We start from the raw sequence: 72089 nt of genomic DNA, 5'->3' as shown, positions 1-72089 counted from the left end.
ATTCGGCTGATCCATGAGGTACCTCGAACTCTTATGGTCCGTGTAAATGGTACAATGAACCCAATAGAGGTAGTGTCGCCAAATCATGAGGCTTCAGCTACCTCAAAGTGTAAGCTATCACGTAACCTCGTTGCATCAGTACCGCACCCATTACCCGTGATCAAAGCATCAGAGTAAACCACGAAATCATCGACTCCCTCTGGCAACGTCAGAATCGGTGCCTCGCATAATCACTGTCTGAGGGTCTCGAAGGATGCCTGCTTCTCAGGCCCCCAGCAGAATGTCACCGACTTGTTGGTCATTCGGGTCAAGGGAACAACAATCTTAGATGAATCTCCGATAATAACCCGCTAGACCAAGAAAACTCTGAAACTCGGATGGAGACCTCGGAACCTCCCACTGCATCACGACCTCTATCTTGGCTGGATCGACCAGAATACCCATCTGGTTGACAAGGTGCCCCAGAAACTGCACCTTGCGTAACCAGAACTCACACTTGGAGAACTTTGCGAAAAGTTTCTCCTTCCTCAGTGTCTTCAGCACCTCCCTCATGTGCTCCTTATGTTTCTCCTGAGTCTTGGAGTAAACCAAGATATCATCTATGAAGACTATCACAGACCAGTCCAGCAACGGTCTGCACATGCGGTTCATGAGATTCATGAACGCGGCAGGATCATTTGTGAGCCCAAACGGCATTACCACGAACTCATAGTGACCATAGCGATTCTGAAAGGCTGTCTTCGGCACGTCGTCGTCCCTGACTCTCATCTGGTGATAACCTGATCGTAGATCAATCTTGGAGAACCAAGATGCACCATGTAGTTGGTCAAATAGATCATCAATATTCGGGAGGGAATAACGATTATTCACCGTTACCTTATTCAGTTCCCAGTAATCTATGCGCATCCGATCTAACCTGTCCTTCTTATTTACAAACAAGATCGGGGCTCCCCATGGCGAACTGCTCGGCCTGAAAAACCCCTTGTCTAACAGCTCCTGAAGCTGTGTAGACAACTCTTGCATATCGGGAGGAGCCAACCGATACGGTGCCTTGGCTATCGGAACAACACCAGGAACTAGGTCAATCCTAAACTCTACCTGCCTCTCCGGAGGCACCCCAGGAAAATCCTCTGGGAACACGTCTGGGTAATCCCGTACGATCAGTACATCACGCATTGTCGCCTTACCCTTATCTCGAGTATCCATAACAGAGGCGACATAACCTACGCAACCCTGCTGAAGGTAGCGCCTAGCCCTCGCTGCTGACCATATAGTCGGTCCACACTGCGGCCTCTCGCCCTGAACCACTAACCCTCCCCCACTAGGAGTCCGAACTCTCACTAGCTCCTACACCCAGTCGATCACTACTCCATTGGGACTCAACCAGTCCATACGCACAATAACGTTATTCCCTCTCAGGGGAATGGGGACCAAATCTAGTGAAAACTGCTCATCGAACAACTGCAGTGTACATCCACGATGAACTCTGGTAACCCGAACGTTCCTATCATCTGCTATCTCTACATCCAGCGGACAGTCTAGCTCCCCCGGAGCTCCAAAAAATTTCTTGCTAAGCGTGAGAGATATAAAAGATCGGGTAGCCCCCGAGTCGAACAATACCAGAGCAGATATACCGTTCACTAAGAATGATCCCGTAACGACATCAGGAGCTGCGCGTGCCTCCTCTGCTGTTAACTGGAAAGCTCTGCTCTTCGCCACTGGCGCCTCTGTCCGGCCCTGTCGGCCGTCTGCAATCCTCAACGAAGCAGGAGCGGGTGCCGCCACCTTCCCTGCTGCTGCTAAACTCGGACATTGGGACCTCTTGTGGCCCCTCTAATTGCACTGGAAGAAAATCAGATCAGATACTGCGGTGGTGGTGGTGGTGGTGGTAGCAGTGCAATCCCTGCTGACATGTCCAGTTTGGCCGCACTTGAAGTAGCCCGAACTACCCGCCATGCACGTGCCCTCATGCATCCTACCACACTTGCTGCATCGGCCTCGGCCCTGTTGTCCCTTCCCTCGGGAATCTACCTTAGGCTTTTTGCCCGAGTACTCCACGCCAGACACCTTCTCTGGCTTCCTCTTCCTCTCCATCTCTAAATCAATCTCTCTGACGAGCCCTAGCCATCATATCTTCCAGCATCTTGCAGTCGGATCGGCTCACAAACTGTCTGATATCGCTCCTCAACATCTGATGATATCGGGACTTTTTCATCTCCTCGTCCCCCATATACTACGGAACGAGAAGAGCCATCTCCCTAAACCTGGCGGTGATCTCCGTCACCGTCTCAGTCATCTGCTGGAGATCCTGGAACTCCCTAGCAAGCTGTTGCACCTCGATCACAGGTGCAAACTCGGCCCTGAACCTAGCCGAAAAGTCACTCCAAGTCATAGCATCAACAGCTGCATCATCACCAATGGCATGTCCGACCTCCTCCCACCAGTCACGTGCTTTGTCCTTCAGAAGACAGGAAGCAAGTAGGACCTTGTCCCCCTCGAGACATCGGCTCGTACGGAAGGCGTTGGCAACATCAGCCAACCACCTGCTTCTAGCAATGGGGTCCCGAGCCCCATGGTAGTCTCGAGCTCCACAAGCTCCGAACTCCCTGAAAGTCATCGTGTGCTCCCCTAGCATGGCCGCCATCTCGGTGCGGAATGCACCCAACCTCTCATCAAGTATCTCCAAGATGCCCTCCTTGACCGTACAGTAGATCACAGGAGTCTGGTCTAAAATATTGCGCGTAATCTTAGATGAAATGAACTCTCTCATCTACTCATCCAGCTGCCCGACTCTAGAGCCCGAGCCTGATCCCTCACCAGCTCCCGAAGTGCCAAATGGTCTAGTGCGTAGCGTCACCATTCTGAAAATACACCATAACAACATCAGAATACTCATCATAACTCGAGGGATCACATACACTAAAAGTTCCCTAGATTCATCTCAGCCTTCTTTGATTCGAATACAGATCCTCTACTTTCAGTAGTGCGGGCCCATACTACCATCCACATCTATCCGTACTTTCCTCAAGAACCGCCTCGACTCCACCAAGTCCCTTCTAATACTACTGTTTGTAACATCCGGATTTCCAGGGACATTATCGTGTATGTTAATCTTGACATTTGAGGAGGGACTCGACGAGTTGAGGGACCAACTCGCCGAGTCGAGTCGAGTTGATCGCGTGAATTTAATGAAGGACTAGACGAGTCCGAGTAGGGACTCGCCGAGTAGGTGCTGGGCAGAGAAACCCTAATTTCCCGGGTTTGAGACCTATTTAAAGGAACTTATAGCCTCATTTGCGGCTACCCTTCCTTGAGAGCAAACCCTAAACGTGTATGGAGAGCCATGAGAGTCTTAGAAGCTAAAACTTGGAGTAAACTAGTGCATCTCTTGAGGAGAAGAGGAGATCACCCATCAAGGGAGCTAGAGAATCAGTGGATCTGGTGTAACTTCGTGCAAGGGCTTGAGTAAGAGGTAAAAGCTTGCACCTTTCTTTTTATTTGGCTTAAACCTTGTAGATATAGAAGATTAGGGTTTCTTCCACCATTGTTGGGACTTTGTATGCATAAGGTCTCTCATGAGGCCTAGACTTCAGATCTGGACCTTGTGAGGTCCAGAGAGTCCAAAGATTATAGCTTTAGTTAACCATAGAAGAGTTATTGTGGTTAATCATCCTTGTTAGAGTTATATTGGCATTATGAGCCTTATATGCCATGTTTAAACGTAAAGCTTGCAGCTTTATGTGACAATCGACCCTCAGGATGGTAGATCTAGTGTTTGGGTTGATGGATCTGCCTTAAATCGTCTGAATGAACATTTTATCTGAATGAACTCGCCGAGTCGATGAGCCGACTCGACGAGTTGGTTAGGGTTTGTCCCGAGGAACTGAATCAGGCGATAGCTCGACGAGTTGGGGGTCAACTCGACGAGCTGAGCTGGACTGTCACGAGATTTATGAGGAAAGTAAGTGGACTCGACGAGTCGCAAGGGTGCACTCGGCGAGTCGGGTCAAACATGGACTGTTGACTCGAGTTTGACTTCTGTTGACTTTGGGGCTTTGATCAACATAAGTAGTAGAGACCATGGAGGGGTAAAATGGTCTTTAATCCACTTCAAAGAGTTAAAGAGAGGAAGAATAGCCTTTGGTCATTAGAGTTGTGATTAGAGTATCACTTAGAGATATTCATCCCTTGTGTTAGGTGGAGGCTAGTTCGAAATCCGGGAGCGGGGTCTTTACTTGCTGCTGGTCAGGTGAGTCTTCTCACTATACTTTACCATGAGTGGTAATTAGAGTTATGTGACAGAGTATCTTGTATGCTATGTATGTGATGTGTTGCACTACATTATTTCTATGTGATTTATGTTTTGTGTATTCCAGAGTTTACAGAGTTAGCACCGGAAGGTCCACAGAGTTAGGACCAGAGGGTCCACAGAGTTAGGGCCAGTGGGCCCACAGAGTTATAGCCTCGAGTGGCTAATATGTGTTATATGTGGTATTTTGGGGAACTCACTAAGCTTCGTGCTTACCGTGTTATATGTTATGTGTTTCAGGTATCTCAGAGGATCGCGGGAAGGCACCGGCTTGATTGTACACACCAGAGAAAGAGTTATGTTTTGAGGATCCTGGATTTTTAATGAAGTTATGTTTTGTAATTTGAATAAATGATATTTCCATACCATTTGTTATGAAAAGTATGCGATTTTAAAATGAAAAATCTGTTTGAAAAATTACGGTGTTACAAGTTGGTATCAGAGCCTTGGTTTGAGGGATTCGGATGCACCTTCGGGTAGATCTGGACTCAAACTGAGGATTTGAGAAAAAATTTCAAGGAAATGATTTTTCTAAAACGAGCAAGAGTTTCTAAAAGAGTACGAGTTGGAGCAGTGTGTACAATCAGCCAGAGCCCGAACGGTGATTTCCCAAAATACCCTTACGTTTGTATTATGAGATATTTATGAGATATGCTATGAGATATTATGCATGCTAGCTATAGGCTAGGTATTTCATATGTTAGGACTAGAGTGGCCTGATTTATGATGCCTTAGCCTAGGAGTTATTGTTATTTGTGATGTACTTTCGAGCATGTGTTGAGTAAGAGTATCCAACAGGAATCCTCTAGAGAAGGATTTGAGTAGAGGAGTAATCTAGGAGAGATACCTAGATGATCAGTTGAGGAGTCTACTGAGAGAGTATTCAGACGCCCGCGTGGGGTAAAGTTGCTTGAGTTCGGTGGTATCCTTTAAGTATGAGGAGAGCAAGTGGGTAATAACCTAGAGTGGTTTTACATGTTGGTAGAGATTATTCGATGCCCGAATGCTACTTGCTTCATGCTTTGTTGAACTCTTGATGATGAGAGTCAGCTACTAAGTGAATATGATGATATTCAAGAGGTAGATGGCTGGCATCATAAGGAGTTATTCAGCAGCTGATGGCGGAGAAGTATGAGAATCTAGGAAGAGCCTAGGAAAGGGTGACCCTAGTCAGATGAGTACGCTGACAGAGTTGGATATTTCGCAAGAGGAGCGAACACGCATGACGGGGCTGGTGATTGAGAAGGCCGAGCAGCTACGTAGGAACTCGGGGATGGTCCGTGTGGAAAGTATGGGTAGATGTGGCAGGTAGTATGGGCCCGTACTACTAAAAGCAGAGGACCCATACTCGATACAAGGAACATTCCGGAGGTTTTAAGTAGCAGATCGAGAGGTGATTTCATGGTTTGAGTACCATAATTTGTAGCAGATCGAGAGGTGATTTCATGGTTTGAGTACCATGATTTGTAGTAGATCGAGAGGTGATTTCATGGTTTGAGTACCATGATTTGTAGCAGATCGAGAGGTGATTTCATGGTTCGAGTACCATGATTTGTAGCAGAACGAGAGGTGATGTCATGGGTCGAGTACCATGACTCGTAGCGGGTTGAGAAGAGATAACATGGTTTGGGTACCATGATTCATAGCAGATCGAGAGGTGGCCACATGGTTCGAGTACCATGACCCGTGGCGGTTAGTGTTACTGGTTCTACCAGTTATTCCGTTGAAATTGGTTAGACTGAGATCAGATGTGAAAGAGTATGGGGCCAGAGGGCCATGATGAACGAGTTTAGTGGAGCATCCCTTGAGAGGGAAATCGAGTTAGCTCTGAGGGATTGTCGGTGAGATGCCAATTGGAGTCGCAAGACTCAAGAATGAGTAGAGATGGCGGTTATGGAGGATTACGGCATGAGTTGAGCAATATGCCGATAGTGGAGATGTCACCTTCTGTGACATGGATGGTATTATTTCCGTTTCCTGTGGGAAACATAAGAGGTGTTGAGAATTCAGTTTCCGAGCTTGGGGGTAGAACCCTGCGGGTTAGCATTGATGGCGACCTTCCATCAGAGTATTTGGGCAGTATGTCTTCCGAGAAGTAATGTTAGAGCAAGAGCAGGTTGTCAGCGGGGACTGAGATGGTTAAGGACTAGGATACACCCTATTTGAGCATAGTAGGGCATGTATTAGCTGCAACGGCAGACGATCAAGAAGAAGATATTGGGGCGGTGGCTCTTATTGTCTATGATGAGTATCGAGTGTGGTAATGAGGACTCCACTCTTATTACAACCCACGTGATGGAACGTTGGTTGAAGAGTCGAGGATGAGGAATATGATAGTTCATTATTTTCAGACTGAGAGTCAGGGCTATGACTGGACAGTTGAGATGTCCGGTAGTGGGATAGTACGAGGTTCGGAATGACTAGAGGTAGTCATGATGAGAGGTTTCTGAGGACTTCATCGGAGATTCGGGGTATTTGGAATTGCTCGATCCCCATCGGGGAGATCATCGAGCATTGCGTATCACCTTCCAAGAGTAGGTGCGATGTTAGTGGTAAAAACAGTCTGTGGGTTAGATTGTTGGCGAACCAATTGGTGATGGTTCGAACCCTGAGTGGGGTAGAACCGGGTACTTTTGAGGAGATCCGAGATTTGTTCAATAGCGGTTAGAGAACTGGATAGAGAGGCCTGCGGTGCGGATTCCTAAAGACCAGGGTTTTTTGGTGGTCAAGGAGAGGTGCAGAGTGAAATAGTGCATGTGGCACGTGTTTGAGAAAGGATGAGAGTCTCCACGGCAAGTGGCCGTTGGTCGGAGACCTTGTGGTGGTTAGGAATCCTTCAAGGTTAAAATGGTGAATTCGAGGTGGTTGGCTTGTGAGGTTAGTTCGGCGGTTGAGAATTTCTGGTTCAGAGTATGGGCTATTATATACAGTATGGGAAGGGAAGAAGTTGATTGGGCAACCAACTTCAGGGTCGTTATGAGTATTCTTGCATGAGTTTTGAGCAATAGAGGAGGAAGTTTCAGATTGTCATCTACGTGTTTTGAGTCGTTGGTAAATTCTCCGTGTTTTAATTTGGGAGATAGAGTATTCCGGGGTTACAAGAGACACGAGAGAAAGACCGGTTGCGAGATTCCGAGGAAGCAATGCGATATCTGAGTAAGGGATCAGTGGTAGAGTCAAGATACTGCGAGGCGTTGTGATGGTATTCCGGGGTATCTGAGTTCAATGTCCTAAATCTCGGATTATTTTGAGTTTGAGTTTAAGGTGACGAGTGGTGTATCAAGTGTCTATGGTTCTGGTGGGAGGCCCTTCAGCTAATTGACATCAAATGGATTTATTTGAGAATGTGAATTGCAGCGAGAAAGAGAGGTTTTGTCACTACAATGGTCGTCCGAAGTAGTGATGCTTAGCCTGAATGGGTGTGTGTGTACCTATCTATGCTGGGCCGCAGAGCATGAGTTAATGACCGCAGTATGGTGTCAACCTGAGGATGAGATTGTGAAGTGGTAAGAGTAAGTGCGGTAAGACTGCGTGGAGCTGCAGTTTCAATGAGTCAGTGCAGAGAGGTGTGGTGATGCTACGGGGAGCCGTAGTACTCACTATTCAGTAAGAGGTTGTGGTGATGCTACGGGGATCCGTAGTACTCACTATTCAGTGAGAGGTTATGGTGATGCTACGGGGAGCCGTAGTACTCACTATTCAGTGATAGGTCGTTGTGAGACTGTGGGGAGCCGTAGTACCCACTAGTCAGCTTAGTCAGCGAGAGAATGTTGTGATGAAGTGCTCTCTGATCAGAGCTTGACGTAGAAGAGTTTTAGGCTTGGGTAGCCCTAATATTTGAGTGTGTGGAAGCCTGGGGTCGAACCAGGGGCGAGACTGGGGTCTCCATGTTTGTCGGAAGTCGTTATATTCTGAACTGAGTAGTGGTTTTCGTGGCCAAAGAGAAGTGGATCAGTGAGGTTCGCATGGGTTGCGGTTCATGAGTCATGAGCTGAGTGGTTTGTTGGGGCGAGTGGTTCCAGCTCTGGGTCAGATCGAACTCACGAGTTTGAGTTTGGCTCTGGTAGTGCGTTGAGTAGGCAGAATGAGATTCCGGATTCAGAGCTGAATTTCATTTGGAAAGGGGTATTGCTCCTATCTGGTGCCTTAGACCTGAGTGGGTCAATTCATTGGTGTGAGAAAACCGCGAAATGCATGGAACTAATGAGTAGTAGACGACAGAGGTAGAGATTGAAACGAATTCTGTATTCGCTTGAGGAAAAGCGAACTTTGTGACATATGTGTCACACTGGGCCGAGATAGCTAGTGTGGGAATGAAGTCAGTGAGACATGTTGAGGTATGCAATGGGTAACCTTTGGAGGTTCAACTGTGGAGTCAGAAGTTGACCTAGTGCTCAATATTAAAAAGGGGTATGAAGAACGAAGCTGGGACTTGTGATTGTGATGTCTGAGGACACTTCTGAGCGAGCCTGGTTATTCTCTTGTGCCTGAAGGGCAGAGTGTTGAGGATTCTTTGTTCGGATGGATTCTGATAGCAGTCTAGTGTATGATCCCTGGTGGGGTGTGGACCCTTCCGTTTCTTGGAGCGTGATTTGGATCATTATCATGATGATATGAGTGAGCGGTAGCCGATTGTTGGATTTGGTCTTGTGAGAATCAGAGGATCAGTGAGTTATCAGGGTTTGGTATTTGAGGAGCGAATATCATGGTGATCGCTTGAGTAGGCGGTCTGACGGCGGGTCAGGCCACTAGAGCTTCCGGACAGTGTGAAGGAGTATATTAGCGACAGAAGAGTTGGTTCAGTTATGGTCTTGGGAGTTTTGTGTGGTTTCGGGTGTCCATAGAGAAAGATATCGGTGTAGTATGAGATCCTTTCGGTGGTGCCTTTTTGGGTTGATGATTTCATTATGTGAGTGGTTAAGGAGTGATTTCGAGGGCGAAATCTAATTCAAGTGGGGGAGAATTGTAACATCCGGATTTCCAGGGACATTATCGTGTATGTTAATCTTGACATTTGAGGAGGGACTCGACGAGTTGAGGGACCAACTCGCCGAGTCGAGTCGGGTTGATCGCGTGAATTTAATGAAGGACTCGACGAGTCCGAGGAGGGACTCGCCGAGTAGGTGCTGGGCAGAGAAACCCTAATTTCCCGGGTTTGAGACCTATTTAAAGGAACTTATAGCCTCATTTGCGGCTACCCTTCCTTGATAGCAAACCCTAAACGTGTATGGAGAGCCATGAGAGTCTTAGAAGCTAAAACTTGGAGTAAACTAGTGCATCTCTTGAGGAGAAGAGGAGATCACCCATCAAGGGAGCTAGAGAATCAGTGGATCTGGTGTAACTTCGTGCAAGGGCTTGAGTAAGAGGTAAAAGCTTGCACCTTTCTTGTTATTTGGCTTAAATCTTGTAGATATGGAAGATTAGGGTTTCTTCCACCATTGTTGGGACTTTGTATGCATAAGGTCTCTCATGAGGCCTAGACTTCAGATCTGGACCTTGTGAGGTCCAGAGAGTCCAAAGATTATAGCTTTAGTTTGTTGGATTAATGTCTAAGTCCATAACTATATTTGGTATGTACTTTACCCAACCCGGCATGGTCCATTTGGGTTGCACTTCACCGACACAATTTATATGGATAGTCTTTTGAGAATAGTATATTTATGATTTATATTAATATATTATAAGTTCTAATATATTAATATATAATCATATTATTTAATTAGTATTGATCAAGAATTAATTTATAATTAATTAAGTGATCAAAAGGAACTAATTAAATATGAACTCTTAGATATATATATATATATATATATATATATATATATATATATATATATATATATATATATATATATATATATATATATATGTGTGTGTGTAGTGGGCCAAGTTCATTTAGGTTGGGCTAAGTCTTCATGGATAGTCCATGGAGCTTTAACCCATGGATCCTAGGAAATGAAAGGTCATGGGTATTAGGGTTTAACCCTAATCCTCCACACTATATAAAGGGTCTTATGGTTCATGAAATTATGCGAGTGGCTAGTGTGGATACACTAAAGAGGGAAATAACCGATTTCATAGTGTGAGCCAAGTATCCATATTCTCTAAAGGTTTTCCAAGGTGTTTTGGTGATTTGTGATTCCACTTGAGGCTTCCACACTATTGGGGCTAAGCTCTTAAAGCTTGAAGACATCAAGCTACATCAAAAGGTATGTCATCTAACTAGAACTTTGTAGTATAGGTGCTTCATAATATGCTAGTTAGGATGAAACCTTGGACTAGTTAATATTTGCATGTATAATAGAGAAAACATAGATCCATGGTTTATAGGGTTGCATGTACACCATAGGAGTGTTAGAATGCTCAAAACCCAACAGTGGTATCAGAGCCATGGGTTGTTTTCTGTTATATTGATGCAAATGTTTTATTTTCAAGTTGGAAAAAAAAGGAAAAAAAACATGACGTTTGTCAAATTTTAAGATAATTACTTGTTTTGTGAAAAACGAATTATTTGTAAAATTTGAATCATTTGTTATATGAGTTGAATTAGGTCAAATTTAGTAAAAGATAAAATGATATGATTATTTTATTAGTTTTAAAAGTTTTATCTAAATGTTTTAAGGAGTTACATATTTTGTCATAAAATTTTGGAGCTCAAAAGTTTTTTTTTTAAAGTTGTGATCTTAAGGGTTTTTGAAACTTCCATAAGTTATGGATATGAAAGTTTTTTTTTTTTAAAAAAAAATTGATTCAAAGTTTTTATGGAGTTACAAAATTTGGTGTTAATGTTTTAAAGAATTCCATAACTTGTTCTTAAGTTATGGAACATGGAAAGTTTCATCATAAAACACCATTAATTCCATAAGTTATGGAATCCAAAGGTTTTCAAGAATTACAAAACTTGCCCTCAAGTTTTGGAATTTGAGAAAAGTTTTTTATGAAAAAAAAATTGAATTCTAAAACTCTTGGGTTCATAACTTAAACAATTAATTAAATGGTTTTAATTTTGAGTTTAATAATTGGAATTATGATGTTTTGTTGAATAGTTCAAATTAACTCTTATGGACTTTATTAATAGTTAATTAAAGCGTTTAATTAAAAGAGTATTATTAATCCATAAATATATGGTTTGAGTTTAATTAAATTAAAAGTCTAGTTTAATTAATAGATTAAACCACCAAGTATTTTAAATGTCTAAAATACACCCTTATACTATTATAATATTAAAAGTTTAATATATTATATGTATAAGAGCAAGCCGTCTTACCATTAGTAGGCCTCATTCACGAAGTCGGTCTATAAGGGGGGTATAAGGTTGCTGCCTATAAAATGGCAGTTTAATGGGTGTCCACTCTCAGTCACCGCTTCCTTGACCGGTGGAGGGTCGTTAGCCGAACGGGTAGGACAAGGACTATAATTCTACCTTCATTAAAAGTATTAATGATAAATACTAAGTAACTAAACACTTAATAATACCCAATCTTAGTTACTTAGGAAAATGTGAATTTGGTGCTAACCCATGAAATTACACTTTGCACTTTGCTTAAGTCAGTTAGTGGAGTGTGTGTGGTTAACCGGCACAATAGCTTGATTTAACAAGGTAGGCAAAGGGTAACTTAATGTTTATCATAGTATTGGTGGAGCGTGTTTAGTTAACCGGCACATCGATTGAGGGGTAAATATTAAGGGTACCAAGTATATTTGCATGGTTATTCACACCTTGTTTTATGATCCTCGGCATCCCAGTCACAAAACCTGAAGGGCACACTCGAGATTGGAACATGCCTTTGAAAAGTTCAATGAATCTCAAAAGAATCTAGGAGTTTCAAAACCAATTAAAACCTAATAATACATTTTGTTTATCTTGGTGGAAATTGGTGAATCGTCATTCACCTACCTTCAAATATTTTATAGCTTGGATTACGACATCCCTCTTCCAAGTTATAAAATATTTTGTTGGGTCCTAGCCTTAATATTTCATATTGGGTGTTATATTAAGGACTTTAGATCAACTATCTTGAATATCTCCCAAAAAGATGTATGTTTCAGACATCTATGATCCTCCTAAATCTCTTGGAACTTCACTTCCTCCACCTCCTCCAATTATTCTCCCTAACCCACAAGTTCAAGGTCACTCAAGCCCTATTGGCAAGCAAGGTCTATGTGTGATCGCATCTTGGAGATGAAGTTACATATTGACAAGCCGGGAGAGTTGGGTGTCAAACTCTTGAGAAAGTTGGTGGTTCAATCACTTTCTAAGTCACATAGTGAATTCCTTTGGGACTACTTTGAAACAGACTATGACATGACCCTTAATGATCATATCTATTTACTTGGTGCTGCTGAATCAGCAATGATTTGGAACGATAGTAAAGCAAATTTGATTAGAAGATCAACTTCCCAAAAACTTTATGGACAGTGACAATGGTGACACTGGAAATCCAGAAAAAGCATTCTCTTCCCAATGGAAAGGGATTGGCCATAGTCAACCCGGTTGACCAAATGGTAAAGAGAAAGGCTAAGTCTGAGATAGTCCCATTACCAAAGGGTCCATATGTTTATTTTGCCAAAGGAAGGGGCGTTGATTGCAAAGCTGCCAAATTTACCTAAGGATGTTAAAGTCAATAAGTTTGACTCTACATCAGGTAGAGCCTATTATCTAACTCTGTTAAGTTCTATTCTGAGATCCTCATTACATGATGTGACTGGGTCACATGTTGATGTTTTAAGAATCAAAGAATAGAGACAAATCTTAAAGGAAGTATATGCTGATTCTGATCGCGAATGTGGATTTCGATCGCATCAGAATTTTGTGCAGTTGCTTAAGAAGTTATGATATATTGCTAAGGAATAGATAACAACAATTTTCCATGTGGATTGTAAGGATAAGTTTTTCCGCAAAGTTTTAAAATAAAAGAAAATTGTTTAATTTTATTTATTTGAAGTATCCTTACAATGACATTTGTGGAAAATTGTTGCTTATATGATTCCACTGACAGAAATATTGGAAAATGGATTTGATTCTTTCATTTGTGGTAGTGTCTAAATTTACCAAATCAGGAAAGTTCCTCATCACCCAAGTTTCAATTGGACCGAAACTTGGAATCATGCAAGTTGAATAGTATGATGAATGAGAACTTTCAAGCATTGGAAAATCAAGACTAATTACTTGTTCACATGGATGTGTGAGTCAAGTGAAGGACTAAAGGGATCGAGTACACATTCTTGTGCACTGGTCATGTCCACCACAAAGCTCGTTAAGACTATTTGATTTACTAAAGTTTAGTAAATATGGTTATACTTACAAGTTTAAGTATAATTCTGAAACATTGGAAAAGTCTCAATGTATGGCAGAACGAATGGGAAGAATCAAATTAGGCAGAAAGATAAAAGTTTCTCAAATCTGAAAAGATGGGAGAGTACTTTAGTATCATGTTTGTGATCATCTTAATGATTTAGAAATCATATCACAATTAGTCCTCTAAAGGTCATCTTAGTGCATTCTTATGACTAAGAAGAGGAGTCATGAATTGTTGAAATGGTTAGATCAGGAAGATGAGTCATACTTCGTTCCAAAACAATTCTTAGAGTTATACTCCAAGATTGTAACTTGAGTGACATATCTTAAAGAAAGGTTTAAAACACTTGTCAAATGTAAGAGTAAAAGTGTCCTACTCTTGTACATTTGAAATTGGTAAGTTGTGATGTTTTGGATAAAACAAAGACTAACTAAGGCCAATTGTGTGAAGTGTTTGTCTTGATAAAGAATCCGCACTCTCTCTTGAATATTTGGCAAGATAGTCTTATATGTCAAGAGGATAGTGGGAGTCTTAAAGATCCTAAAAAGAATTTCAAGAACTAATCAAGAATAAAACCTGAGGTTCTTCACTAGCACACGACTTGAGGTTTATAACCTATCGTGTTGACATATTCTGTGCCCATTCCAGTTAAAGTTGGCTTTGCATAGGAGTTATGAAAGTTCTCAATTGGTTTCATAACAACTTGGAAGCAATGGCAGGCCCTATACTGCCAGGTGGCAAGAAGTTAAGATTGCATATATATAAGTTTGGATTTGTCATTATCCTTGTCTTGTGACTATGGTTTTGACGATTCACATGGATAAGAACACATACACCATAAAATCTAAGGGTCATAAGGTTTCTCTCCGATTCATGAAAATGATGGTGAGGAAACACTTCCACCAAGTAGATTTGAAGCAGATGGCAAAAGGTCTAAACAATTGAGACTATGATTACGGCATCCCTTTTCATAGTTCTGAAATTGTTTAGACACACATGCATGCTATCTAAGGAAAGGTGTATGATTTTGATAAAGTTTTATCAAAGCATCTCGTATCAGAAATCTGAACTTTGGTAAGAAAGTCAATAAAGTATTGATTTCTAGAAGTCCAGCTGATTTCTGAGTACATGTCAAAGCTAGTGGGAGCATAAGTGTTATGCTAATAATCATCATGTTAGTGGGAGCATGATAATTATTGTTAGTGTTGCAAGTTAGCAATGTTAATTATAGAAAACAAAAGTTTCAATTCGTGAGGCTGCAGGGATTGAAAAAGTTGTTTTGCTATAATTAAGGGAGAGAATATACTTCATTTCAGTTCTAAAGGCTTAGATTGAGACCTTAATCATCTTTAGTCAAGAATATATATATGAATTTCATGTTGGATCGGTTCAACTTAAGGAAATTCTATATATTGCGTTCTCAAAATTCGATTATGATTACGGCATCCCTCTTCATAGTCAAATTTTGAAAACATGGCAAATAAAAATATTGTAGCAAAAGACTGGTCTAGAATCATGTCTTTATGTGAGACATCATGAATCGTGTACCATTTGCTTTGGGTACAGGATCGATTGCATGTGCTATAATATTTGTCATTTATAAATTTTTCCAAATGCCCAGAGGCATTAAGAAAGGAAAAGGTCTAGAATTGGATATGACTAAAATGATTAAGCAATTGTCGAGGACAATCTGAAGTTTACCAAAGATTGGTTGCTCAGGGACAGTTAGACGTATAGTGCTAATTTTGGAAGGACCATATTGACATATTCTGAAAAGAGGCATCTCTTATTCAGAAGTGATAGTCAAAATGAGAATATGGAGTTGTCTCCATAGGTGGAAGTTATTTGTGTAAGATTAAAAAAACTTAATGCAAGAAGCATGTCCAAAGCAATGTACTTTGAATATGAGACTTAGTTTCCATGGAGTTGATCTCCATTGGAATACCTTATAATGACTGTTGACAAGTCTTTGTGACTTTGTACATATTCATTACAGGAGGGTCAGTGCATATAAGTTTAAAATCTAAACAGATTTCGATAAATGATAGGAATTTGAAATTTTCACATTTTTCGATAAGGATTTGGGAGTGTGAAATTAGAATCATTGAAATTATGTTCAATTGGTTTATTTCACAAAGTAAGGATCATAGACAAACATAGAGTGCATACTTGGTGTATGGCAAAGCTATTGTTTAAGAAAAACATAGTGTACATGCTTGGAGCATGGGACAACTAGTCTTTTTAATTCAAGTATAAAGTTGATAAAACCGAAACAATGAATAATGAGTCATCAGTATGGTGATAAATAAAAGTGTTTATTTATATTCATAGGGTTTGATACCATATTTGACTTCCAGAATAACTAAGTCGCTCTTCCTGAATGATTAAGTTATTCAAACCATCCACAGTCGGTCATATGTTGGAAGTAGATATGAATCAAGACTGTCATGGGTTGGTTTGTAGAAGTCCAAGTTGGTGGACAACGTGGTGCTACAACACTCATGAGTGCTCATAAGTTCTGAGTATTGGATTCAACCCGCGCTCATTTGAATCACTTCATGGATTTTATCACGAGTGATCATGAGACGATAATATCTTATATTCTTCAAACCTAGAGATATGAGTTGTTACTATGAGTTGGTTGTACATTGATTGCACGAAAACGCATTTGGTAACTCGATGTTATAAAACGTGCCTTTGTGTATGATTCAACAAGTAGTAGAACAAGCCATATGAGTCGAAGTTTATCCATTCCTTTTACCTTCGGGATAAAAGCGATATCTATGGGCCCCTCGATGATTTAGTGATGACACATGTGAGTGCTTGGCCAAGCCAGGACTGATTTGATTTGTTCAATCAGTCAGTCATCATAAATCGGAAATCGGGAAACAACAAATGGACAGAGAGAATGATTGATAATCCATGTCTCAGTCCATATGATATCTAGAATGGAGGAATATATGATCCCTTATCTAATGGACAAGTCATTGACAAAGGTCAGAGTTCATTGACAAGATCAAAGTTCGACAGCGGCTTTAAGAGCTACGATTGCCAGTTGGTTTTTGAAGTCATACTCAATAATAGTTTTAGACTTATCCAAGTGGGAGACTGTTGGATTAATGTCTAAGTCCATAACTATATTTGGTATGTACTTTACCCGACCCGGCATGGTCCATTTGGGTTGCACTTCACCGACACAATTTATATGGATAGTCTTTTGAGAATAGTATATTTATGATTTATATTAATATTTTATAAGTTCTAATATATTAATATATAATCATATTATTTAATTAGTATTGATCAAGAATTAATTTATAATTAATTAAGTGATCAAAAGGAACTAATTAAATATGGACTCTTAGATATATATATGTGTAGTGGGCCAAGTTCATTTAGGTTGGGCTAAGTCTTCATGGATAGTCCATGGAGCTTTAACCCATAGATCCTAGGAAATGAAAGGTCATGGGTATTAGGGTTTAACCCTAATCCTCCATACTATATAAATGGTCTTATGGTTCATGAAATTATACGAGTGGCTAGTATGGATACACTAAAGAGGGCAATAACCGATTTCATAGTGTGAGCCAAGTATCCATATTCTCTAAAGGTTTTCCAAGGTGTTTTGGTGATTTGTGATTCCACTTGAGGCTTCCACACTATTGGGGCTAAGCTCTTAAAGCTTGAAGACATCAAGCTACATCAAAAGGTATGTCATCTAACTAGAACTTTGCAGTATAGGTGCTTCATAATATGCTAGTTAGGATGAAACCTTGGAATAGTTAATATTTGCATGTATAATAGAGAAAACATAGATCCAAGGTTTATAGGGTTGCATGTACACCATAGGAGTGTTAGAATGCTCAAAACCCAACATAGTTAACCATAGAAGAGTTATTGTGGTTAATCATCCTTGTTAGAGTTATATTGGCATTATGAGCCTTATATGTCATGTTTAAACGTAAAGCTTGCAGCTTTACGTGACAATCGACCCTCAGGATGGTAGATCTAGTGTTTGGGGTGATGGATCTGCTTTAAATCGTCTGAATAAACATTTTGTCGGAATGAACTCGCCGAGTCGATGAGCCGACTCGACGAGTTGGTTAGGGTTTGTCCCGAGGAACCGAATCAGGCGATAGCTCGATGAGTTAGGGGTCAACTCGACGAGCTGAGCTGGACTGTCATGAGATTTATGAGGAAAGTAAGTGGACTCGACGAGTCGCAAGGGTGCACTCGGCGAGTCGGGTCAAACATGGACTGTTGACTCGAGTTTGACTTCTGTTGACTTTGGGGCTTTGATCAACATAAGTAGTAGAGACCATGGAGGGGTAAAATGGTCTTTAATCCACTTCAAAGAGTTAAAGAGAGGAAGAATAGCCTTTGGTCATTAGAGTTGTGATTAGAGTATCATTTAGAGATATTCATCCCTTGTGTTAGGTGGAGGCTAGTTTGAAATCCGGGAGCGGGGTCTTTACTTGCTACTGGTCAGGTGAGTCTTCTCACTATACTTTACCATGAGTGGTAATTAGAGTTATGTGACAGAGTATCTTGTATGCTATGTATGTGATGTGCTGCACTGCATTATTTCTATGTGATTTATGTTGTGTGTATTCTAGAGTTTACAGAGTTAGCACCGGAAGGTCCACAGAGTTAGGACCAGAGGGTCCACAGAGTTAGGGCCAGTGGGCCCACAGAGTTATAGCCTCGAGTGGCTAATATGTGTTATATGTGGTATTTTGGGGAACTCACTAAGCTTCGTGCTTACCGTGTTATATGTTATGTGTTTCAAGTATCTCAGAGGATCGCGGGAAGGCACCGGCTTGATTGTACACACCAGAGAAAGAGTTATGTTTTCAGGATCCTGGATTTTTAATGAAGTTGTGTTTTTTAATTTGAATAAACGAGACTTCCATACCATTTGTTATGAAAAGTATGCGATTTTAAAATGAAAAATCTGTTTGAAAAATTACGGTGTTACACTGTTGTTCTCATGCTAAACTCATCCTACGCTTTCCCTAGGGTAATCACCGACCCACTTTCCGTCATCAGCTGCATAAGAAGTCCCTGCTACCTTTCCCTAACTAGCTCGCGAATACTATTACATATCACTAAGACTAGATAATTCTTCGAATGAGAGGTCCTACCCTACAACGGTTAGACTCAAAAGAGAGCTGCGAAATAGAGCTAAACCTAACCTTCTGAAATTATTTAGTCCTCGTAATATGTAACCTTCTGAAATTATTTAGTCCTCGTAATATGTTAAAGTTAGCTAGAACTCCTAAAAGCACAAAGCAAGCAGCATTCAAGCATTGAGTAAACATAATCAAGCATATCCTACTCAGGCTATCATATCACTGACTAATCAGTACTAACATGCAGTTCAATAAGCTCATACAGCAGGCATATAAGGCATCCTTCCTAGATCCTTAGCCCTAAACTAGCATGCAGTTCTCATACATATATAACAGGCATGCAAGGCATCATTCCTAGATCCTAAGCCCTAATCTAGCATAAGTCATAGTATCAAATCAGAGTATCGTATCAAAACTCATATCTAAATATCAGAGTGAAAACATCCCAGGCTAAAGAAATGGTGTGTGCACTGCAGTCATCCCGAGCTCTTCCCCTTGCTACCGGAAGTACCTGAAACCAAAACTGAAAACTATAAGCATGAAGCTTAGTGAGTCTCCCCAAACTACCACATACCATACACATAACATGCAACTAGGAGATACGGGCCCCGCCCACACTCAATGAGATACGGGCCCCACCCACACTCAACTACTATGAGATACGGGCCCCACCCACACTCAGCTACTATGAGATACGGGCCCCGCCCACACTCAGCTACTATGAGATACGGGCCCCGCCCACACTCAGCTAGTCATGAAAATACATACAGGTATCAAACAGACAACAAGTCTAACTAAGAATATAAATCTGTACCATATCAGTTATCTATGAGATACGAGCCCCGCCCACACTCAACTACTAATCAGATCACATATACGCGCAGGCCTTGGTGCCGTAGACCCGTTCCTACTGAAGGAAACTCACCTCAATGTCGTGAATAACTGAAATTCCCTGCTCCACAACCGGCTCTACTCACACCCTATGCCGAACAACCTCTTAGATAACATTCCATACTCAAAACCCCTTCCCGGGTCAACCTTGGTCAAAGTCAAAGTCAAGGTCAAAGTCAACATCCTGGGTTGACTCAACTTGCCGAGTTGGTTCATCAACTCGTCGAGTTCCATGAATCATAAACCCTGAAATCGCGATCCAACTCATCGAGTTATTTCACAACTCATCGAGTTCCTCCTATCTACAGAATCGGGACTTCTCCACTCAACTCGTCGAGTTTTGCCTTTAACAGAATCAGGATACTTCGTCCTAACTCGTTGAGTTCCTCTATGGACTCGACGAGTTCTTCAGTCTGTTAAGCCATGTTAATAGATTAAGCCCCTAATCTTCATATCTGAGCTTCATACTTCACCTACACACTGAAAATGTCCTTTTAAGGGTAAAGTTTCCAACTTTACCCGTTAATACCCTTACTTGATGAATCTAGCAAAATCCCTAGCTCTTTAGGACCTAGATCTTGGTCCACAAGCCATCAGTACTCCATACTAAAACACATACACTGAGATTCGGACCGTAGATACTACATGAACATGTAAAGGTTTCACGTTTCTCTCTATTCATGGCCTTTTGGAGCTTAAAAGGCCAATATGACATCCTATAGCTTGCATGGGGCTTCAATGGCGATAAAGTTTGCACCATTATGCCATGAAATCCCTCCATGCTTCCAGATCTGATGATATATTCACTTGGGACGTCCATTTCCCAAAGGTCATGCTTCTTCAACCAAAAACCCAATAATATGCTAATAAGAAGATCTAAGAAGTTACTAAGTAAGTTTGAGACTTGCTTACTAGAAAATGATGAGAATGAAATGGAGTCTCTGGATCTACTAGCTTCTCCTTGAATCCCCAAGCTTCTCCTTCCTTTACAAGCTTCAATACACACAAAACTTCACTCAAAGATGGGTCACAAGCTCACAAATGCATTAGGGTTTCTGGATCTAGGGTTTGGGACTTGGAGGCTGGAAATGAGGCCAACATGTGGGGATTAGGATGCTTAAATAGGGTGCAAAACCCCGAAATTAGGGTCTCACCCCTGCCAGCCTACTCGTCGAGTTGAGGCTCTCAACTCGTCGAGTAGGTTATTTAAAACACGCGTCTCTTCTGATTTCTAGTTGACGAGTTTGGGGCTTCCAACTCGTCGAGTTGCTCTACAAAAATGAATAAATTATAATTTAAATGCGTACTGGGAACCAGACGTTACAGAATATGAAACCAAAATGATAAAATAGTCTAAAATCATTTACAAACTCTAAACTACACATTGGAAAAAAAACCGCATTCTAATTCCACTTCAAACAAATTAGATATGTATGTTTTAAAACTGTTACAGAATATAAAAAAAAAGCTGAAAAAGAGAAAATTTTCAGCTTTCGTATCCCAACTTGGGAGGACTGTAAGTCAATGAATTTGAAACCAAAAATGATAGTGTAAAAATATGTACAAACTATAAAATAAACTTTGGAAAAACTTCATGTCAATCCTGTTGGGTTTTGTATACTACAACATCCTATGGTGCACATACAACCCTAAATACCTTGGATCTATGTTTTCACTAATTATACATGCAATGATGTTTCCAAGGTATTAAGCCTATAACTAGCATTCAATTGTTATATACCATACAAGATACTAGTTAGAGTAACATACCTTTTATATAGCTTGAAGTCTTGATGTATTTAGCCTGAAGAGCTTAGCCCCAATAGTGTGGAAGCCTCAAATGAAGTCACAACACATCATAAACAAAGGTGGAACTTGAGAGAGAATTCCTTCCACACCAAAAACACCTCCATGAACTCTAAGTGCAAGTCTGTAGTCGTTTTTTAGGTTAAGAACATGTATTTATATGTTGGATTTCAAAGGTCATGGGTATAACCCAAATCCATACCCATGGGTTTATGATCCATGGTTCATGTGGCCCAACTCTTTATGTATCCATACATAAACTTGGTCCAACATGGATCATAAGCCCAACACATATAAATATAACTAATTACCATAATTAGTCCCCATAGATTTAATTAGTCTCTTTTGATCACTAAATTAATTCCAAATTAATTCTTGATCAGTACTAATTAAAACATATGATTTCATATTAATATATTATAACTTATAATATATTAATAAATCATATATAACCTCTTCTCTCAAAAGTCCATCCTAACAAATTGTCCTGATGATATGCAACCCAAATGGACCATGCTACTCTCGGGTCGAGTACATACCAATAATAGTTTTGGGCTTAGACATCTAATCCAACAGTCTCCCACTTGGATAAGTCTAAAACTATTATTGCAAGTATGACTCCAAAACCCGACTAGCAATGGTAGCTCTTAAAAGCCGTTGTCGAACTTTGACCTAGTCAATGACATGTCCATTAGATAAGGGATCATATATTCCTCCATTCTAGATATCATATGGACTGGGGCATGGATTATAATCATTCTCTCTGTCCATCTGTTGTTTCCCGATTTTCGATTTATGACGACTGACTAATTGAACAAATGAAATTAGTCCAGGCCCGGCCGAGCACTTACGTTTGTCATCACTAAATCATCGAGGCGCCCACAGATGTCGCTTTTATCCCTCTAAGGGTAAAAGGAATGGATAAACTTCGACTCATATTCTTGCTCTATTTACTCATCAAATCACACACAACAATGTGTTTTATAACACCAAGTTACTGGTGCGTTTACACATTATCAATGTGCAACCGACTTGTAGACTGCAACTCATATCTCTCAGTTTGAAGAATATAAGATATTATCGTCTCATGATCACTCGTGATAAAATCCATGAAGTGATTCAAATGAGCTTGGGTTTAATCTAATACTCGAATCTTATTCCAGGAGCACTCATAAATACTGCAGCTATGTCTAGGCCACCTAGACAAACTACAAACCCATTCATGACAGTCTTGCCTCAATACCTACTTCCAAAGTATGATCGACTGTGGATGGTTTGAATAACCTAGTTATTCGGGAAGCCAAAACATGCAAAGTGAAACACAAGAATAATCGAATCCAATATGGTTTCAGAACTTATGAATATAAATAAAACACCTTTTATTTATCACCATATTGATTACACATTATTCATTGTATAATGTTTCGATTTATCAACCTAATACTTGAATTAAAACAATAGCCATGCCATGCTCCAAGCATGCACACTATGTTTGTCCAAACAATAGTTATGTCATACTCCAAGTATGCACACTATGTTTGACTATGATCCTTACTTTGTGGAATAGATCAATTGAACATAATTCCAATGATCCTCATTTCACAATCCCAAATCCTTATCGCAAATGTAAGAATTCCAAATTCCTGTCATTTACTGAAATCTGTTAGATTCTAAACTTATATACATTGATCCTCTTGTAATGACTATGCACAAAAATCACAAAGACTTGGCAACAGACATTTACAAAGTATTCCAATGGAGAGCAACTCCATGGAAACGAAGTCTCAAATTCAAAGTACTTTCCTTTGAACATCCTTCTTGCATTAAGTTTTCTAATCTTACACAGATTTAAAGAATAACTTCCACCTATGGAAACATTTCCACATTCCATTTTGACTACCACTTTTGAACAAGAGTTGCCTCCTTTCAGAATATGTCAATATGGTCCTTCCAAAATTTACACTATACTTCCAATTGTGCATGAGCAACCAATCTTTGGTAAATCTTAGATTGTCCTTGACAATTGCTTAATCATTTTACTCATATTCAGTTCTAGTACTTTTCCCCTCTTAATGCCCTAGGCATTTGGAAAATTTTAGAACAGGTGAATATTACAGCACATGTAATCGATCCTATATCTGAAGCATATGGGACACGATTCATGATGTCTCACATTAAGACATGATACTATACCATTCTTTTGCTATAATATTTCTATTTCTATTTGCCATGTTCTCATAATTCATATTATGAAAAGGGATGTCGTAATCATAATCGAATTTTAGAACGCAAATATGTAATCATGACTAAATTTGATTAAAATCTCAAAATCTAAGCTTTTAGAATTGAAATGAAGTATAATTTCCTCTCCCTTAATTATAGCAAAACAACTTTTCCAACCCTCAACTTGACGAATTGAAACTTTTGTTTTCCTATAATTAACATTGCTAACTTTCAATACTAAACATAATAATCATGCTCCCACTAACATGATAATTATTAGCATAACACTTATGCTCCCACTAGCTTTGACATGTATCCAGAAATCAGCTGGACTTCTAGAAATCAATACTTTATTGACTTTCTTACCAAAGTTTATATTTCTGATACGAGATGCTTTGATAAGACTTTATCAAAATCATACACCTTTCCTTAGATAGCTCACATGTGTGTCTAAACAATTTTTTAGAACTATGAAAAGTGATGTCGTAATCATAGTCTCAATTTTTTAGACCTTTGCCATTTCTCACAAGTCCATGTTAGTGTGTCGGTTAACCACACACGCTCCACTAACGACTTTGAGAATGAAAATATCACAATTGTTATCTACTTAAAATCTACTTAGTGAAAGCGTTTCCTCACCGTCATTTTCATGAATCGGAGAGAAACCTTATGACACTTAGATTTCTATGGTGTATGTGTTCCTATCCATGTGAATTTGTCATAACCGCAAGAGGAGGTTAGTGACAAATCCAAACTCATATGGATTGAACTTGTTTCAATCTTAACTTCTTTCCACTTGGCAGCACAAGGGCCTACCATTGCTTCCAAGTAATTATGCAAACAACTGAGAACTCACAGAACTCACATGCATAGTCAGCTTTTAACTAGAATGGGCATAGAAATAAGAATATGTCACCACGATAGGTTACAAGCCTCAAGTCGTGTGCTAGTGATAAACAATACCCTTGATTAGTTCTTGAAACTTTTCAAGATCTTTAAGACTCCCACTGACCTCTTGACATATAAGATTCTCTTGTCAAGAACCATTCCTTGACAAAACAAATATTCAAGAGTTAGTGTGGATTCTTATCACGATAAACACTTTACTCAATTGGTCTTAGTTGGTCTTTGTTTTATCCAAAACATCACAACTTACCAATTTCAAATGTACAAGAGTAAGAAAACATTTTACTCTACATTTGACAAGTGTTATAAACCTTCTAAGGATTATGCTACTCAAGTTACAATCTTGGAGCATTACTCTAAGAATCAATTTTGGAACGAAGTATGACTTATCTTTTTTATTTAACCAATTCAACAATTCACGATTCCTCTTCTTATTCAAACAAATGCACTAAGATGTCCTTAGAAGATTAATTATGATATGGTTTCAGAATCACTAAGATAATCATAAAACAAGATACTCAAGTACTCTCCCATCTTTTCAGATTGGAGAAACTTTTATCTTTCTGCCTAATTTGATTCTTCTTACTCGTTCTGCCTTACAGTGAAACTTTTCCAATTGTTTCAGAATTACACTTAAACTTGTATGCATAACCATATTTACTAAACTTTAGTAAATCATGACGAATAGCCTTATCTTCTTTGTGGTGGACCTGACCAGTGTACAACCAAGTGTACCCGGTCCTATAGTCCTTCACTTGACTCACTTATACATGTGAACAAGGAATTAGTGTTAATTTCCCAAAGTTGAAAAATTCTCATTCATCATACAATACATGTTGCATGATTCCAAGTTTCTATCCAACTGAAACTTGGGTGATGAGAATCTTTCCTTATTTGGTAAATTATGACACTACCACAAACGAAAGAATCAAATCCATTTTCCAATATTGCTATCAATGGAATCATATAAACAACAATTTCCACAAATTCCATTGTAAGGATACTTAAAATAAATAAAATCAAAAAAAAATTCCTTTATTTTAAAACTTGCGGAAAAACTTATCCTTACAATGCAAATGCATATGAAAACTATGTTGTTATCTATTCATAAGCAATCTATCACAACTCTTAAGCAACAACTCAAAATTCTGATCATCGAACCATGCGATCGAAATCCATCTTCACGATCAGAATCAGCATATTCTTCCTTTAAGCTTCCTCTCTTTTCTTTGATTCTTAAAACATCAAAATGCGACCTAGTCACATCATGTAATAAGAATCTCAAAATAGGAACTTAATAGAGTTAGATAGTGGACTTTCACCCGAAGTAGAGTCAACCTTTTTGACTTTACCATCCTTATGATCTTTCAGGTAAATAAGGCAGCTTCGCAACCAATGCCCCTTCCTTTGGCAATAAAAACATATGGACTCTTTGGGAATGGTACACGGGACTATCTCAGACTTAGCCTTTCTCTTTACCATTTGGTCAACCGAGTTGACAATGGCCGATCCCTTTCCATTGGGAAGAGAAAGTTTTTCTGGATTTCCAATGTTACCATTGTCAATGTCCATGGAAGTTTGGGAAGTCGATCTTCCAATCAAATTTGCTTTACCAGTGCTCCAAATCATTGCTGATTCAGCAGAATCAAGCAAATAGGTAAGATCATTAAGGTTCATGTCATGGTCTGTCATATAGTAGTCCTAAAGGAACTCACTATGTGACTTAGAAAGTGATTAAAGAACCTAGTCAACAACCAACTTCCTCAAGACCTTGACACCCAACTCTCCCGGCTTGTCAATATGTGACTTTATCTCCAAGATGTGAGCACACATAGACTTTGCTTGCCAATAGGGCTTGAGTGACCTTGAACTTTTCAAGAACTTGTGGGTTAGGGAGAAGAATTGGAGGAGGTAGAAGAAGAGAAGTATGATTTCCATGATCCAACCATGGGACATCATCTTCATTAGGAAAGCTTGTTCCAATAGATTTGGGAAGATCATAGTTGTCTGAACCAGACATCTACAATGGGAGAAATTTAATTTAGTTGATTTAAGTCCTTAATATAACACCCAATATGAAATATTAAGGCTAGGACCCAACACAATATTTTATAAATTGGAAGATGGATGTCGTAATCCAAGCTATATAATATTTGAAGGTAGGCGAATGACGATTCACCAATTTCCACCACGAAAAATGAAAAAGAATTTTAGGTCTTAAGTGAATTGAAACTCCTAGATCATTTGAGATTCATTTAACTTTTCAATGGCATGTTTAAATCTCGATTGTGCCCTCTCAAGTTTGTGACTGGGATGCCGAGGATCACAAACAAGGTGTGAATAACCATGCAAATTAACTTGGTACCCTTAATATTTATCACCTAATCGATGTGCCGGTTACCTACACGCGCTCCACCGATCTATGATAAACATTAAGTCACCCTTTGCCACTTCTTACTAGTCCATGTTAGTGTGTCGGTTAACCACACACGCTCCACTAACGACTTGGTAAGGTATAAAGTGCAATTTCATGGGTTAGCACCAAATTCACATTTTCCTAAGTAACTAAGATTGGGAATTTATAAGTGTTTAGTTACTTAGTATTTATCATTATACTTTTAATGAAGGGAGAATTAATGTCCTGTCAAACCCGTTCAGCTAACGACCCTCCACCACGCACGGAAGCGGTGGGTGAGAGTGAACACCCATTAAACTGCCATTTTATAGGCAGTAACCTTATACCCCCCCCCCCCCCTTATAGACCGGCTTCGTGAATGAGGCCTACTAACGGTAAGACCGACTTTTTACTTATACATATAATATATTAAACTTTTAATATTGTAATAGTATAAGGGTGTATTTTAGACATTTAAAATACTTGGTGGTTTAATCTATTAATTAAACTAGACTTTTAATTTAATTAAACTCAAACCATATATTTATGGATTTAATAATACTCTTTTAATTAAACGTTTTAATTAACTATTAATAAAGTCCATAAGAGTTAATTTGATCTATTCAACAAAACATCATAATTCCAATTATTAAATTCAAAATTAAAACAATTTAATTAATTGTTTAAGTTATGAACCCAAGAGTTTTAGAATTCAATTTTTTTTTCATAAAAAACTTTTTCAAATTTCAAAACTTGAGGGCAAGTTTTGTAACTCTTGAAAACTTTTGGATTCCAAAACTTATGGAGTTAATTGCTTGTTTTATGATGAAACTTTTTATGTTCCATAACTTAAGAACAAGTTATGGAATTCTTTAAAACATTAACACCAAGTTTTGTAACTCCATAAAAAACTTTGAATCAAGTTTTTTTTTAAAACTTTCATATCCATAACTTATGGAGGTTTCAAAAAAAACCCTTTAGATCAAACTTTTAAAACTAATAAAATAATCATATCATTTTATCTTTTACTAAATTTGACCTAATTCAACTGATATATCAAATGATTCAAATTTTACAAATAATTAGTTTTTCACAAAAACAAGTAATTATCTTAAAAATTTGACAAACTTCATGTTTTTTTTTCTTTTTTTTTCAACTTTGAAAATCAAACATTTGCATCAATATAACAGAAAACAACCCATGGCTCTGATACCACTGTTGGGTTTTGTATACTACAACATCCTATGGTGCACATACAACCCTAAATACTTTGGATCTATGTTTTCACTAATTATACACACAATGATGTTTCCAAGGTATTAAGCCTATAACTAGCATGCAATTGTTATATACCATACAAGATACTAGTTAGAGTAACATATCTTTTATGTAGCTTGAATTCTTGATGTATTTGGCCTTAAGAGCTTAGCTCCAATAGTGTGGAAGCCTCAAATGAAGTCACAACACATCATGAACAAAGGTGGAACTTGAGATAGAATTCCTTCCACACTAAAAACACCTCCATGAACTCCAAGTGCAAGTCTGTAGTCATTTTTTAGGTTAAGAACATGTATTTATATGTTGGATTTTAAAGGTCATGGGTATAACCCAAATCCATACCCATGGGTTTATGATCCATGGTTCATGTGGCCCAACTCTTTATGTATCCATACATAAACTTGGTCCAACATGGATCATAAGCCCAACACATATAAATATAACTAATTACCATAATTAGTCCCCGTAGATTTAATTAGTCTCTTTTGATCACTAAATTAATTCCAAATTAATTCTTGATCAATACTAATTAAAACATATGATTTCATATTAATATATTATAACTTATAATATATTAATAAATCATATATAAACTCTTCTCTCAAAAGTCCATCCTAACAAATTGTCCTGATGATATGCAACCCAAATGGACCATGCTACTCTCGGGTCGAGTACATACCAATAATAGTTATGGGCTTAGACATCTAATCCAACAAATCCGACTTCAAGCAAATAAGATATGCATGGTTTAAACTTTTAACAAAATCCGGTTCCGGCCCCTAACATCGGTTCCGTTTCTTAAACGTGGTTTACCCGGAACCAAAAGGACTCAAAACTAGGATTACCCGGAACCCGGATAAAGCCATTCTTTAAACCTGGAACCCATACCGGTTCTACATATTGTGGTTCTAATAGTTCCCGTTTTGGTCTGGTTCCGTTTCCATTTCCGGTTCCGGTCTGGTTTTCCAGTTTTAAATCTCATCCCTACATACAAAAGAATGTTCGGACACATCTACCAATACTATAAACAAACCTACAAAACCGCTATGGGATCCTTAACTGCTATTGACTACCATACAACTGCCTTACACACATACAACTAATTTTTAAACATTTAACCCTTCCTCCAAAAACCTTGTTGGAATTTAATATCATCAACCATATACAAAAACCTGCAAAAACCCTAGTCATGTAGCTTTAAACCACTACATTTATCACAAAAACCTCCAACATCACCATCAAGATCACCATAATCATCCTCTGCCAGGCAGTTGTCCTTCTCAAAGCAGCCATCTTCACTACATTTATCCCAATCACAACCTGCAACTCCACATTCTTGTCATCAACACCTACAAATCCCTAAGTTTCTTTCTGCACTGTATAATTTCACTGTTATCATCTTTCTTGTTCATATTTTTCTTGGTGTGGAATAAACGTTCCTTATAATATACATCCTCTTGCTTGTCATCCTTCCATTCAAAGTAACGACACTTAATGTCCCTTTTCTAACATTCAAAAACACATTACCATAGACTAGGGTTTATTAGGTATATTTATGCAAAGAAAACCAACAACATTTTAAGTTCATCAAATTAGGGTTTAGAATACCGAAACTTTAGGGTCTTAATCAAATAAAATAACATTTTTCACCCTGAATGTAACATCCCAAGTCCAGCTATACCTTGTAAACCTTAATATTTTGAGCATTTGTCCATTTTGGCCCTTTTTAGAGAAAAGGTGGTAAATGAGTACGCGGGGCGTACTAGAGTGTACGCTCAGCATACTCATATGCGTGCATTTGACGCGGAGACCACCTAGTACGCTGGGCGTACCAGAGGGTACGTTGGGAGTACTAGGCCCAGAATGAAAACCCTAATTGATGGTGAGTCCCCTATATAAAGGATATGATGGCCTCATTCCTGGCCACCATTCCCAGACACAAAACCCTCCTAACCCTAAATCATCGTTCTTATAGCTTGTTAGTGAATTTAAGAGCTTGTGAGTGTAATCTTGTGTTCTTGAAGTGGAGAAGAAGCCTTGGAGAAGAAGGAGTGAGAGTCCAGGCTTTTGGATCTGAGCTTAGCTGTGTGGAAAGATTCACATAGAGGTATAAAGCTTCAAGCTTTCTCACTCTTTTGATCTGTGCATTTATATGGAGTATTTTAGGGTTTTGTCCCAAAATATGGAGACTTTATGAGTCAATGAGCTCCAGAGACCTTGATCAACCCCCTTTTAGTGTATTTAGTGGTGTAAAGTCATAAAAATCCAATCCTGGACGTTAGAAGCAAGCCATGCATGAGATATGAGCTTAATGAGGAATGAGGATGATTGTTTTGAGTGTTTGTGACCTAATCAGCCATGAAAAGGCTTAAATTCACTGACTTTATGGAGTAAGAGCTATTAGGGAGTCCAGATCTGTGATATGACCCAAGGTCTTAACTGATTAAGACCAAATGAGTGAGTAGGGTGAAACTGGGACGTACGCTGGGCGTAATCCCAGTACACGCAGCGTAGGGGACGAGCATCCCTGATGCCTGCATGGCAGCCGAGTATGCCCAGCGTAGAGAGTTGGTACGCGCAGCGTACTCCCTGTCGTTGACTATTAAGCCCATGGAGGGGTAAAATGGTCTTTTTCCCTTCTGTAAGTTTGTAGAAGGGTTAGTTTCGCTTCAGTAAGAGCCTTTGTTAATTAGGGATAATTATCGTTGTGTTAGGCGGAGGCTAGACCGGTGATTCGAGTTCGAGATTATCCGAGTTCTTACGAGGTGAGTCTTCTCACTATACTTACCTTGAGTGGTAACCTATGTGTGACCAGAGGGTCTTATGTGCATATACTGTGTATTGAGATATCCTGCTATTTGTCTTTGTGATATGTATGTTGTGTATTATATTGAGTTGCTGAGTTGAGGGACCGGAGGGTCTATTTGAGTTGTGGGACCAGAGGGTGCCACTGAGACATATTTGACCAGAGGGTCTTATCTGAGCATAGCCATGACAGGCTGATGAGATATGAGTGGTATTTTGGGGAACTCACTAAGCTTTGTGCTTACCGTGTTATGTGTTATGTGTTTCAGGTACTTCTCAGGATCACGGGAAGGCGCCGGCTTGATTGTACACACGTCGAAGATTTGAGTCATGTTTTGAGAGGATCCTGGATTTGTTATATATACAGTATTTTTGGGATATGTGTTGGATGATTTGATACTATAACACTTTTGAGATGTTGAATTGAGAAAAATGTGTTTTAAAATTTGAAAAATTTTGGTTTGAAAATTTACGTTGTTACAAGTTGGCATCAGAGCCTTGGTTTGAGGGATTCGGATGCACCTTCGCGTATGTCTGGACTCAAACTGAGGACTTGAGAAAAATTTTCAAAAGAAATGAATTTTTCTAAAAATAGAAAGAGTTTTAAGAGAAATCGAGATGGAGCAGTGTGTACAATCAGCCAGAGCCCGAACGGTGATTTCCCAAAATACCCTTATTTAGTGTGTTATGAGATAATTATGAATTGATAGTGATGCATGCTAAAGAATGAGCTAGGTATTTCATATCTTAGGGCTAGGGTTGCCTGATTTGTGATGCCTTAGCTTAGGAGTCGTTGTTACCTTTTATGTGCTTTGAGTATGTGCTAATGAGAGTAGTAAGCAGGAGCACTTAGAGAGAGAATTTTGAGACGAGAGTAGTCTGATATTTGAGAGAGATAGAGTACTTGGGAATTAGAATCCTAGGAGGAGGACTTTGGGTGACTACAGGCCGGGTGTGGAAGGTAGTATTGGGCCCGTACTACTGAAAACACCAGATTTGTATGCAACCCAAGTAAGAATCCTTAGGAAGCTAAGGAACAAGTAGGGATGGGTGATCGAGTGTGAGTATGCTCGAGCGAGTCTCTGATGATTTTGTGTTGTGTTTCAGAGGCATCATGGTGGGTACACGCCACAACCCTGGAGGCAGTGGGACTAGTGATGATGAGATTCAGAGGACGATTCATGAGGAGGTGGCCACAGCCATCCGAGCAGAGATTCCCGAGATGTTTGGGTCTATTAAGACCACCCTGATTGAGACATTTGATGAGTGATACGTTGCTGTCACTGAGGCTGCTGCTGCTGCCGCCACTGCAGTTGTCGCTGCTGCTAGGCCTCAGGGAGATGACTCGTTGTTGTTCCGGGAGTTCAGCAACACGAAGCCACCAGAGTTTGATGGGACACAGGATCTGATTGTTGCGATGAGATGGATCTCTGATATCGAGGGGTGTTTTTACACATGTTCATGCCCAGATCACTTGAGAGTTCGGTTTGCGCTGAACCAGCTTCGCTTGGGGGCGAAGGACTGGTGGAAGTTTGTGACAGCGAGCTTCACCTCTGCAGATTATGGTGTCGTGACATGGGAGAGGTTTGTTCAGTTGTTTCGAGACGAGTATGTTCCCCCGGTGGAGAGTGAACGTTTGGCACAGGAGTTTCTGTCTCTCAAGCTGAAGACAGAGTCAGTGACTGAGATTTCAAGGATGTTTCACGAGAGGGTGATGTCTTTCCCTGAGCGCGTGTCCACTGAGCAGGCACGTGTGAGCCGATATTTGAGCATACCGAGGAGGGATATACAAGAGTTTTTGGTGAACTCGTCGTACAGGACATTGGCCGAGCTTCAGGCCAATACCAGGAGGAGGGAGATTGAGCTTGAGCTGCAGACCAGGGAGGAGGAGGAGTCCCGGGGTAGGGACCGGAGACCAGTACAGTCGCAGCCGGCGACGAAGCGGGCTAAGCCCGCTGATACCAGAGCTAGGGTCCAGAAGGGCCGCACTTGTGGCAAGTGTGTTAAGAGCCATGAGGGTTCGTGTCATGCGGGGATTTGCTACAAATGTGGCATGAAGGGGCACATGGCGAAGGATTGCCCTAAGGGGTTCTCGGTTTGCTTCCATTGCAACCAGACCGGCCACCGGAAGGTCGAGTGCCCTCAGCTTGTGTAGGGTTCAGCACAGGGATCTGCATCTACTTCTTTGCGTGCTACTGAGACTCGCCCAGTGAAGGCCGAGACACCGAGGGTTCGTGGGAGAGCCTTTCAGCTGACAGCGGAGGAGGTCCGCGCAGCACCTGACGTTGTGGCCGGTATGTATTCTTATTATTATTCTTTTGAGACATTTTGTGCTTATATTGTGTTGTGTATAGGTACTTTTCTTGTGAGTTTTGTACCTGCTTTGGTGTTATTTGACTCGGGTGCGAGTTGATCTTTTGTGTCCGTAGCTTTTAGTCATCACATCAGTATCCGACGTGAGGCGTTGAGTCGACCTCTGAGGGTTTCTATAGCCGATGAGCATGCGGTTTTTGCTACTTACGTGATCCGTGAGTGTACTCTGGAGATTTTTGGTGTTAAGTTTCCGATAGACCTGGTACCGATCGCTATGGGTGATGTCTGTGTCATAGTGGGCATGGACTGGTTGAGTCGATTTAGAGTTGTGATAGACTGCGAGCGTCAATTAGTGACTATACGAGACCCTAGTGGGGGAGTACTTACGGTGTACGGCGAGGGTACTAGATCTGGATCAGCTTTCTGCTCTGGTGCCAGAGCGAGACAGAGTTTACAGCAGGGTTGTATGGGTTTTCTGGCGTACGTGATGGATACGCGAGCTGCTGTAAAGAGACCGAGTTCTATTTCTGAGGTTCCAATAGTGTACGAGTTTCCAGATGTTTTCCCTGAGGAGTTGTCGGGTGTGCCTCCCGAGAGGCAGGTGGAGTTCCGGATTGATTTGATTCCGGGTGCGGCGCCTATTGCCAAGGCAGCCTATCGCCTTGCGCCGCCAAAGATGCAAGAGTTATCCTCACAGCTCCAAGAGCTGCTGGGGAAAGGGTTCATTAGACCGAGTAGCTCACCGTGGGGAGCTCCGATCCTTTTTGTCAAGAAAAAGGATGGTTCACACCGGATGTGCATTGATTACCGGGAGTTGAACAAGTTGACGGTCAAAAACCGTTATCCGCTTCTGAGGATCGATGATTTGTTCGATCAGTTGCAGGGGGCATCTTGGTTCTCCAAGATTGATCTGAGGTCCGGATATCATTAGATGAGGGTTTGCGAGGAGGATATTCCGAAGACGGCCTTTAGGACTCGTTATGGGCACTACGAGTTTGTGGTGATGCCCTTCGGGCTCACCAACGCACTGGCGGCGTTCATGGACCTCATGAACCGGGTGTGGAGGCCCATGTTGGATCGATCGGTGATCGTGTTCATCGACGATATTCTTGTGTACTCGAGGTCCAGGGATCAGCACGAGGAGCATCTTAGAGAGGTTTTGGGAGTTTTGAGATCGGAGAGGCTATATGCCAAATTCTCCAAGTGTGACTTCTGGTTACGAGAGGTCCAGTTCTTAGGACATCTCGTTAATCAGAATGGGATATTGGTCGACCCGGCCAAGATTGAGGCAGTTATGCTATGGGAGGTGCCGAGATCCCCATCCGAGATCAGGAGTTTTCTGGGATTGGCCGGCTATTATCAGAGATTTCTCCAAGATTGTCGTCCCCCTCACCAGGTTGACCCGGAAGGGCGTTACTTTTACTTGGGGTCCCGAGCAGCAGACCTCATTTGAGACTCTTCGCCATAGATTGTGCGAAGCCCCGGTGTTAGCCCTTCCCGAAGGAGTGGAGGACTTTGTGGTTTTCTGTGATGCGTCTATATCCGGGTTGGGTGCGGTGCTGATGCAGAGAGGGCACGTGATAGCATACGCATCGAGGCAGTTGAAGCCTCATGAGACGAGATATCCCACCCACGATATGGAGCTGGGGGCGGTGGTGTTCGCCCTCAAGATCTGGCGCCACTATTTGTACGGAGTCCGGTGTACCATATACACGGACCATAAGAGTCTAAAGTACTTGATGGATCAGCCCAACCTGAACATGCGGCAGAGGAGATGGCTGGATGTAGTGAAGGACTACGACTACGAGATCTTATATCACCCAGGCAAGGCTAATGTGGTAGCCGACGCCTTGAGCCGCAGAGCCGAGAGCGTTTCGATCCGGGATGTATGTTTGAGGATGACGGTGATGACTCCAGTCTTAGATACCATCCGACAAGCTCAGGTGGAGGCTGTGAAACCGGAGAACCGTAAGAGAGCGTGTGATTGGGCAGTTTTCCGAGTTTGTGACGGACAGTCGTGGACTTATGACCTTCTGAGGGCGGATTTGGGTTCCCTTTACGGGCGGAGCTCGGCGTATACTGATGGAGGAGGCGCATAGATCAAGATTCTCGATCCATCCCAGGGCTACTAAGATGTATTTGGACCTGAAGAGAGATTACTGGTGGCCCTGTATGAAGCGGGATGTTGCTTGGGTAGTTGAGAGGTGCTTGACCTGCCGTCGGGTCAAGGCAGAGCACCAGCGCCCACATGGTCTATTGCAGCCTCTGGAGATTCCCCAGTGGAAGTGGGAACAGATCTCTATGGACTTTATCACCAAGTTACCGAGGACCGAGCGTGGAGTTGACGCGATTTGGATGATTGTGGACCGACTGACGAAGAGTGTTCACTTCCTTGCTATTAGTGAGAGCTCTTCTGCAGAGAGATTGGCCGAGATTTATGTGAGAGAGGCGGTATCTCGGCATGGAGTGCCGATCTCGATAGTGTCAGATCGATACGTGAACTTTACTTCCAGATTCTGGAAGAAATTTCACGAGGAGTTGGGCACGCGCTATCATTTTAGTACTGCGTACCACCCGCAGACGGACGGGTAGAGCGAGCAGACGATTCAGACGCTTGAGGACATGCTGCGTGCCTGTGTCATGGACTTCGGAGGAAGTTGAAGAAACATGTTATATTCGCAATCTTTTGCAAGAAGTACAAAATCCATGATTGTGTATTGTGATAACATCTAATTGCATTCAACATTGTGTATATGACATCTAATTAATCTCAACATCAGTGTACCATACACATTAAAATTGATATTCACTTTACCCGGGACAAAGTTGTCTTTGACCTCATTCGCTTGATTTACATAAAATAAGTTCACAATATGTAAATATCTTCACCAAGAAATTACCCTATTTTCATATTTTTGATCTAGTGTGAATGTCCAAAATCCTCCCCCATGTCACATTGTGGGGGGATATTAGTATATTTATCTCATATTGTATAATTTGCCACTTTGTATCAGTGGCTCATGGATCATGTTTATTGTATGTATATATGGAATATTTGGAACGGAAATCAATCAAAAATTCAATAATTATCAATTAACATGCATACGATCTTTGTGTTTTTACCACACAACTATAATCTGGATTGCGGGGAAAAATCTCTACAACATATAGGTATGGCTATATCCATCCTTTTTCCATCCCATTCCCATCCTAGGAATTGCAGTTAAGCATTATTTAACATGTAAAATTATTTCTATCTTCTTGCACGAACTCCGACAATGTATTCTTGTTATATGGTGTACTTTATATGCATCTGTACATATATGAAAGTATGCAGCTACCATCCTACGGTACGGTCTTGTTAACTAAACCGTATCTGATGAATTTTTAGACAACTACAATATTTCATTTTGAGGACTGCAAGACGTCGTTGTACCTAGTGCCGCTACAATTAACCACAACCTTCACGCCATGAGGCAGTGTAGGACAAAGCTTTTCGAGATAGGCAAAAGCATGAGAGGTCTCTAATGCAGGTATTATCCCTTCAAGATGGCATAATCGTTTGTATCCTGAAATAATTTTGTCCAAAAATTAGGTGCAAGACATGACGGTGTTGTGGTGCATCTAACTTAAGTGAAGGTGGGTCTTAGGACCCACCTATTTTTTTTGAAAAAAAAAATAGTTATAAAACAAAATAGGAACTACTTTATAAATTTCCTAGGACTTACCTACTATATTTTATTTTGAAAAAAAATTGTATCAATTTATATGAGTCTATATTTTTATTTTGATGTATTTATAATAGCCCAATACATCAGTCCATTTAAATGCAATAGTCCAATCCAATAAAACTATAAAAAATTAAATAAATAAATAAATAAAAATTGAAGGTGATAACTATTGAAATTATGTTTAAATATTTGAATCACATGACCCAACTGTACTAGCATCTTTTACTCTTTCATTTTTTTTATTACATAAAAAATAACGTTGTTTTTGGTTCTAGATTCGCCAATATAATGGCTTACGAAACTTTATAAAATTTACATATACTTCTTCCAAAAGTACAATGATTAACTTCACATATAATTCAATATGACCAACTCAATCGCTTTCCTACACTTTTATATATACTAGAGGGTTACCCCCGCTCCGCGGGGGGCAGAATCTCAATCTCATCTAGCTAAAAATAAATCAGACTCGGCGCGACACTAAACAGAGAAAGATGCTTGATTGGTTGAAGCTCCTTTTCAGTCTATTTCCAGCCGACAAAAAATAAATCAGACTCGGCGCGACACTAAACAGAGAAAGATGCTTGATTGGTTGAAGCTCCTTTTCAGTCTATTTCCAGCCGACAAAAGCAATAACAAATTATGTTTCCCTTATTCCACCTCCCAATTTCTTTCTATTCCTAAAACAACATTGTACAAAAATAAAGGTTTTGTCAAGGTGTATGAAGTTTTGAATTTTCTAAATAAAAAAGTAACCTTATCAAGTGCATACATTTGGAAAAGAGTTGTTACCTGGATGGTTAATCAACTCAAGAAATTTGTGCTTTATATATGTAGCACTTCATATACTTCTTATGAATTCCCAATTTTTTTCCATTATAGCATGCATATGGCAAAGCCTGCGTACACCTAGTAAAACAATACAAAGTCAGAGTATAAGCTTTTTATAACATCATAGTTTCAAAAATAAACCAATTATTCTATTATATTTTAAAAAGTGAACCAAGAATAGCATTCTACTTATGATTTTTTCTTGTTACAACAGCATACTTCTAAGAAAATGGAACAATATGAAAGTAGGATACTACTTCCATATTCAGTACATTCACATTCACATGCGTATAGAAATAGAATAAGGATATCAAAACACCCACATACATGTTATAACTGTGTAGAACATAAGTATTTTTGAATTTCTCTGATTCACATTCACCAGCTAAAGGAGGGTGCAATAGTGATGGTGTCATACACCTTCATTTGTACACATAATTCCAAAATAGAACCGGTAAAAAGCTGAACGGAAAAGATTTTTTTTTACCTAAATCGGCAACAACTTTCTAAAAAGGGGTCAGAGGTGTTGTTCGAGTTATCCCCAAACACCTTCAATCCAACTTTTTTTCCATTTTGAAATGTTGATTTCACCTGCATGAGTGATGAGGTATGAATCACGTAGGATACGTGATTAAAAACTATAATAATTACTTTTTGTGGAGGGATATGTTATGAAGAAATGCAAGTAGGGTGGTATAATGGGCATATCAATGAAACTGTGTTGCTATTTCTTGCATTTAAACCTAAAACAAACAAAAGACTTAAAGTCATAATTCATTTTTAATTGATGTTTAAAAGCAATGTATACGGAATTTTTTTTAAATTTATTATTATTATCAATTTTTTTTATTATCTAACATTATTATAGTGTCAAATTGATTTTCTCTGAGCCATGAACGATTAATAGATTTGTTTACTTTTATTAAAATATTACTACCAAATTATTAATTATGTAATATGACCAATAACGTTGTATGCATTCATTACTTCTTGATTAACACAAAAACAATATTAACTTTTATTTTAATGTATAGCCTATGAAAAAAATTCTATATTAGCAACATAAGAAACGTTTATGTATAAAATAGTTTATGATGGTGACAAAATAAAATTGGAGTTAGTAGGAGAAAATAGTGGATTTGAGGCAACCTGAATACAAAGGAAAGATCATTTTGTTTAAGGTGTTCCTGAAAAAAAATACCAACATGTTAAAAATGACATAGTTTTAGATAAATGTGTTTGATTTTAACAAAAGTGAAAAGCCTTTTTAATACATACAACCTATCCAAGAAGTATTCATCTCAGTTAAGTCATTGATGGTGTCCTCTCGATAGTGTTAACCTGAAATTAAATGTAGCAAATAACATTAAATCACAGAGATTGGCTGGGATATAACAAAAAAAATGGTATGATTATAAGATTATGCAGCCTAACCTCCAATCCAACAGGAAACCAAAATGAAAGGAGATCTTTAGACGTTAATGAGTAGACACATCGAAGTAGACAAACGGGTTGTTCTTTTCTCATCTTCTTTGTATTTGGGACTAATCAATCCAAGATTCCTCAAAATCACTCTTTCGGCGTACTACATGTTTAAAGAGAAAATGGTTTAATAGACAGATAACTATAGCATAATATGGACAAAAAATATTACAACCATTGATATGTTAAAACTATTTAGACAGAAACTATGCAGCAACATAGGGTATCACGTGTTGTTAACTGTGTTATCAGGAGAGAGTTCAGAGGGTCAGGGTAGGCTTACCTCATATCGGAGAGTAAGAATTGAGGGAGAGTTGTACGAATAAATGCATAATCTTGATGAATTGAATATGGCTGAAAGCATTCAAATTCAACAGTTTATGTACATAATAACATTAAGAAATCGTTACAAAATTATGATTTAAACTTTTCCAAATTAACCTGTTCAACAACAATAATGCTAACTTCTGCATCAGTTACCTGAAATAAATGAAAAAAATGGTAAACGTAGCATACACAATAACAACTGAACATAACAGTAATTTACTCCAATAATGCTAACTTCAGCCCGTACTTTGCCCTATCAATCTCCATTGTTTTTCAGCCATGGTTCGAAAGTTAGGGTATTCAATTAAGAATTAATATCAAGAAATAGATGCGTAATCAGTTTGGCCCAAAGCGAAATTCCATCTGTTGTCAAATAAAACCTAATCCACATCCATGTGAAGAAAAAACATACATGAAGATGCAATGTCGGAAGCAGAGGATCGCCTCTTCGACCCCTGTGGGTATTGTTGCTCGTTGCCTTCTTTTTCTGTTCTTCAAGAGAACCAGCACTTGAAGCCGATTGAAACGTAGAAAGTCTAACTTTCTTCTTGTTGTCTTCTTAACTGTGTGTTACTTATGTGATCCCAAATCTGAATACAGAGAATAGAATGATGATTATAGATAAAATAATATCTTTTATTTTAAATTTCTAATGAGTTATTATTATTTGATGATATCGTCATAACAACCTCTCTGCTCCAGCCTTCCTTTTCAGGTCCTTGAGTTTCTTTGTGGCTACAGAACCCTGCAAGGCAGTATCAACAGATCAACATTGTTTTGAAAATAAGGAATCTAAATGCAAACTACAAATTTTGCAACATATAAGCCATATATCCATAAATAGGACTAAGATTTGAAACCCAATGGAGATTTAAAAAAAAAAAGATTTTGACTGGGAATTCTAACTTAGCTGTCCTTGGGTATCCAATGAATGACCAAATACGCACAAAGTTAAACAGATAAACACATAATAAATTAATATTAAAGAAAGACTTTAATTTGTGAATCTAAGAGAACAAACTTCACACAACAAATGTCATGAACGAACCCCCTGAATAAATTAGAGAGAGTTTCATTCTCTTGTTCTGCCGCATACCTGTATTGAAATCATGAAATGAAACATTATATAATGGCATCAAATAGGTACACATCTGTCATCAAGAAATAAAAATTGGGAATAATCTGAAAATGATAACAGGCGTGTAAGGTTGCACCATATAGACCATTTGATAAAAAAATGTAAAATATACAGACAAAACAGAACAACTATGATAAAAGGTCGGTACACAGTTATTTGTTTTCGTTTTTGTCCTTAATCTGATTCCATGCTCCATCCGTTTGGCCTTCTTCTTTGATATCATATTCTTTGAATGGACAAAACCACAACATCAGTCGTCATCACCACATCATCTATAAATCAATCAACATCAAAGGAACTATAAAAAAACTAATATAACCAAAACATCATACATGAACCCGCATAAATGAAAGCAGGTAAAAAGAAAGTAAAAAGATAACTATTCTTTGGAGCAATATATCGAGCAGTTGGTGTGCGCAACAACTGCAAAAATAACTTGCGACAAAAATAAAAACCCAGTGAAAAATTGGGTTTGATGGTGAGGACGAGCAGATATAGAAAATCGACAAATAGTAGTAAGCGGTTCTAACTTTGGCTCCTAGGTTTGAAGCTATGTTACTCCCTTACCTTATCGACGAGACCTGAGATTCGAGTTGGAATAAAATGGCACAGACAAGACGACAGGAGTGGAAGTGATCGACATTTTTATATCTCTAAGGATTCTATTACAGCAGAAGTGGAGTAAGAGAGGAAAACAAAAGTGGAAGAGAAGCAAAATCGAATCGATTATAGAGAGAGAGGGATGAAGAGAAAACAAAGTCCTTAGTAGGAGGATGACCGGTGGAGAGCGTATGAGCATCTGATGGAGGCAGTGAGAAAAAAAAATCAAATACATGAGATAAGGCGGTGGAGAACAATCGGTGAATCGGTGGGGTGGTTATCAAAAGGTTCGAGAAGCATCTCAATCTCTTTTGGTGATGGAAGTAAACAGATTGAAAATGTAAAAGAATTGGTAATAACGATAACGAAGATAGAGGAGAGACAGAACACAGGTATACCAATCAACCCTGGAAAGAGAATAGAAAGAGATTTGGTCGGAGAGGCGGTGGAAATTTCCAGAAAGAGAACACGTGTCGAACGTCTGTCCAACACACCGACCCAGATATAAAATTTTCACATAAACCTAGACGGAGCAAATTGTAATTTTAAGAAAGAAGTGGGGCATTTTTGACGGACATGAAAGCCCAAACACAATTGACAATAGACAAATAAAAAGGGACTACTTTTGCCAACCCATCAGCCACTTTATTGTTAAAATTTTTCACAATCTTAATATATATATATATATATATATATATATATATATATATATATATATATATATATATATATATATATATATATATATATATATATATATATATATATATATAATAATTAGTTTAAGTTATTTGCTTACTTACCATCAAGAGCTTCTTGATCAGTAACGGTGTAACATTCCAGTCTGCCAGAATCTTTTAGAAAACTTAGTTCTGGGCTTACTCCTGGAAACTCCAATCTGCAAATTACCAAATTACTCCTTAAGAATCCAAATCTTGAACAAAAAAAAAATTGCTCAAAGTATTAAAGCACTCTATATATTCAATAATACATACCCACTAGCCACTGACTCTGTTCTAATGATTTGACATCTCCATCTTGTAGCGAATAACACATTGCTCCATGATAAACACCAACTTCACCTCTTACAAGACTTGCAGAATGTAAATCTCTGGTTTTACTTCCTACCCCACCTCCCTCAATTCCAATCATCCGTACACTTTCATCCCCTATGAATTCATGAAACAAACCTAAAGCATTACAACCAGTCCCTACACAAGCAACCAACACATCTGGCACGCCACCCCATTTCTCAATTGCTTGCTTCCTTGTTTCTTTTCCAATCACCGAATAGAATTCACGGACCATTGTAGGGATAGGGTGTGGGCCCACCGCTGTTCCTGCTAAGTAATATCCAGTTTCTAGGTTTTCTATCCATGACCTAGTTGATTCTGATACTGCCGCCTGAAAATTCCCATCAACAGCCTTAACCTATACTTACACAATTTTTTGAAAACTTAGTTTCTTTAATTTGATACTATAAAGAATTACTTTGGGGGAATAGGTGCTTAATTTGACTTGAGAAATGGAAAGCAGTACCTGAGCTCCAAGCAGCTTCATGCGTTGCACACTTGAGGGATTTCGCTGCATATCTCTGGTGTTGAGTGTGAAGCCATTGGGCTGGTCAAAAGGCAGAAAACATGGCAGAAAACATGGAAGAAAAGCAAGTCAAAAAGGTGGAAAAGGAGAGGTGATCCATATTTCCCGGATGCATGTTTCATGGCTGCTTTTCTTGTTCAATTGTTTACTTCAGACTCTATATATGAGTCTCATCTGTATTGTAAAAATAAGCAACAAAGAGTGAGTGCAGATTAGCACCAAGAAATATAAACTCCTAGTTACCGGTGGACGTAGGTCAGAGAAGGACCGAACCACGTTAAATCCCTCGTGTTCATCCTTGTGTTCTTGTTTTTCGTGAGCTGTGTGTGTGTTTAGAGTCGTGTGTTAAGTGTCTCGATCCTAACAAGTGGTATCAGAGCAAGGTTTTAGCTCCAGAAGGTGATTTTCAGTTTTTGGTCGAAATTTTTTTTCGTCAAAAACGATTTTGGTGTATACCGTTGGAAAGGTCTCGTTCCGAAGATTTCGAAAATATTTTTTTCTGAATTTTTTGACCACCGGAAGACGTCCAAATCGCCGGTCAAAGGTTGCCGGAATAGTTACCGGAAAAACCAGTTTCGCCGGAGAAGACGACACTGTAGCACCGAAGTTCCGCCGGAGAAGACGACACTGTAGTACCGAAGTTCCGCCGGAGAAGACGACACTGTAGCACCGGAGTTCTGACGGAGAAGACGACACTGTAGCAGGCACTGTAGCACGACGTCAGCGGTGACGTCAACAGAAACTGTAGCAAGCACTGTAGCACGACGTCAGCGGTGACGTCAGCAGGCACTGTAGCAACACTGTAGCAGATTTGAAAAATTGCAGTTTAGCCCCTGAACTTTCAGAAAATTGCAGTTTAGCCCCTAATCTTTCAGAAAATGGCAGAAAACGGTAAGCTTCAGATTGAGAAGTTTGATGGGAAAGATTTTGGTTGGTGGAAGATGCAAATTGAAGATTTGTTCGTGCAGAAAGACTTGGACGCAGTTTTAGGTGAAAAACCGGAGGCGATAACACAGGCAAACTGGGAGATTTTGGATAAGAAGGCCAAGGCATTTATTAGACTGACGTTGTCAAAGGATGTTGCCTTCAACATTTTGAAGGAGACCTCGGCAAAGGGAATCATGGAGGCATTGTCTAATATGTACGAGAAGCCGTCGGCAGCAAATAAAGTTTTCCTGATTCGGGAGCTAGTCAACACGAGGATGAGGGAAGGAAGTTCAGTTACAGTACACATCAACAATTTGAACTCGATTTTATCCAGACTTGGGTCAGTGGGAATAAAATTTGAGGACGAAGTTCAAGCTTTACTACTGTTATCATCATTACCTGACAGTTGGTCCGGAACAGTTACAGCTGTTACTAGTTCCTCGGGATCGAAAGAGCTCACTTTTGAGGGAATTCGGGATTTAATTCTAGGCGAAGACGTCAGACGAAGAAATTCCGGGGAATCATCAAGTGAACAATTGAATGCGGTCAGAGGTAGAAAAAATAACAGAGGTAGTGGGAGCGGGAACAGGAGAAGGAGTCAGTCGAGGACTCGAAATGATGTGACTTGTTGGAACTGTAAAGAGGTTGGACATTTCAGGAATCAATGTCCAAAAGACAAGAAATAAGTTAACGCTGCAGTAGACCATTCAGATGATGATGTTTTGATCTGTAGTGTGGAGAGCAATGTGGATTCCTGGGTTATGGATTCGGGTGCTTCATTTCACGCTACCCACAGCCGTGAAGCACTGCAGAATCTAAAAGAAGGAGATTTTGGTAAGGTAAGACTGGAGAACGATGAGGTTCTTGATGTGACGAGCATAGGTGACTTAGTTTTGAAGACTCCAGTTGGTCCATGGACTTTGAAGGATGTCCGGGTAATTCCAAGTCTGAAGAAACAATTGATTTATGTTGGGCAGTTGGATGAACAGGGACACGAGGTTAAGTTCAGGAATGGGCAGTGGAAGGTTGTCAAAGGAAATCTTGTGATAGCTCGTGGACATAAGAAGGGTTCATTATATATGGTCAGATTACCATCTGAGGGAGTAACCGTCCCAGTTCAGAAGAAAAACAAAATCCGGTTCATAGAGTCTCGTGGACAGAAGAAGGTTTGCTTTGCAGATGGCAAACCCAGAGTCACAGGTCAGATTCAGGTTGAACGTGTTTGGAACGGTTCAGAAAAACCAGTCAAGGGCATTCATAGCAGTGGGAGCAAGGGTTGTGCTTCAGCTAGAATACCCAGAACACAGTGGGTTAAGAGAACCAGTATTCCATCTGTAAAAGTCTCTCCAGATTATCTACTTCATATGGAGAGTGTCGTTTGTTCTCAAGATGTTCCAGGATCGGGCAGTTCATTTCAGTGGGAGCCGGTGGAGACAGAGAATAGGTCAGTGGCAGACTTAGTCATGACTGATGTGTTGGAGCTAACGGAAGCTTCAACTAGCCTTCAGGTAAATTGAAGAGAAGGCCAGGGTAACTAGGAAGGAGTCAAGATCAAAAGTTTTACAAAATTACAGATACACAGTTGAAGTTATGGTGAAGATTGTTTCGTGGCTTCAAGTGGGAGATTGTTGAGTGTGAAGCCATTGGGCTGGTCAAAAGGCAGAAAACATGGCAGAAAACATGGAAGAAAAGCAAGTCAAAATGGTGGAAAAGGAGAGGTGATCCATATTTCCCGGATGCATGTTTCATGGCTGCTTTTCTTGTTCAATTGTTTACTTCAGACTCTATATATGAGTCTCATCTGTATTGTAAAAATAAGCAACAAAGAGTGAGTGCAGATTAGCACCAAGAAATATAAACTCCTAGTTACCGGTAGACGTAGGTCAGAGAAGGACCGAACCACGTTAAATCCCTCGTGTTCATCCTTGTGTTCTTGTTTTTCGTGAGCTGTGTGTGTGTTTAGAGTCGTGTGTTAAGTGTCTCGATCCTAACAAGTGGTATCAGAGCAAGGTTTTAGCTCCAGAAGGTGATTTTCAGTTTTTGGTCGAAATTTTTTTTCGTCAAAAACGATTTTGGTGTATACCGTTGGAAAGGTCTCGTTCCGAAGATTCCGAAAATATTTTTTTCTGAATTTTTTGACCACCGGAAGACGTCCAAATCGCCGGTCAAAGGTTGCCGGAATAGTTACCGGAAAAACCAGTTTCGCCGGAGAAGACGACACTGTAGCACCGAAGTTCCGCCGGAGAAGACGACACTGTAGTACCGAAGTTCCGCCGGAGAAGACGACACTGTAGCACCGGAGTTCTGACGGAGAAGACGACACTGTAGCAGGCACTGTAGCACGACGTCAGCGGTGACGTCAACAGAAACTGTAGCAAGCACTGTAGCACGACGTCAGCGGTGACGTCAGCAGGCACTGTAGCAACACTGTAGCAGATTTGAAAAATTGCAGTTTAGCCCCTGAACTTTCAGAAAATTGCAGTTTAGCCCCTAATCTTTCAGAAAATGGCAGAAAACGGTAAGCTTCAGATTGAGAAGTTTGATGGGAAAGATTTTGGTTGGTGGAAGATGCAAATTGAAGATTTGTTCGTGCAGAAAGACTTGGACGCAGTTTTAGGTGAAAAACCGGAGGCGATAACACAGGCAAACTGGGAGATTTTGGATAAGAAGGCCAAGGCATTTATTAGACTGACGTTGTCAAAGGATGTTGCCTTCAACATTTTGAAGGAGACCTCGGCAAAGGGAATCATGGAGGCATTGTCTAATATGTACGAGAAGCCGTCGGCAGCAAATAAAGTTTTCCTGATTCGGGAGCTAGTCAACACGAGGATGAGGGAAGGAAGTTCAGTTACAGTACACATCAACAATTTGAACTCGATTTTATCCAGACTTGGGTCAGTGGGAATAAAATTTGAGGACGAAGTTCAAGCTTTACTACTGTTATCATCATTACCTGACAGTTGGTCCGGAACAGTTACAGCTGTTACTAGTTCCTCGGGATCGAAAGAGCTCACTTTTGAGGGAATTCGGGATTTAATTCTAGGCGAAGACGTCAGACGAAGAAATTCCGGGGAATCATCAAGTGAACAATTGAATGCGGTCAGAGGTAGAAAAAATAACAGAGGTAGTGGGAGCGGGAACAGGAGAAGGAGTCAGTCGAGGACTCGAAATGATGTGACTTGTTGGAACTGTAAAGAGGTTGGACATTTCAGGAATCAATGTCCAAAAGACAAGAAATAAGTTAACGCTGCAGTAGACCATTCAGATGATGATGTTTTGATCTGTAGTGTGGAGAGCAATGTGGATTCCTGGGTTATGGATTCGGGTGCTTCATTTCACGCTACCCACAGCCGTGAAGCACTGCAGAATCTAAAAGAAGGAGATTTTGGTAAGGTAAGACTGGAGAACGATGAGGTTCTTGATGTGACGAGCATAGGTGACTTAGTTTTGAAGACTCCAGTTGGTCCATGGACTTTGAAGGATGTCCGGGTAATTCCAAGTCTGAAGAAACAATTGATTTATGTTGGGCAGTTGGATGAACAGGGACACGAGGTTAAGTTCAGGAATGGGCAGTGGAAGGTTGTCAAAGGAAATCTTGTGATAGCTCGTGGACATAAGAAGGGTTCATTATATATGGTCAGATTACCATCTGAGGGAGTAACCGTCCCAGTTCAGAAGAAAAACAAAATCCGGTTCATAGAGTCTCGTGGACAGAAGAAGGTTTGCTTTGCAGATGGCAAACCCAGAGTCACAGGTCAGATTCAGGTTGAACGTGTTTGGAACGGTTCAGAAAAACCAGTCAAGGGCATTCATAGCAGTGGGAGCAAGGGTTGTGCTTCAGCTAGAATACCCAGAACACAGTGGGTTAAGAGAACCAGTATTCCATCTGTAAAAGTCTCTCCAGATTATCTACTTCATATGGAGAGTGTCGTTTGTTCTCAAGATGTTCCAGGATCGGGCAGTTCATTTCAGTGGGAGCCGGTGGAGACAGAGAATAGGTCAGTGGCAGACTTAGTCATGACTGATGTGTTGGAGCTAACGGAAGCTTCAACTAGCCTTCAGGTAAATTGAAGAGAAGGCCAGGGTAACTAGGAAGGAGTCAAGATCAAAAGTTTTACAAAATTACAGATACACAGTTGAAGTTATGGTGAAGATTGTTTCGTGGCTTCAAGTGGGAGATTGTTGAGTGTGAAGCCATTGGGCTGGTCAAAAGGCAGAAAACATGGCAGAAAACATGGAAGAAAAGCAAGTCAAAATGGTGGAAAAGGAGAGGTGATCCATATTTCCCGGATGCATGTTTCATGGCTGCTTTTCTTGTTCAATTGTTTACTTCAGACTCTATATATGAGTCTCATCTGTATTGTAAAAATAAGCAACAAAGAGTGAGTGCAGATTAGCACCAAGAAATATAAACTCCTAGTTACCGGTAGACGTAGGTCAGAGAAGGACCGAACCACGTTAAATCCCTCGTGTTCATCCTTGTGTTCTTGTTTTTCGTGAGCTGTGTGTGTGTTTAGAGTCGTGTGTTAAGTGTCTCGATCCTAACAAGTGGTATCAGAGCAAGGTTTTAGCTCCAGAAGGTGATTTTCAGTTTTTGGTCGAAATTTTTTTTCGTCAAAAACGATTTTGGTGTATACCGTTGGAAAGGTCTCGTTCCGAAGATTCCGAAAATATTTTTTTCTGAATTTTTTGACCACCGGAAGACGTCCAAATCGCCGGTCAAAGGTTGCCGGAATAGTTACCGGAAAAACCAGTTTCGCCGGAGAAGACGACACTGTAGCACCGAAGTTCCGCCGGAGAAGACGACACTGTAGTACCGAAGTTCCGCCGGAGAAGACGACACTGTAGCACCGGAGTTCTGACGGAGAAGACGACACTGTAGCAGGCACTGTAGCACGACGTCAGCGGTGACGTCAACAGAACTGTAGCAAGCACTGTAGCACGACGTCAGCGGTGACGTCAGCAGGCACTGTAGCAACACTGTAGCAGATTTGAAAAATTGCAGTTTAGCCCCTGAACTTTCAGAAAATTGCAGTTTAGCCCCTAATCTTTCAGAAAATGGCAGAAAACAGTAAGCTTCAGATTGAGAAGTTTGATGGGAAAGATTTTGGTTGGTGGAAGATGCAAATTGAAGATTTGTTCATGCAGAAAGACTTGGACGCAGTTTTAGGTGAAAAACCGGAGGCGATAACACAGGCAAACTGGGAGATTTTGGATAAGAAGGCCAAGGCATTTATTAGACTGACGTTGTCAAAGGATGTTGCCTTCAACATTTTGAAGGAGACCTCGGCAAAGGGAATCATGGAGGCATTGTCTAATATGTACGAGAAGCCGTCGGCAGCAAATAAAGTCTTCCTGATTCGGGAGCTAGTCAACACGAGGATGAGGGAAGGAAGTTCAGTTACAGTATACATCAACAATTTGAACTCGATTTTATCCAGACTTGGGTCAGTGGGAATAAAATTTGAGGACGAAGTTCAAGCTTTACTACTGTTATCATCATTACCTGACAGTTGGTCCGGAACAGTTACAGCCGTTACTAGTTCCTCGGGATCGAAAGAGCTCACTTTTGAGGGAATTCGGGATTTAATTCTAGGCGAAGACGTCAGACGAAGAAATTCCGGGGAATCATCAAGTGAACAATTGAATGCGGTCAGAGGTAGAAAAAATAACAGAGGTAGTGGGAGCGGGAACAGGAGAAGGAGTCAGTCGAGGACTCGAAATGATGTGACTTGTTGGAACTGTAAAGAGGTTGGACATTTCAGGAATCAATGTCCAAAAGACAAGAAAGAAGTTAACGCTGCAGTAGACCATTCAGATGATGATGTTTTGATCTGTAGTGTGGAGAGCAATGTGGATTCCTGGGTTATGGATTCGGGTGCTTCATTTCACGCTACCCACAGCCGTGAAGCACTGCAGAATCTAAAAGAAGGAGATTTTGGTAAGGTAAGACTGGAGAACGATGAGGTTCTTGATGTGACGAGCATAGGTGACTTAGTTTTGAAGACTCCAGTTGGTCCATGGACTTTGAAGGATGTCCGGGTAATTCCAAGTCTGAAGAAACAATTGATTTATGTTGGGCAGTTGGATGAACAGGGACACGAGGTTAAGTTCAGGAATGGGCAGTGGAAGGTTGTCAAAGGAAATCTTGTGATAGCTCGTGGACATAAGAAGGGTTCATTATATATGGTCAGATTACCATCTGAGGGAGTAACCGTCCCAGTTCAGAAGAAAAACAAAATCCGGTTCATAGAGTCTCGTGGACAGAAGAAGGTTTGCTTTGCAGATGGCAAACCCAGAGTCACAGGTCAGATTCAGGTTGAACGTGTTTGGAACGGTTCAGAAAAACCAGTCAAGGGCATTCATAGCAGTGGGAGCAAGGGTTGTGCTTCAGCTAGAATACCCAGAACACAGTGGGTTAAGAGAACCAGTATTCCATCTGTAAAAGTCTCTCCAGATTATCTACTTCATATGGAGAGTGTCGTTTGTTCTCAAGATGTTCCAGGATCGGGCAGTTCATTTCAGTGGGAGCCGGTGGAGACAGAGAATAGGTCAGTGGCAGACTTAGTCATGACTGATGTGTTGGAGCTAACGGAAGCTTCAACTAGCCTTCAGGTAAATTGAAGAGAAGGCCAGGGTAACTAGGAAGGAGTCAAGATCAAAAGTTTTTACAGAATTACAGATACACAGTTGAAGTTATGGTGAAGATTGTTTCGTGGCTTCAAGTGGGAGATTGTTGAGTGTGAAGCCATTGGGCTGGTCAAAAGGCAGAAAACATGGCAGAAAACATGGAAGAAAAGCAAGTCAAAATGGTGGAAAAGGAGAGGTGATCCATATTTCCCGGATGCATGTTTCATGGCTGCTTTTCTTGTTCAATTGTTTACTTCAGACTCTATATATGAGTCTCATCTGTATTGTAAAAATAAGCAACAAAGAGTGAGTGCAGATTAGCACCAAGAAATATAAACTCCTAGTTACCGGTAGACGTAGGTCAGAGAAGGACCGAACCACGTTAAATCCCTCGTGTTCATCCTTGTGTTCTTGTTTTTCGTGAGCTGTGTGTGTGTTTAGAGTCGTGTGTTAAGTGTCTCGATCCTAACAAGTGGTATCAGAGCAAGGTTTTAGCTCCAGAAGGTGATTTTCAGTTTTTGGTCGAAATTTTTTTTCGTCAAAAACGATTTTGGTGTATACCGTTGGAAAGGTCTCGTTCCGAAGATTCCGAAAATATTTTTTTCTGAATTTTTTGACCACCGGAAGACGTCCAAATCGCCGGTCAAAGGTTGCCGGAATAGTTACCGGAAAAACCAGTTTCGCCGGAGAAGACGACACTGTAGCACCGAAGTTCCGCCGGAGAAGACGACACTGTAGTACCGAAGTTCCGCCGGAGAAGACGACACTGTAGCACCGGAGTTCTAACGGAGAAGACGACACTGTAGCAGGCACTGTAGCACGACGTCAGCGGTGACGTCAACAGAACTGTAGCAAGCACTGTAGCACGACGTCAGCAGTGACGTCAGCAGGCACTGTAGCAACACTGTAGCAGATTTGAAAAATTGCAGTTTAGCCCCTAATCTTTCAGAAAATGGCAGAAAACAGTAAGCTTCAGATTGAGAAGTTTGATGGGAAAGATTTTGGTTGGTGGAAGATGCAAATTGAAGATTTGTTCGTGCAGAAAGACTTGGACGCAGTTTTAGGTGAAAAACCGGAGGCGATAACACAGGCAAACTGGGAGATTTTGGATAAGAAGGCCAAGGCATTTATTAGACTGACGTTGTCAAAGGATGTTGCCTTCAACATTTTGAAGGAGACCTCGGCAAAGGGAATCATGGAGGCATTGTCTAATATGTACGAGAAGCCGTCGGCAGCAAATAAAGTCTTCCTGATTCGGGAGCTAGTCAACACGAGGATGAGGGAAGGAAGTTCAGTTACAGTACACATCAACAATTTGAACTCGATTTTATCCAGACTTGGGTCAGTGGGAATAAAATTTGAGGACGAAGTTCAAGCTTTACTACTGTTATCATCATTACCTGACAGTTGGTCCGGAACAGTTACAGCCGTTACTAGTTCCTCGGGATCGAAAGAGCTCACTTTTGAGGGAATTCGGGATTTAATTCTAGGCGAAGACGTCAGACGAAGAAATTCCGGGGAATCATCAAGTGAACAATTGAATGCGGTCAGAGGTAGAAAAAATAACAGAGGTAGTGGGAGCGGGAACAGGAGAAGGAGTCAGTCGAGGACTCGAAATGATGTGACTTGTTGGAACTGTAAAGAGGTTGGACATTTCAGGAATCAATGTCCAAAAGACAAGAAATAAGTTAACGCTGCAGTAGACCATTCAGATGATGATGTTTTGATCTGTAGTGTGGAGAGCAATGTGGATTCCTGGGTTATGGATTCGGGTGCTTCATTTCACGCTACCCACAGCCGTGAAGCACTGCAGAATCTAAAAGAAGGAGATTTTGGTAAGGTAAGACTGGAGAACGATGAGGTTCTTGATGTGACGAGCATAGGTGACTTAGTTTTGAAGACTCCAGTTGGTCCATGGACTTTGAAGGATGTCCGGGTAATTCCAAGTCTGAAGAAACAATTGATTTATGTTGGGCAGTTGGATGAACAGGGACACGAGGTTAAGTTCAGGAATGGGCAGTGGAAGGTTGTCAAAGGAAATCTTGTGATAGCTCGTGGACATAAGAAGGGTTCATTATATATGGTCAGATTACCATCTGAGGGAGTAACCGTCCCAGTTCAGAAGAAAAACAAAATCCGGTTCATAGAGTCTCGTGGACAGAAGAAGGTTTGCTTTGCAGATGGCAAACCCAGAGTCACAGGTCAGATTCAGGTTGAACGTGTTTGGAACGGTTCAGAAAAACCAGTCAAGGGCATTCATAGCAGTGGGAGCAAGGGTTGTGCTTCAGCTAGAATACCCAGAACACAGTGGGTTAAGAGAACCAGTATTCCATCTGTAAAAGTCTCTCCAGATTATCTACTTCATATGGAGAGTGTCGTTTGTTCTCAAGATGTTCCAGGATCGGGCAGTTCATTTCAGTGGGAGCCGGTGGAGACAGAGAATAGGTCAGTGGCAGACTTAGTCATGACTGATGTGTTGGAGCTAACGGAAGCTTCAACTAGCCTTCAGGTAAATTGAAGAGAAGGCCAGGGTAACTAGGAAGGAGTCAAGATCAAAAGTTTTTACAGAATTACAGATACACAGTTGAAGTTATGGTGAAGATTGTTTCGTGGCTTCAAGTGGGAGATTGTTGAGTGTGAAGCCATTGGGCTGGTCAAAAGGCAGAAAACATGGCAGAAAACATGGAAGAAAAGCAAGTCAAAATGGTGGAAAAGGAGAGGTGATCCATATTTCCCGGATGCATGTTTCATGGCTGCTTTTCTTGTTCAATTGTTTACTTCAGACTCTATATATGAGTCTCATCTGTATTGTAAAAATAAGCAACAAAGAGTGAGTGCAGATTAGCACCAAGAAATATAAACTCCTAGTTACCGGTAGACGTAGGTCAGAGAAGGACCGAACCACGTTAAATCCCTCGTGTTCATCCTTGTGTTCTTGTTTTTCGTGAGCTGTGTGTGTGTTTAGAGTCGTGTGTTAAGTGTCTCGATCCTAACAAGTGGTATCAGAGCAAGGTTTTAGCTCCAGAAGGTGATTTTCAGTTTTTGGTCGAAATTTTTTTTCGTCAAAAACGATTTTGGTGTATACCGTTGGAAAGGTCTCGTTCCGAAGATTCCGAAAATATTTTTTTCTGAATTTTTTGACCACCGGAAGACGTCCAAATCGCCGGTCAAAGGTTGCCGGAATAGTTACCGGAAAAACCAGTTTCGCCGGAGAAGACGACACTGTAGCACCGAAGTTCCGCCGGAGAAGACGACACTGTAGTACCGAAGTTCCGCCGGAGAAGACGACACTGTAGCACCGGAGTTCTAACGGAGAAGACGACACTGTAGCAGGCACTGTAGCACGACGTCAGCGGTGACGTCAACAGAACTGTAGCAAGCACTGTAGCACGACGTCAGCAGTGACGTCAGCAGGCACTGTAGCAACACTGTAGCAGATTTGAAAAATTGCAGTTTAGCCCCTAATCTTTCAGAAAATGGCAGAAAACAGTAAGCTTCAGATTGAGAAGTTTGATGGGAAAGATTTTGGTTGGTGGAAGATGCAAATTGAAGATTTGTTCGTGCAGAAAGACTTGGACGCAGTTTTAGGTGAAAAACCGGAGGCGATAACACAGGCAAACTGGGAGATTTTGGATAAGAAGGCCAAGGCATTTATTAGACTGACGTTGTCAAAGGATGTTGCCTTCAACATTTTGAAGGAGACCTCGGCAAAGGGAATCATGGAGGCATTGTCTAATATGTACGAGAAGCCGTCGGCAGCAAATAAAGTCTTCCTGATTCGGGAGCTAGTCAACACGAGGATGAGGGAAGGAAGTTCAGTTACAGTACACATCAACAATTTGAACTCGATTTTATCCAGACTTGGGTCAGTGGGAATAAAATTTGAGGACGAAGTTCAAGCTTTACTACTGTTATCATCATTACCTGACAGTTGGTCCGGAACAGTTACAGCCGTTACTAGTTCCTCGGGATCGAAAGAGCTCACTTTTGAGGGAATTCGGGATTTAATTCTAGGCGAAGACGTCAGACGAAGAAATTCCGGGGAATCATCAAGTGAACAATTGAATGCGGTCAGAGGTAGAAAAAATAACAGAGGTAGTGGGAGCGGGAACAGGAGAAGGAGTCAGTCGAGGACTCGAAATGATGTGACTTGTTGGAACTGTAAAGAGGTTGGACATTTCAGGAATCAATGTCCAAAAGACAAGAAATAAGTTAACGCTGCAGTAGACCATTCAGATGATGATGTTTTGATCTGTAGTGTGGAGAGCAATGTGGATTCCTGGGTTATGGATTCGGGTGCTTCATTTCACGCTACCCACAGCCGTGAAGCACTGCAGAATCTAAAAGAAGGAGATTTTGGTAAGGTAAGACTGGAGAACGATGAGGTTCTTGATGTGACGAGCATAGGTGACTTAGTTTTGAAGACTCCAGTTGGTCCATGGACTTTGAAGGATGTCCGGGTAATTCCAAGTCTGAAGAAACAATTGATTTATGTTGGGCAGTTGGATGAACAGGGACACGAGGTTAAGTTCAGGAATGGGCAGTGGAAGGTTGTCAAAGGAAATCTTGTGATAGCTCGTGGACATAAGAAGGGTTCATTATATATGGTCAGATTACCATCTGAGGGAGTAACCGTCCCAGTTCAGAAGAAAAACAAAATCCGGTTCATAGAGTCTCGTGGACAGAAGAAGGTTTGCTTTGCAGATGGCAAACCCAGAGTCACAGGTCAGATTCAGGTTGAACGTGTTTGGAACGGTTCAGAAAAACCAGTCAAGGGCATTCATAGCAGTGGGAGCAAGGGTTGTGCTTCAGCTAGAATACCCAGAACACAGTGGGTTAAGAGAACCAGTATTCCATCTGTAAAAGTCTCTCCAGATTATCTACTTCATATGGAGAGTGTCGTTTGTTCTCAAGATGTTCCAGGATCGGGCAGTTCATTTCAGTGGGAGCCGGTGGAGACAGAGAATAGGTCAGTGGCAGACTTAGTCATGACTGATGTGTTGGAGCTAACGGAAGCTTCAACTAGCCTTCAGGTAAATTGAAGAGAAGGCCAGGGTAACTAGGAAGGAGTCAAGATCAAAAGTTTTTACAGAATTACAGATACACAGTTGAAGTTATGGTGAAGATTGTTTCGTGGCTTCAAGTGGGAGATTGTTGAGTGTGAAGCCATTGGGCTGGTCAAAAGGCAGAAAACATGGCAGAAAACATGGAAGAAAAGCAAGTCAAAATGGTGGAAAAGGAGAGGTGATCCATATTTCCCGGATGCATGTTTCATGGCTGCTTTTCTTGTTCAATTGTTTACTTCAGACTCTATATATGAGTCTCATCTGTATTGTAAAAATAAGCAACAAAGAGTGAGTGCAGATTAGCACCAAGAAATATAAACTCCTAGTTACCGGTAGACGTAGGTCAGAGAAGGACCGAACCACGTTAAATCCCTCGTGTTCATCCTTGTGTTCTTGTTTTTCGTGAGCTGTGTGTGTGTTTAGAGTCGTGTGTTAAGTGTCTCGATCCTAACATCTGGTTCCAATGAAAATAGTACAATCTAAGGAGTACTTAGCACACACAGCAGCAGCTGCAACACCATGGTTGCCAGCACTCGTAGCTGTTATAACGCTCTTTTGGCCCGTTCGTTTGGCCAAAAGTGCTTGTGCAATGACGTTGCTCATCTTGTATGATCCTCCATGGCCGAGATCCTCTCTTTTAAGATATATTTCAGGCCCTTCTCCATTGATGTTCTTGTAATGATCTGTGAGATTATGGGCATGGTACAAAGGAGTTTCACGTCCAACGTAATCCCTTAGTGCAGCTGCTAGCTCCGCCTATGTTGATCATATTTAAAAATCAAATCAATTTCTTTTTGTGTTGACAAAGATTAACAAATCTTATGAATATAAGAATCATTATTCAGAAAAAATTCCACTCTGATCCAACACTTTAAACGAAATGATCTAAAACACAAGATTTAATTTAAAGATCTATGTCAACATATTACCAATCTTAACCCAATTCATACCCATAATACTTTCCAACTAATTGGCATATACGTGGCTTCGCCTTCAAATTTAATCGTGGCTAAAGATTGCTTGAAAAAAGATTCGGTGACTAACCTTAAACTCATGATCCTTCAAAATGGAGTTGAATATAGCTTCAAGTTTCTCTAAGGGGGCGATCAGGATTTCGGGTACAAACTTCCCACCGAAGCTTCCAAACTTTCCTGGAGTGGGAGTTTTCTCTTGCACCACATGACTATTCTGTTTCTTTGTAAAAGATGTACTTCTGAAATTTAGGTTTGTGTTCAAAGTCAATGGCTCGAGGCCTGCAGGTATCACTTTTCTCACACAAGGGAAAGATACCATTGGGATATTGCATGCCATTTTAATTAAGATTTGAAGCTAGCTATAGTAAGTAGTGGCTAACGTTAAATGCATATATTGTTATGACAGAAGTATACAATCAACAAGAGCAATAGAAATAAAACAAACGAAATTGAAATATATATATATGTAATATACAAGAATCAGTTTACAGAAAACATACTTGAAGATTTATGTTTACAACATAAACACAAAAAACGAAATTATGTAGATTGAGGCCTGCAAATTGCAGTGTCCTAAGACAGAAATTTCCCTGGTAGGGATCTGTCTAGAGGATACAACAATCAATCCAAGAAGTACTCTTGAATCTGTCGAAATTTCTATGTCCCCTTCATCTTCAGGAAGAACGAATTTTGAAGAGAGTTTGTGGTGATTGTTTCTGTAACCCCTCACAAATGACAGAAATCATGTATTTATAGGTATTGATTATGACAGTTAAAAACTGTCAAAACCGAAAATAACTTCCAAATACCTGTCATTCAGTGATTACGAATTTAATGAAAATAAAGAATAAAAAATAATTTCGTAATTAAAAATTATTTAATTAATCAGGAAGACCTCAAGAGCCCCAGCCCCAAGCCCATCTTTTGACCGTTAAATATTCTCTTGATATTAGCCTATTTTAAGTCCAATTAGGCTAATCCAACACCACAACCCAAGCCCAATATGCTTAACCCATTTAATTAAATGAGTGGGACAAAACATATAAGGTGGGAGAAAGTTTTCTCTTCCACCAATGTGGGATAAGTCCCACATTGTTAAGCAAAGTTCCAACATATATAATGCAATTCTGGAGTTGATTTTAATTCACACGTTTAAAATATGATTATGTACGTACTTTGAGCTTAGTCACCTTACACACAACATGAATGCATGATGGCTTCTTTTCAAGAAGGACGACCCCACATTGTATAAATTAATGTTCGGGTATGGTTCCTGTGGTGCATAAATCTTCAATAATTCATCCTTGTATAAACTAGTCTAAAATATATTGGCAAATCCGGGCCGGATTGACCAAACAATCTGCGGCAAAAAAAGGAATTTTCAGATAAGCAAAATATAAAATCAATTTAATAAAATTCAAGTTCAATTATTATAACATAGGGTCGCTGAGATTTTAAGGAAGAGCTTTGTTTCTATTGAATATAATTCTCAAAAAATTATTATTGTTGTCTATCAAGTTTGATATAGAAAGAAACTGTTGAAAACATTTATAAAGTATATAAACACACTTAGAAAGCAAAGTTAAGATCGTTCTAATGTTTGATTTCTATTCATTTAGTACATTTCACAAGAAAATATAAGAAAATTAGGATGTATTTTTTATTGTTTTACCGATTTAGTTATTTAACATTTTTTTGGCCTAATAAAAACTTTTATTTACATGGTTACCCGGTTTTGCGGTGGGAGGAAAAAAAAAAAGCATATTTTGATCCTTTTGTAATCCATCCCGATTATTTACTAACGACTTTTTTAATTCGTACATCCACAATTGTTTTGATGAATATGTTGTGGTTTTTCACCTATGTTTTAATAACAAGGTAAGTGCGTGAGAGAGTATCTCCATTGTATATATCAAATGTTACCCCAAATTTGATGTAAAAAATGTTTTTTTTAAGAGAAATTAAATATCCTCCTATATTTTATCTCTACTTATCTTCCTACCATATCAAATGTTGACATGTGTCACATTTAATGAAATTGATTTAATTTTAATCCACTTGTCACCATTTGATGTGGGTAGGAGGATAGTATGAATAAAATGTAGGAGGTTTTTAATTTCTCTTTTTTTAAATAAGTTTACACCAAATTTTGGTTAACTTTAATGTACGCATCTAATTTGGTTACGCTAATGTATGCATCAATTTTCAACATGGGTTTGCTCCAAGGTAATAAGTAAAAGTTAAAATGTTATTTGACCTAATTGTTATGTATTCTAGAGAGCTAACTAGCATATGAACAACTGTCAGGAATAAACGAGAACTAAATACATATAAAGATAGAGTATGTAACATGGTTTCGTCAATGTGACATACGTTTACAAAATAAGAAGGGAGTATTCTTATCAACGAGCTTGAAAACGATATTGCAATAATACCCTATTTATCAGTTGTATTATTTAGACAAAGTACAATACACTACTCGAACAGACGTTGTTACAGTATCTCATATAGTATGACACGGTCTTATAAGAGGTTACATATGTTGAAGTCTTCCCTCTCTCATGAGGGCTCTTTTGGACAGTTAATGTGAGGTTCCACGTATATTTACATGGTATCAGAGTCGGCATCCCACACCCTCGTGGCTCAACACATCCATGTCAGTCCTCATTGAACCTCTGACTCTGAACGGGAGTGATAGTGTATTTCATATCAGTGTAACACGGTCTTATAAATGGTTATATACGTTGAAGTATCCCCTCTCTCCATAATGGCTCTTTTGGAGAGTTAATATGAGGCTCAACATGTATTTATAGGTGAGTTAAGCCCATCTACACATATGAATGCATGTCCAACGGCTTGGGGCCTAACATCCCTCGACCTACTCCAACACTTATCCCCTTGTCCCTCGGCTTCTTCACTGTGCTCGAATTATCCATTTGGGTGGTAAATCCTCAAATTACATTTAACAAGATGAAAAGATAGTCTCTTAGTATCGCAAAAGATGATATGATGTCACATTATTTCACTAACATATACCTTTTAAGCACAAACGGTTATATATATATATATATATATATATATATATATATATATATATATATATATATATATATATATATATATATATATATATATACACACATTAAGTCATGTGTGTATTCTAAGGTTAAAGAGGTTGTTCACTTGTGGAAAGAGAATTAATTGCATAAAATTAATCCATACATCTATTTTAAGGTTAAAGAGGTTGTTCACATAAATAAAAATAATAATAATAAAATAAAAAAATAAAAAATAAAAAAACAGGTTATATAACAAAGTCCATGTAGATGTTCTATAAATACATCTATTAGTTGAGGTTTTTGTTTAGCATCATTAATTTTTAATAAAGATCGTTTTTTCTCTCCAAATTATGTGTTTTTTATCAACTTCAACAAGAAGTCTGGAACAATATAGAAGTAACCAAATAGTGAATCTTATATGTTTGGAAAGTTTTGGAAGTGTAGTTTCCAATGAAAAAATAACAGGGCTTTTAGGATTTTGTAGAGGATGTTATGTCGTTTGTCTAGTAGATAGAATATTGTCGAATTTGACCAAGCTTTTAGGTTTCTCAAGCTTCTTGAGATTTCATATGCGTGTAGTGAAATATTTGATGTTTTTAAGTTATTCATGAAGTCTTTTGGTATTTTAGGTCCCATGAATAGTTAAGATTTTGTTTGGATTCATCAATAAAAGATGTGTGTGTTTTTTGGACCAACTTCAACAAGAAGTATATAACACTATAGAAGACTAAAAATCATGTACTTTATATTCTTGAAAACCTCTACTTGCTTAGTTTCCAATGGAAAGAAAAGGTATTTTTTTAGAGTTTTGTAGAGAGAGTTATGATGTTTACCACAGGATATCCGGTATACAAAAAAAATGTTCGGTGGTCTAAAAAAAATTAAACCAACTTCAACAAAAAGTTTGGAACAATACAGAAGTCCAAAAATAGTGTATTTTTATGCTTGGAAAGCTTTTAATGTGTAGTTTCCAATGAAAAAAATGGTTTGTCTTTTGAGGTAAGGTAGAAGGAGTTGTGATGTTTTCTCTATTGGATATTTGTTTGGGTTTCAAACCAACAAATAAAATGGATGTGAATAACACAAAAGTCATTGCTACAATATACTAAGAAATAGAATATAGTAAATGGGTCGAACCACTGAGACACGACACTAATTATTTAACCATATTTTCACACGATATAAGATCAATCGTTGGAAAGGGGGTTTTGTTAATTTCAAATGAAACTTCATAAATGAATAGCAAACAAGATAATGACTAAAATTAAAAAGGACTTCCAATTCTAAAATTATTTTCAAGTACTATATTGTTAGATGTGACGTACAATCAAGGGTAATCTGTTGGTGTTTTGTGGTGAAAACGAAGAAGATAAACACTTGGAGGAGTGGCTTGAGCTTGTAGATCTAGGATTACCTTCTCATTTGCAATCTTTTGAGGTAAAACGCTCATACCTTGATGGTAATTTATGTTAAATCTTCTTTATGGTGTTTCTTGGGCATTTTTGAGTCTTTTGAAGTAAAGATGAGCTTTTGATCTACTCCAGAAGTAATGGATGCTAGATCTTAGATCCATTTAGGCCCTATGTTCCTAAAAATGCAAACTTTATGGATGTTTTTAGTCCATGCAAGTATTAAGACCTTTCTTAAGCTCTTTTTGAGCTTTTGAGTCCCATTAAGCCATGCATGAGTGTAAAGTTGCCAACTTTACGTGATAAGTCCCCCTTTAGGATCAAATTTGAGAGTTTGGCTTGAAGTCTCAACCGATTAAGTGCTTAATGGAGCAGGGTGGCAAACCGGGGAGTACGTTGGGCGTACCCAGCTGGTATGTTGCACATACTAGCCCCAGAAGGAGTACGATAAGCGTACGAGGTGAGTACGCCCCGTGTACTCAACAGATGGGCTTTTGGGCCTGATGTTCTCGGTATTGGGCCATAGTTTGGATTTGTATGTTTGGGCATGGTTGGGCCATTAGGCTTCTGTTTTGGACTTGGGGTTAGCATGTTGGGCTTCCTTGGATTTAGGCTTATAATGGGTTTTGGGCCCAATTTGGAAGATTGGGCCATAAATTGGGCTTTGGGTTGCCATTTAGGATTTGGGACTTTTGAATAGTTGAGTTGGGCCTTGTCTAGGGCCAAGTTAGATAAAGGGTAAATGTTATTTTACCCTGGTTATGGGCCAAGTAGCTTAGACTTTTGGTTATGGGATAGAATCCAATTAATAATTGGATGTTATTGATATTGATAGCATGGGGATTTTTTCCGGACCAGCAGTCAGAGATTCATGAGTGATTCAGCAGCTAGAGGTGAGTTTCCTCACTTTGTTTAGTGGGTCAAAGGCACCAATGTTGGCCCATGGTTTGTAATGTTAGAATGCTAGATGTCTGCGTGAATCTCACATGTGTTATGTGTTGTATGCTTACCGTGCGGGGCTCGATGACCATTTTATAATGCTAGTTATCTTTATGATTATTTCATGTGTTATGTGTTTATCTGTTATATGATTATATGTATACCGAGCGGGGCCTGATGACTGATAGATCTGTATTTGTGGGTTTTGAAGGATTCATGCTTGATTATCATTTATCTTATGTTTACGATTCTAGTTCATATTTCTGATGCTTGTTTTATACTTTAATCATGAGCTTGGTACTTAAATGAGCAATTGTTAGTTTATTTCTTTGGTTTAGCATTGAATCATTGAATTTACTTAGAACAAGAGCTATATGATGGTAGAAATCATCTCTAGCTTATGGATCATAACTCCTTTATGGATGTGTAAGAATTGACATCCTCTAGGAATGGGGGATTCCTTCATTCTTAAGGCTAATCAACTTTCTTGGGTTCAATTGCTTCAATTGAATCCTTGATTTTGATTAAGAAGGTGTGTTGTGGGCTTCCCCAACCTCCATACTACCTATGAGGAATCTTGGCATATCATGCTTCATGATTGTTATAACCAATTTCGGATGAATGATTAGCTTCACGTTGAATCCTAATGATAAACACACAAATGTTCATTATGTTGAATTGTCTTGGTTAACCAATTCTCTCCAATATTTGAGCATCTCACCATCTTGCTTAATTGTAAGCTTTTTAGTTATTCAAGTCTTTTAGTTTTCAAGCAATCACAGAACCCCCCCCCCCCTTTAGTTTAATTGTAGTTAGTTAGTTTTATTACACTTGTTATATTGGATTGCATTGGTGATTGAATACAACCATTTCCCCGAGGATCGATACCCCTTTTTACCATTATATTACGTTTTATTTGCAAACAAAGGGTGTAATTTGCTTGGTGGACTTTACATCCCAACAGGTTTTGGTGTCGTTGCCGGGGAAATTGTTTATTGTTATTTGATTGTTTATGCCTAGGTCTACAAGAATCGGTGAACAACTTTACAATCTGGAGATCGAAAAAGAGGCAAAAAGGTTAAAAAAAGCTATCCAAACAAGCAAAGCAACAAAAACTCGTTCAAGCTTCTTCCTCTTCTCCACTAATCAACATAGAATATCAAGTTCATACTTCAAGTGATACCGACACCGAACCGAGTTCCCCAATTGTTGGTCCTCCCTTTGAAGACATTCTGTTTGAAAACTACATAGCCATGAATCACACTCCACCTCACAATCCCAACCCAAACCCAAACAATCAACATGTCAATACCCCACCCCAACAACCAAGACAACAACAACAACATCAAGAACCTCTCATATATATGCCACATTGGAATCAACCCCTCCTCACCCAAATCAACCCAATTATCAACAACCACAACCACAAAACCAAAACTTCCACCAAAACAACCAACCTCAAAACAATGTTTTTCAACTTCAACAACAACAAGCACATCAACCAAATCAAACCAATTACCAACAACCTCTAATGTACCAACACCCAATGTACCCACAACAACAACTCCCCTACAACCAATATCCTAACTACCAACCTTATCCACCACAAATGTACAATTACCAACAATACCCATACCCACCTTACCAACAACCTCCTAATTACATGCAACAATATCCCAATAAGCCCAATCCACCTAATCCCCCTTAAGAGTTTACACTTCGAAAAATGATGGAAACGGATGTTACTCACACACCTCTTGGTATTGTTTATCCCGCAAACTGCCGAGGGATTAAATTGAAGTCAATTTTCATACATCAACTCAGCAATTTCCAAGAAGGGACTCGACGAGTAAGAGCTGGCAGATGAAACCCTAACTCCCGGGGTTTTGCACTCTATTTAAAGGATCAACAGCCTCCCTTTATCCCCCTTGTAGTCTTTTGAGAACCAAACGAACCCTAATTCGTGTGTGTGCTTCATTTTGTGTGTTCTAAGTTTTGGAAGGTAAATCTTAGTGAGGAAAGCTTGGAGAAATAAGTGGCTAGAAGCAAGGAACTTGTGGGGATCAGAAATCTACCTCAGTTAGCATCATTTGAAGGTATCAAGTCGTCACCTTTACCTCATTTCTTTCTAGATCTCATTTGGGTGAAGTTTAGGGTTATTTTGGGCTTGGTTATGACGTTATTGTGGTGTATGGGCTAGATCTAAAGTTGCAACTTCAGATCTGGACCCTTCTTGGGTTCTAGGTTCATAAAGTTTTGAGCTTGGTCATGTATGAAGCCTTCCTTGAGTGTAAAACTCCATTATAATCTTGGATTTGTCATTAAGAGCCTTTAGAGCCATGTATGCACGTAAAGTTTGCAACTTTACGTGATAAACATGCCTTAGAAGCTTGGATCTTCAATATGGAGCCGCTGCATGGCTTAAAAAGTGTATATATAGGTGAAGGTCTGAAGGGGCTCGGCGAGTTGCATACTCGACTCGGCGAGCCACATGAAGATGGCCATGTACTCGACGAGTTGGATGAACAACTCGGCGAGTCCATTGAAGATTGCCTTGGACTCGGCATGTCAGTCGAAGACTCGGCGAGTCGGCTAGGGTTTTCCCAAACCTTTGGACATGTATGAACTTGGTGAGTTACAGGGAAACTCGACGAGTGAACCAAGGATTTAACGACTTCTCGAGTTCAGGAAGGACTCGACGAGTCGATGAACTGCACTCGACGATTCGGGTCAGCATGGACTGTTGACCCCGACTGTTGACTATGACTTTGACCAAGGGTTGACCAGTTGACCTCTAGAGGTATTTTGGTAATTTAGAAATTTATGGAAAGGGGTTCTATGATGACTATAGGTGGTGGAGTTCGTGTTAGTGATTCGGGAGTTGAGCTTTCTATTTCCAGTCGGCACTTGCAAGGTCAGTTATCCTCACTATACTAAGGGGTCTAAGGCACCAAGGCCGACCCATTGGATATGTTATCCTAGCAGTGTTAGATGTTGAGTATGAGTTAGTGTTGCATGCTAGTGGTTATGCCAGTTAGGTAGATCTGTAGGACTACCTATGATGTTATATGATTATTGCGTGCTCAGTAGTTATGTTATATGTTATATGTTATGGGGGATGGGTTGAGGTGATACTGCTTCGTGCGGTAATCAACAAACCCGGGAGCATTCCAGATACGGGCTAAGGGAGACCCGTATTGTGGGCTCGATGGCAATCCAGATGTGAGCTGTGGGCCCGGAAGGCAATCCAGACTCACACTGTGGGCCAGTGGTAATCCAGTAGGTGGAGCATTCCAGATACGAGCTGAGGGAGACTCGTACTGTGGGCTCGATGGCAATCCAGATGTAAGTTGCGGGCCTGGTAGGCAATCCAGACTCACACTGTGGGCCCAGGGGTAATCCAGTCTGCAAAGTTGTGGACCCATTATATGTTGTTCAGTTTGTTATGTTATTGCTGACATGGTTATGTGGACTGTATGTGTATAGGTATTTTGGGGGTAACTCACTAAGCTCTCGGGCTTACGGTTTCAGTTTATTGTTTCAGGTACATCAGGGGATCACGGCAAGGCGAAGGTGTGATCGTACAGCTCATCGTGTTTTGTTTATGTTTCTGGGAAAACTCTGATATATACATTTTGAAAACAAGTTTTGTAATAACTAATGGTTTGTGGATTGTTTACAAAGTTTTAAATTGGCTTGAAATTTTTGGGTGTGACAAGTTGGTATCAGATCCTTGGTTTGAGTGAATTGGAGGAACATTCATGTGAATCCAGTCTCAAATCAAGGAAAGATTTTCAAAATGGTTTTTAAATGGTTTTCAAAATAAGTAAGGGAGGATGCAGGGTGTACGATCCGCTGGAGCCAGTAAGTAGACCCCAAAATACCATACAGTTATTTGATTATGTGATATGTTAGAACAGCATGCTAGAGGTAAGCTAGGATCTTCAGGAATTGCATTATAGAATTGTCTGATTATATGATGCCTGCAAGCCTAGGGTTTTCCTTATATGAAATTGACATCATTACTGTAGTTTCTTAGTGTATGCATTATGGTTATACATAATTAAGATCTTATAGCCTGAGAATGTTTGATTTGGCCTTATGTTCTGTTCTTGTTTGATTGGGAGCTTAGGGTAGGATTGGATATTCGAAAGTCTATAGGGTCCAACATTATGTATGGCTAGCATACGCTAATGCTGCAGGGTTGGTGAAAGTTTCATGGATGGGTGGGTTGTGAGAGGTCGGGAGGCCAGTTATGAGATATTTAGCATTCCTCTAGGAGTGAGGATTGAGCGCTCGCCATGTTGTGTATTCCATTAGGGCATTGTGGTGATACTTGAGACAAATTTAGGTAGGTGTGGAAGGTAGTAGGGGCCCATAGTACTGAAAGCACAGGACCCATACGCGTAGCAAGGAAGTCACAACCCCTAGGGTTAGTCGGGAGTTGGCTCCCAGTTATTTATGTGGATTATCTGACATCTTATGGTATGTTTCAGAATGGTGATGACGAGACGCTTTGTGGCTGGATCCGGTTCGGGGTCAGGATCAGGAGACAGAGGCCAGGAGGGGCCAACAACACCTGAGCCGATGGTGCAGATGAGTACAGAGAAGTTGGATGCCAGAATTCGAGAGATCCTGCATGATGAAGTTGCTGCTGTGTTCCGGTCACAGCTGCCGGAGATGTTCGGGTCGATTAAGACCGCCATGGTGGAGTATTTTGATGAGCGCTACGCAGCCCTTGCAGAGACAGCTGTCGCAGCAGCTTCATCAGCTGTATCCACGGCAGTGGGAGGAGTTGGTAAGGGTTTTCAGTACAGGGACTTCAATAACACGAAGCCCCCTACTTTTGATGGGACGCAGGATCCCATCAAGGCTATGAGGTGGATCTCAGATGTGGAGGGGTGTTTCTTCACCGGCTCGTGTCCTACTAACCAGAAGGTCAGGTGTGCTCTGAACCTGCTAAGGTCCGGGGCCAAGGACTGGTGGAGACTTGCGACTGGGTCATACACTGATGATTAGAGAGCTGCTGTTACTTGGGAGCAGTTCAGGGACATGTTCCACGCCCGTTACATTCCGCGGGTCGAGCGGGAACGTTTGGTACAGGAGTTTCTGATTCTGAGACAGGATGGGGAGTCAGTGACGGAGATCACCCGTATGTTCACGGAGAGGGCGATGTTTTTCTTGGAGTTTTCTCCGAGCAGGCCCAGATGACCCGTTATCTGAGCATGCTCAAGACGGATATCCGTCAGTTTGTGTCTACCCAGCGATGTGATACTCTTCTGGAGTTGCAGGAGGCTGCCAGATGGCGTAAGTTGGAGATTGAGCTGCAGTTGAGAGAGCAGCGGCAGGCCCCGGCACAGTCTCAGCCGGCGCCAAAGCGGTCTAAGACCACTGATACTAGGACCGGGGGTCAGCAGAGCCGCACTTGTGGGAAGTGTGGCAAGGGTCATTCTGGTGTGTGTCGAGCTGGTAGTGGGTGCCACAGGTGTGGCAAGGAGGGGCATTACGCGAAGGACTGTCGCTAGGCAGTCCCAATTCAGAGTATGAGGTTATGTTATCACTGCGATCAGGTTGGCCACGTTAAGGCCAACTGTCTGTTACTTGCCGCTAAGCCGGCGCAGGCTCCCGCGCCGGCTACACTGAGGATTACCGATGGGAGGCAGGGTAGGGCAGAGCCCCCGAAGGCTCAGGGGCGTGCCTTTCAGCTTACGGCCGAGGAGGCCAAGGCAGCACCGGATGTTGTTGCTGGTATGTTTCTATCCTTTATCTCATTTGCTATATCTTTTGTATGCTTATCTGTTGTACCTATGATTAGGTACGTTTCTAGTGAACTCCTTACCTGCTTTGGTTTTATTTGACTCGGGGGCGAGTCGGTCTTTTGTATCTCCGACATTTAGTAGGGAGTTCAGAGTGCCAGTAGGCGAGCTAGAGTGTCCGTTGCGAGTCTCTATCGTCAACGAACACGAGGTTTCTGCTACTTCGATCTACCGAGGGTGTGAGATGGAGATCTTCGGGGTACCTTTTCCGATAGACTTGATTCTGATCCCCATGGGAGATGTATGCGTGATTGTGGGGATGGACTGGATCAGTCATTTCGGAGCCATAATTGATTGCGAGGGTCAGCGAGTAGTGGTTCGAACCCCAAGTGGGGGAGAGTTGATTGTATATGGTGAGGGCACCAGAGTGGGATCAAGGTTTTGTTCAGCCGCCAGGGCTCGGCAGTATATTCAGCACGGGAGTGCGGGTTATCTAGCGTATGTATTGGATACGAGAGCCAGGGATCAGATTTTGGTTTCCGATGTTCCTGTTGTCAGGGAGTTCGTAGATGTACTTCCGGAGGAGTTGCCAGGGATACCTCCAGAGAGGCAGGTCGAGTTTCGGATCGACCTGGTGCCTGCTGCGGCCCTTATCACCAAGGCGCCGTACCGTTTGGCGCCACCCGAGATGCAGGAGCTGTCGTCACAGCTCAAGGAACTGTTGGGCAAGCTGTTCATCCGACCTAGCAGTTATCCATGGGGAGCACTGATTCTTTTTGTCCGGAAGAAGGACGGTTCGCACCGAATGTGCATCGACTACCGGGAGTTGAACAAGTTAATGGTGAAGAACCGTTACCTACTCCCGAGGATAGATGATCTCTTCGACAGTTGCAGGGTGCATCTTGGTTTTCCAAGATCGATTTGAGATTCGGGTATCACCAGGTTAGAATGAGGAAGGAGGACGTGGAGAAGACCGCGTTTCGGACGCGTTATGGACATTACGAGTTCGTGGTGATGTCGTTTGGGATCACCAACGCGCCAGCAGTATTTATGGATCTGATGAACCAGGTCTGCAGACCGATGCTCGATCGTTCGGTCATTGTGTTCATAGATGATATCTTGGTGTATTCTAAGACGCGAGAGCAGCATGAGGAGCATCTACGGGAGTTATTGGGAGTCTTAAGGCGAGAACAACTCTATGCCAAGTTCTCGAAGTGCGAGTTTTGGTTACGAGAAGTCCAGTTCCTTGGACACCTCGTTAACTAGGAGGGGATTTTGGTCCATCCGGCCAAAATCGAGGCGGTCATGCAGTGGGGGGTTCCGAAATCTCCCTCTGACATCAGGAGCTTTTTGGGATTAGCAGGGTACTACCAGAGATTCATATAGGATTTCTCCAAGATTGCAGTACCTCTCACTCGTCTGACGAGGAAGGGGGTGGATTTCCGGTGAGGCCTTGAGCAGTAGAGGGCGTTTGAGACCATCCGTCAGCGGTTGTGTGAGGCTCCAGTTTTGACACTCCCGAAGGGAGTTGAGGATTTCATGGTGTTCTGTGATGCATCCTGTTGGATAAGGTGTCTAAGTCCATAACTTATTTGGTATATACTTGACCCGACCCGGTATGGTCCATTTGGGTTGCACTTCACCCAAACTAGTTATGGATAATTTTATGAGAGTTGTATACTTACGATTTATTAATATATTATAAGTTATAATATTTTAATATGAAGTCATGTTACTTAATTAGTTTTAATCTTGAATTAATTATGAATTAATTTAGTGATTAAAAGGAAGACTAATTAAATCATGGGCTATTATATTTATATGGTGTGGGCTAACACTCATTTGGAATGGGCTAAGCTTATATGGAAGTCCATGGATGATCCATGGAGCTTTTACCCATGGATCCTTGGAAGAGGAAAAGACATGGGTTATTAGGGTTTCACCCTAACCATGTACACTATATAAACAAGCTTATGTTGCATGAAAAACACACTAATATGTGTGTAAGTGTGGTGGCCAAAATCAAGAGTTAGTATACTCTCTCATACATTTTCCAAGTTTGTGGTGATTTGTGATTTCCATTTGAGGCATTCACATTATTGGTGCTTGGCTCTCAAACTCCAAGGAATCAACAATCAACAAAAGGTATGTAATTCTTCTAGTTCTTTTATGGTTAAAAGTACCCCATGTCATACTAGATAGGTTATAAACCTTGGAAAATAATATTTTGCATGTATCTTAGACAAACATAGATCCAAGGTTTAATAGGGTTGCATGTACACTTAGGAAGTGTTAGAATGCTCAAAACCCAACAGTGGTATCAGAGCCTAGGCTTGTTTGTTTGATACTTGATGCAAAATAGTGAAAAAAAGTCGAATTTTTGTTGTCTGCCTGATGAACTCGCCGAGTCCATGGGGGGACTCGCCGAGTTCATGTGTAAACTCATCCTACTCGCCGAGTAGGTTCGTGCACTCGGCGAGTAGGAGCCTCAGAATGCAGATTTTCGACTTTTGTTGCTGGAAATGGACTAGAAACATTACCCTAAACTGTTTTGGTGTTTTAAAACTTGTTTTAGTTGGTGTAATGGTTGTTCTAATCCATTTACAATAGATTATATCAAAATTTCATGCTTTGATTGTGTTCATATAATTCTTGAAACTTTGATGATCATGTTCATGTTCTTATGAATTTAGAAGATGATAGGAATTATTTGCTGAATTGTTTAGGATTAATTCTTGATCATTTATGTGTTTTAATGGAGTCCATAATTTGTCCTCAAGTTATGGATATCCAAAGGTCACTTCTTTTAAACACACACTTAAAACACATAAGTTACATGGAAATGAAGAGTCTTCATTTTATGAACCTTTAATTCATAAGTTATGAAATGAAAAGTTTTGAATAGTTTCAAAACTTGTCCTCAAGTTTTGGAATTTGTAAAGTTACACACACTTTAATATACTTTAATTCCAAACCCTTAGAGTTTTAAAAGTTAAAATTCAACCCTTATACTATTTATAACATTAATGGTTAATTATTATATATATGTATAAGATCAAAGTCGTCTTACCGCTAGTACGCCTCATTCACGAAGCCAGTCTATAAGGTGGGTATAAGGTTGTTGCCTATAAAATGGCAACTTAATGGGTGTCCACTCTCACCCACCGCTTGCTTGACTGGTGGAGGGTCGTTAGCCGAACGGGTAGGACAAGGACTTATAAATTCTCATTAAAAGTATGATGAATATTATAAAGTAACTAAACCTTTTATAAATTCCCAATCTTAGTTACTTTAGGAAAATGTGAATATGGTGCTAACCCATGAAATTCACACTTTGTACCTTACCAAGTCGTTGGTGGAGCGTGTGTGGTTAACCGGCACACTAACTTGGACTAGTAAGGATCACGAAGGGTGACTTAATGTTTATCATAGATCGGTGGAGCGTGTGTGGTTAACCGGCACATTGATTAGGTGATAATATTAAGGGTACCAAGTGAATTTGCATGGTTATTCACACCTTGTTTTGTGATCCTCGGCATCCCAGTCACAAAACTTGAAGGGCACAATCGAGATTGAAACATGCCATTGAAAAGTTCAATGAATCTCAAAAGAATCTAGGAATTTCAAAAACCAATTAAACCTAATAATTCATTTCGTTTTCATGGTGGAAATTGGTGAATCGTCATTCACCTACCTTCAAATATGTTATAGCTTAGATTACGGCATCCCTCTTCTAAGTTATAATATATTGTGTTGGATCCTAGCCTTAATATTACATTTGGGTGTATTATTAAGGATTCGACATATACCTAATCTAAACTTGTTTTCTTCTTTTCAGATGTCTTCCGACAACAAAGCTTCGGGTTCTAACCCTACTAGCTCCTTTTCCCTCATGAACCTTTGTGGGAGGGTCATCTTTGATGGTTCCAACTTCATGGATTGGATCCGGAACATCAGGATGGTTACTCGTTACGAGGACAAGGAATATGTCCTCGATAAGGAGCTAAAGGAGCTTGATGAGTCCACTGCTACTCCTGAGGAGGTCGCTGAGTATCAGGCACATGAAAGAGATGCCACCAAGGTGGCATGCATCATGATGGCCACCATGACAGCTGAACTCCAAAAGTCCTATGAGGACTATTACCCTTTTGAGATGCATCAGGATCTGATGGAAAGGTACCATCAGAGTGTTCGTCAAGAGCGGTATGAAATAATCTCCTCCATGATCACTACCCGTATGAAGGATAGCGAACCAATCACGAGC

At 40.4% G+C, this 72089-nt stretch overlaps 1 pseudogene; it reads right to left on the bottom strand.

Annotated features, from left to right (window-relative positions):
• Window positions 1-36762: 36762 nt before the first annotated feature.
• On the bottom strand, window positions 36763-57010 carry LOC145126522 (tryptophan synthase beta chain 1-like; annotated as a pseudogene).
• Window positions 57011-72089: the final 15079 nt, after the last annotated feature.

This window comes from Lactuca virosa, chromosome 7, assembly GCF_052849685.1.
Source record: "Lactuca virosa cultivar CGN04683 chromosome 7, Lactuca_virosa_CGN04683_v6, whole genome shotgun sequence".
In the NCBI taxonomy this organism is placed as follows: Eukaryota; Viridiplantae; Streptophyta; class Magnoliopsida; order Asterales; family Asteraceae; genus Lactuca; species Lactuca virosa.
The sequence above is the reverse complement of the archived record's forward strand: the minus strand, read 5'-3'. Positions and strand labels throughout refer to the sequence as shown.